Below are 59898 nucleotides of genomic sequence, written 5' to 3'. Positions count from 1 at the left end.
TGACCACTCTAACTCTTCTAAAGGAAAAACATTTCACTGGGGCTGGCTTACAGTTTTAGAGCATTACTTCATTATCATTATGGTGGGAAACATGGAGGCATGCAGACAGATGTGGTTCCCCACAGGAGCTGAGACTTCTACATCTTGATCTGCAGGCAATAGCAGGGAACTCTATGTGACATTGGGTGTAGCTTGAAAGATGCCACATATGGAAGTTATAGGATATGTTTATGTAGTTGGTTCTCTCCTTCTATCATGTGGGTCCCAAGGATCAAAGTTAGGTTTTCAGTTGGCTGTAGGAACCTCTACCCTCTGAACCATCTCACTGGCCCAAGGGAGATAGTCTCACTATTTGCATTAAGGAAAGAGAGAGAGAGAGAGAGAGAGAGAGAGAGAGAGAGAGAGAGAGAGAGAGAGAGAGAGAGAGAAAGAAGAAGAAGAAGAAGAAGAAGAAGAAGAAGAAGAAGAAGAAGAAGAAGAAGAAGAAGAAGAAGAAGAAGAAGAAGAAGCTTCAAGAAGAAGAAGCTTCAAGAAGAAGGAGGAGGAGGAGGAGGAAGGGGAAGAAGAGGAGGAAGAGGAGGAAGGAGAACTCACACAGGTAGGAAACAACAAAACAGAATCTACTCCAAGTTTTCTGGATCCAGGGTCCACATCACCCATTGCTGGGTGGCAGCTTTGGGTCACTCTGCCAGTGATACTGATGGAAGGTGTCATCCATCTATAAAGAAAGTGTTGAAGATACAAGAGGTAGAGATGATCATGGAAATAAGTTACTTTGGACAGCAGGAGGGAGATGGGATAGGAGAAAAGTTAACTCTAGATAGGAAGAAGCATCAAGTAGATAGAAGAGAGAATTAAATTGGTTAATTATCATTGACAATAAATGACTTTTCAAAAACATTGGGAGAATAATTATCTGGATAGGAAGATCTGCTTTCCTCTTTCAATCCAAAAAATGAAAACATAGAAAAGGGCAGTTTTGCCATGGGAGAACCACTTAGTGTCTCATAAGAGAGGAGGCTTCTAGACACATCAAAGAAGGAGCGCTTGCTGAACAGGCATGGGTTAGAGAAACTTAATTGTGGGCTAGGAGTCCCAGAGAGTTCCAAGAATAGATCAGGAGGCTTAGAGGAACAGGGTTTGGAGTAAGAGTAAGAGGAGAAGAGGACCCTAATTCCCAACAGAGCTTACATTTTGTATGTAGGTCAAAGATACCAAAGTTGCCCCTACTATAAAGCATGAGTTTCCTTGGCAGTGAGAACATCAATCAATCTCAATCAATCAATCAATCACTCAATCACTCAATCATCAATCAAATAAAATTAGCATCTTGCCTGGATGATGACTAGGTGAGAGAAGTGGAGGAAATAATAGGAAGGATCTTTCAGCATTTGGGACATCTTGGTAGAGTTGGCTTTCCAGTGGTTATTGTTCTGTATGATGAGCTGTGCCAGATTTTGTGGTTGTCCCTTTGGGAGAGTTCCTGAGGAATCCTTGTAGGAAGGTGCTTAATTTATGTGTGTGCTCAGAGAAGTGTCTTCTCGTTTGCTGTATCACAACTGGCAACTCATGTAGCGTATTATACCAAAAAATGTATGCATTGGTCACTTTACATATCCCAATGATGAAGTAGCTGACAAGAAAGAACTTATGGGAAGAGAGATTTATTTGGGCTCACTGTCTGAGAGATTGTCTATAAGGGTAGGGAGAGAATGATGGAGAGAGGGACTTATGGCTGTGGCAGTGGGTCTGTGAGGCTGCTGGTTTACATTCTGTAGACTGAGAAGTGGAGTCAGCCTGGGACATAGACGTGTGTTATAAACCTCAAGGGCTGTTTGCCAGTGACCCTCTTCTTCTGGAGAGGCTCTGCCTCCTTAAGGTTCCACCTCTCCCAATACTGTCACCACAGTGGGGGGAGGGGGACCAAGTGTTCAAACACATGAGCCTGTGAGGGGCAAGCCCTACTCAAATCACAACTTTATGATAGATATTTAGGGTAATCTGGGTGTATTGTCTATCAGCAGTGACAGGTTCACTCAAAGATCTCAAAGATCATTTTTGGGCTGTAGAGATAGCTCAGCTGTTAAGAGGACCTGAGTTCAATTCCCAGCAACCACATGGTGGCTCACATCCATCTGTGATGGGATCTGATGCTCTTTTCTGGTGTTTCTGAAAACAGCTACAGTGTACTCATCTCAATAAAGTAAATAAATCATTTAAAAAAAATCCTTTTCAATCACACTACAACTCTTCCAAAATGTCTATAGCTCATACATAAAGAGGAGTGTGTCATATTATTAAAGACATATTGCAAACAAATTTTAATAGATGAAAAAAAGCACTTCAAGGAAAAAGAGAAAAGGCCCAAATGGGCAATTGAAAAACGAATGAACAAGGGACATGAGAGTAAATACCAAATCTCACTATCAGTGTGAGAGATTCTTTTCATCTATTTTATTTGGAAAGATTAAACAGCATTTAAGCCCATTTTAATGCAATATTAGGTGGTATATGAAAAGTATGAGATAGCTTTCCTCAATATGTTGCTAATAAGAAAAAAGTCAAGGTTGAGTGTGATATTTCTATTTATAAAAACTATAAGATGTACATATGCGTATAAAGGTAGGACAATGTTTAAGAGGACATGAAAGAAATATTATAAAGTCTAACTCTGGTGAACATAGAACATGGGAGGAGTAGAGAATTAAATATTTTTAATGGGGAACTTGGGAGATGGCTCAGCACTCAAGAGTAGTAGCTGCTCTTCCAGAGGACCCTGGTTTCATTCTCTGCACCCACAACGCCTGCAGCTCATGAGCATCTGTAACTCCAGTCCTCCCAAGGGAGCCAATGTCCTCGTCTGGCTTCTGGGACCACCAAGCATGTATATGGTGCAGATGTACATGGTCAGGAATAACACCCATGCAAATAAATATAAATAAAATGTAAAAATATTGGTGCTGGAGTGATGGCTCAGTGGTTAAGGGGGCTTGCTGCTCTTGCAGAAGACCAAAATTCAGTTCCCAGCACCGGTGTTGAGTGGCTCATAACCATCTGAAACTCTAGCTCGAGGGGAATCGAAACCCTCTTCTGGCCTCTGAGAGCACCTGCACTCCCGGGCACGTATCTACATGCAAATACACACACACACACACACACACACACACACACACACATATTTATACACACACACACACACATATATTTATACACACACACACACGCACACACATATATATTTATATACACACACACACATGCACATGGATTAAAATTAAAATAAGTCTTGGGTATTTTACTGCAGAAACATTTTTAATACCTCAAATGCAAAGGACGATGTTACGTCTCTACTTCCGTTTACCTGTCAACTGAACTCAGAAATTGTTAGCCTTATTTGATAACATTGTCCTTTCCTTTTTCTGTTCAAAGAAACATGTATTTTTATTTAATATATTAAAAACCAACCCAATCAAAGTGATATTTTGGCTGACCCATTGAGCTGTGGGTCATTAGCCTAACCCTGGAAGCAGGAAGAGGCGTTGGGTGCTAGGGTTTGAGCACAGGCTGTCTGGACTCTCCAGCTGCATTGCTAGAGGGACAATAAGCCCTGTCTGGATACTACAGAATGATTCTTAATTAGAAAAGTGACATCAAAGGAAGGCCCCCTGCTTTGTAGGGGACAGTGTAATATTCTTGCCACCCACACACCCAGTCTGTGTTTTGGAAGCAATAGCTTGATTTACTTGAAGCTTACTTTCATCCCTTAATTCAGGCTCACCCCAGTTCCCAATAGAACCCAGAGCTGAGAAAACAGTGCCTTCCTCCTTTTCAACTGGGTGTGCTTTGTGCAGCCACACTTCTGTCACTCAGTGTTAGCCTGGTCCCATAGGGAGGTGTCCTGTTAGAAACGAAAGATTTCTTGGAAAACCTATGTAGATGCTCAGCCCCTATTCAGAGGGAAGGTCCAGATTCTTTGGACTGAAGTGAAGATGCCCTCCCCAGACATGCAACTATTCACTTATTCAGCCATCATTAACGGTGCAAGTCTTGGCCTGACTCTGTGCTAGAGTTGGGTCTTAAAGGTTCAGTATTTGGCCTTCCGGACCTTCTGGAATCTAAAGTGAGCTGTCCACAGTTTGCCCTGCTTCAGGGCCAGGACCCTTCCTTCCCATCTCGTCTCCACCTTATGCTTCAGATCTGGTTCACAGTTCACTATCTTTGATAGATGACCCTTAGAATTTAGTGCTTCCTCTGCCAAGAATTTCCTGATCTTGCCCATCTGTTCTTACTCTGAGAAACTCAGGTCACCAGTCATCACTGTAGGGTAACTACCAAGAACAGAGTGGATCCCTGTGCTAACCACACTGCATAGCAGATTCTTACCTGTTTGCCTACCTTTGGGGCCTAGCACTTAAAATTAATATTATTATTATTATTATTATTATTATTATTATTATTATTATTATTATTGTTATGTTTGTGTGTGTGAGAGGGAGAGAGATAGGGATAGATGATATAGATGATAGATGGATGGATGGACAAATGGACAGACAGACAGGCAGGCAGGCAAGCAGATAGGAGGAGGTGTGAGCCAGGGGGTGTGTGTGTGTGTGTGTAGGTGAGTGGACAACTTCGTACAGATGGTTCTCTCCCTCCACCTTTACTCGGGTTCTGAGAATCAAACTCAGCTTCCCTCAGCAAGTGCCTTTCTTTACCCATTGAACCACACTGCCAGTCTCAGATGGCAGAACTTTTAAAATAGACGAATTGGCATGTGCTAAGAAAATAAAGTCACAGTGAACAAGCACCAAGTTTCAAAGAGCCTGCCTGTCTTTTGCTTTCTTTTAGAAATGTTACCTTCTTTCCCCTTCTGAGTGAGATTCAAGCATCCTCCTTTTTATATAGCTTCTTTGGGTCTGTGGATTGTAACACGGGTATGCTGTATTTTATGGTTAATATTCACTTATAAGTGTGCACATACCATGCATGTTCTTTTGGGTCTGGATTACCTCATTCAGGATGGTATTTTCTAGTTCCATCCATTTGCAGCAAATATCATAATGTCCTTGTTTTTAATAGCTGAGTAGTAGTCCATTGTGTAAATGAACCACATTTTCTTTATCCAATTTTTAGTTGAGGGACATTTGTGTTGTTTTCAGTTTCTGGCTATTATGGGCAAAGAGACTATGACAATAGTGGAGATGAAGGGAGAAAGGGAGGACTGGGGAGGAGAGGGGAAGGGGAAGTGAGGGATTTGGTGTAGGGAGCGCTGGGAAGAGAGGGAGGGGGAAAGTGAACAAAAGTTGGCAGGGGTAGGAAGGCTGGGGAGTTTGGGGGACATCTCTAAGATGTTGCCAAGACCTGGGATAGGGGAAGCTCCAGGGAGTCATTGAAAATGACCCTAGCTGAGACTCCTAGCAGTGGGGGAGATGGAATCTGAAGAGGCCACCACCTGTAGCCAGGCAAGACTCCCAGCAGAAGAATAAAGAAACCAACTCACCATCAAAACCTTTGATCCAAAATTTGTCCTGTCTATAAGAAGTGCAGGGACAAAGGTGAAGCAGAAACTGAGAGAATGGCCATCCAAAAATTGTCCCAACTTGAGATCTATTCTGTGGGCAAGAACCAATCCCTGACGTGGTTAGTGATGCTCTGTTATGCTTATAGACAGGAGCCTAGCATAACTGTCCTCTGAGGGACTCTATCCAGCAGCTGACTGAAACAGACGTAGAGACTCACAACCAAACTTTAGATAGAGCTCAGGAAGTCTTGTGGAAGAGTTGAGGGAAGCATTGAAGAACCTAGAGGTGATAGGGACTCCACAGGAAGACCAACAGAGTCAACTAACTTGGACCCTTGGAGGTTCCCAGAGACTGAACCACTAACCAAAGAGCACACAAGGGCTGGACCTAGGCTTCCCACACATATGGAGCAGATGTGCATTTTGGTCTTCTTGTGGGTCTTCCAACAACTGGAGCTGGTCTTACTCTGACTCTATTGTCTGCCTGTGGATCCTGTTTCCCTAACTGGGCTGCATTTTCTAACCTCAGTAGGATAGGACTGCCTAGTCCCAAAGTGACTTGAGGTGTCAGGGTAGGTTGGTACCCAGGGGGAACCTCTCCCTTCTCAGAAGTGAAGAGGAGGAGGTAACGTGGGGAGTGTCCATGTGAGTGGGGACTTATAGTGGGGGAGGGGCATGGGGCTGGACCTGGATGTAAATTAAACAAATAAACAAACAAATGAAAAAAATTTTCATTTTTTTCCCAAAGGATGGGCCTTGGAGAAGAAGTTGATGTCTGAGCGATTGCTACTATTCCCTGGCCAAAGAGAATAATCCAGGAAACAAATATTTTCAGTAAATTAAAACAAGCAGCAATATGTTTTTATGCAGACTCATTTCTTTTCTTCTTGCCATTCATCTACCGAAGGAGACATTTCCCTCTAAATAGCCATTAGGATGTATTATTATCTTTGCTGTTAGTCCTTTCTGCGAATTGAGAGACTTACAGGTAACAAGCAAGAAAAAAAAAAGTCCCCTTGGGAAACTGACTTCAGAGAAAATTCCAACACCCATTGTTTTTCTTGATTTCTTTTTGGCAAGGGTTTCAAATTCTGGCTGTCGTTGCATAGTTTGAGTTTAATCCAATAGGAAAGGAGATTTCATCTTTATTTATAACTCCTGCTGACAGTCTCTTGCATGGGTGGGAGCCTAGGATTTCTGGAGCCAGCCTTGGCACCTGAGTTTTCGGGATGTAGAAGTCCCAGAGACTTCTGTAAGCCTTCTCGAGTGAGGACTATGTGTGTACCGCTGCCTCCTTCAGCAACAGGGTAGCCTCAGAGCTTCGTGATAAAGAAGTTTAAATTTCTTCTTAGCAGCTATGATTCTGCTAAGAATCATAGTCTTACTGATTAGCACATGAGCCTCCCAATTCCAACTTGCCTAGCACATGAGCCTCCCAATTCCAACTTGCCTTTCTTGTCAGAGAGAAGGTGAACGGTAACCTGTGACTTCTATTTTAAAGAATCTAATAGTTATCCATGTTCGTGGAATGCCAAGAATGATGTCACTAAGCCTCAAGTCAGGGTTGATGCAGGGTCTGTGTTCTCATATGCCCTCCTATATAGATGACAGAATGGAACGTTAGAGGGGTTAGCATCCAGTCAGTGATAACACATTCTACTAGATCAGTAGATGTAGAACACTCCAATGTGAACTGTCAACCAAAAGTTATATATTTAAACTTATATATGTATAAGAATTTTGAGAAACCCAAGCTTTTAACTCATTCTAGAATGAAAAAGAAAAGCAAATTGTTGGCATGGCACATCTCCCAATTTATTAAAAGAAGAAGAAGAAGAAGAAGAAGAAGAAGAAGAAGAAGAAGAAGAAGAAGAAGAAGAAGAAGAAGAAGAAGAAGAAGAAGAAGAAGAAGAAGAAGAAGAAGATGATGATTCGGGTAACAACTAAGGATCTAACTTTTTTTTTTTTTTTTACCAAAATAAAGTCTAGTAGACTTAAGAGGCATCCTCTAGGCAATAAAGCCAGATGCCTTTAATGAGTTCTGTTAGTTAGCATGGCATTACTCGTTGTGACAAGCAGTCTTGCAGTGGCTTAGCACATTGATTTCCCAAAACCAGTGAAGTCAGCACTCAGTCCCACACATTGAACTCTACCCCATACATTATTCATGGAAGGTGAAAATTTTGGAGAGTCTCAAAAAAATCCTCAATATCCAAAAAGAAAGCAATTTTTAATTAAAACGTAGAAACCATTCACACATGAGCATAGCATTTACCATTTTCACCTTCCTTCTTCCCATGCATCTCTGCCATATCAGGCTCCTCTTACTTCACCTCACATTTGTTAGCTTTTCTTTAATTATTGCACACACACACACACACTCACACACACACACACACACACACACACACTCACACACACACACAGAAAGAGAGAGAGAGAGAGAGACTGATAAACCCATTCAGGGTTGCTCTTATGTGCATTTGTTTAGGGCTCACTTCTTGGGACTGCACAACATATTGAGGGGGAAGCATATCCCGGAGAAAACCCATCCTTGTCTCTCAGTCTCTCAGCAGCCATTACTTGCCTCTAGTTCCTCAATCCAGGGTAGGACCTTGTGAAACACTCTCTAGGCAATAAATCTTCCAAATTGGCATGACACCTGGTGCTGCCATTGTGCTAGTCTTATTCAGGTGACCATATTTTTGAGATTTTTATGTCTGCAGTTTGCTAGTCATATATAGAAGACATTATCTTAAAGCAGATGTCCTGGTCCTCTTACAATCTTTCTGCCTCCCACCCCCCCCCCACATAATCTTAGGTGTAAGGCTTGTGTTATAGATGTGTTAATTGGAGTTGGCTAATTCAGGATCAGTTGTTTTCTGCCTTTTAACCAATTATAGATTTCTGTAATTGTCTCTGCTGCAAATGTAGCCTCTTTGATAAGAGAGCATAAGCTTTACTTAGCTGTGGTTATAAGGATTAGGTCTTAGAATGCAGCTAGAAATTATACTGTTCTAGGAAATTGACAGTATTAATTTCTCTTCTAGGTTCTGTGGCCTTACCAGCCACAAGTTCAGGGTTGGGTTAAAGGTAGAATAATGAAAACTAAATCATGTGGGCAAAATTTCAAAAAAGCAACTAAATCAAGGAGAATGTTACTTAAAAAACAATCCACATGTATAGTAGCTCTTTTCAGCCCAAGGGACAGGGATATTTGCTAATTTTATGGAGAGTGACCATGGAACTTGTTTTCAAAATATACAAGATTTTTCTTCATTGAATTAAGAGGTAGTATTACCTTACATTTCAAAAATATTAATAAGCAAAAGGAACTCTTCTGACAAGCTACAATAACATACTTGTAATATACATCAGGCTTTAAGTAACTTAATTTTCACTTGGTAAAGGCCTCTGTTATCACGTGGCAGATAAAGGCTAGCCTGGGATTCATGAGAGACGAGAGGATGGTCCTGAGTCCCCTATCATTACAAACTTCCTTAGATGGTCCTTCACAACAGATTTCAGTAACACTACCACCAGCTACTATCACACGAACATGTTTTATTTCACTCGTGGTAACTTCTTACATTCTGATATTTTGATTATTATGTTGGTGTCTCTTCTTCCCCCTAAACCATGTTGTAAGAGCCATGAGATCAGAGACCTCCTGAGATGCTTAGCTTTAATTATCAGCTTGACCCAATCTAGGATCACCTTGGGAGAGAGTCTCAATGATGGATTGTCTTAATCAATATGATTGATATAGGAAGATGTAGCCCACTATGGGTGGTGGTTCTCCTTAGACAGGGAATTCTGTAGTGTGTATAGGTGAACAAACAGAATTGGACACAAGCAAGCACACGGACACTCATTTCTCTCTGCTTTTGTGTATCTATTTACTGTAACAGTGCTTTTTTGGATTTTGTTGTTGTTGTTGTTGTTTCTATCATCTACCACCCCTCTGTACCCTTATTGTACCCTAATTCCTTCCAACCCCCCAACACTTGGTAGGAGAAAAAGGATGTTAGAGGGGAAATATGGATGTTCTGATGTTACCATTTGTCTCAAGCTCCTGTCACCATGGTTCTCCTACTTCTGTTGCTGTTAATATGGTAACTGGAATTTTGAGCTAAATAAACCCTTGCCACCTTTTCTTAGGATGCTTTTAGTACAGAATCATGAATGCTTGTCCCTGACGTTACATTTGCTCTTTTACTATTGCTGGATTGTTGCTTGCTGGATGGAGATATCCTGATGATGGAGATTGGACTTGCCCTCAGGAAGTTGACACCCCTAATCAGCTGGAAATAGTCTCAAGAGGTTTTTCCCTCTAACAGTCTTTCTCGCCTACCTAGTGTTGGGCGTTGGAAGGGATTAGGGTGGAATAAGGTAGAGAGGGGCAACAGATGATGGAAGCTAATATAGTATCCAAAAAGCACTGTTAGAGTAAATGGCTACAAAATAACTCCTGTACCTAAGGCTCAGGGAGCATTGCTGAAGAGGGGCCAGAAATATTCTAAGAGTCAGAGGTTCAGGGAGTTTGTTGTGAGATTATTTCCTGGTAATGTCAGAAGCTATGTCCATAAAGTCTCACCAACATGATTGCTAAACCACAAGCTGAACAAGAACAATGACAATAGACACGCCAAAACGGACATAGGGGAACCCACCCACATCCATCACAAAGAACTACAGGCAACTAAGGACTACTGAAGGTGAGAGATAGACACTTCTCCAGGGAGAAGCATGTCAACTGGCTTTCCAATACTAAATGGTTACCCTGAAAACATACATAAAAGTAACATTACATAGACTGTTGTATTTATGGATTTAGGAATCTCTCTCTCTCTCTCTCTCTCTCTCTCACTCTCTGTATTATATATATATATGTGTGTGTGTGTGTGTGTGCGTATACATGTATATATATGTATACATGTATATATATTTTAGAAGAGATAGCCAAATTAAAAATACAACATATATTATTTATATATTAATCATATAATATTCATATATATAAATTATCCCTAAAATATATTAAGAATCCCAAAATTTGAAAGAGAGGAAGGAGAAAATGTGGGAGGATGCAGAAGGAGAAAAGGGAGTGGAGGAAATGATGTACTTATATTAATCTCAATGAATAAAAGAAATAATTTAAAAAATTCTGTAAATAAGTAAATAGTTGAAACTTTATTGCTGATTTTCCTAAACTAGTCTTCCTTCACAGAATTCTTTCAAAGTGACTGGTATATTAATGCTCTCAGTCAATGGAAGCTATTATTATTTTATTTTATTACATCATCATCATTATCATTATTATTTATATTACATGATGTCCCTGGACTAGTGAATAATAAGCAAGAATAATTTAAATACCACATTTGTGCTTTTGATGAAAGAAACATTATTTTCCAATAAGAGAAACTTGAGGTGGATTATGCCACTGCATATAAGTGTTTGTTTATATGGGAATAAGCCTCATATTTCAAAAACTACTGTATTTTATACAAAATTTTATTATTCTTGATGGATAGTAGACTTAAAGGGAGTTCTGGAAGAGACCCAGGAAGACAAATTTTTAAAAAGGTCTCATTGTGTGCATAAGTGATTCTGGTATGTATGTGCCACAGTGTGCTTACATCACAGTGCACTATAGAGATGAGAAGACAACCACAGATGTCAGTCCTCACCTTCTGCTTTGTTTCAAAACATTATGTACACATATTAACTGGCTAACGAGAATCCAGGGATCCTCCTGCCTCATACTCCTCTCAGCTGTAGGGGATGGGGCTATGCACATGAGCTGTCATGTAAAATGTAGGTGCTGGAAATTTGAACTCAAGCCCTTTGGTTTGAGTGGCAAACACTACTTACTGAACCATCTTGCTAGCCCTGTGAGGACAGCCTTTTTTTTTTTTTTAATCTTAAGAACTCATAAGAACTCAGTGACTACACACACATAGGCACACACACACACACACACACACACACACACACACACACACACACACAGACAGACAGACAGACACACACACACACACACACACCCCTTAGAATAGATAGCCAAATTTAAAAACTACAATATACATATAGATACATATAGTTAGTGTGGATATCGGCAGATAGATGTGCCAGGTTTCAGATGGTACAGGAACGATTATGTAGTATATCAATTGATGGTGTTACCATGCACACCAGAGTTCTTGGTCATCTTTCTACGTCAAGAGACACTTTTGTAAATCTGATGTGGAGTGATTCATGATCCAAATTCAGGCCATGGCCCCTAATTTCAATAAGCTTTCTTTAAAATCCATGGTTTTTACCAAACTGTGTTTATTTTTAGATGCCGGGTCATATTTCTCCGGCAGCAATGCTCGTCACGTGATGTGATCATTATGAAAATCTGGAAGAGTCACACTGCACTTACTCCGAGCCAGCTCTTCCTCTTGACATTCCCCACACTTCAGTGCTTTATCATTCACCTGCATTTTAACATCTCTGAAATCAAGACGTCTTCTAATCAATATTTTGTGAAAATAGTACTTCCTTTTATTTTCGTAAAAGATGTTATTAAAGTAATGGCATCTTTCCATCCGTGGCAACCAAAGATTGGGAAAGAATAGTATTTGTAAGAAATGTGATAGACAGGTTTATAATCTGAGCGTGTTAAAACTTGTAAAAACGGGAAGAAAACAGTAAGATTTTGAAGTATGAAGGCAAAGATCATGAAGTTTCAGTTCACACAGAAGATATAACTATTCAGCAAAATAAATAATCTTCCTAGGACTCAAATGAATGCAATTGAAAACAAAAAGGGAAACCCTTTTTTGTCTTTCAAATTTGCAAATGATAATTTCTTTAGACTCCTTGGCTAATTTGTGTGAAACGAAGAGTGTCCTTGTCAGGAGCTGATGTGTAAATTGCTACAAAATTTCTGGATAGCGGTTTGGCAGCATAGGTTCCCATCTTATTTATCCTTTTAGGAATATATCATGAGAGAACAATCAGAAAGGAGTCCAAGTAAATTCTCAAAATAAGAACTATAAAAATAAAGGCACTAGAATTTACATATTTTATTTCAGTCATAAAGTGATCAAGGAAAATGATAATAAATATGCCAAGATGTTAATGAGGATTTTATTACTGCTCCTATCCACTTGTGATTATTAGGTAAACCAATGTATATTACTTTAATAATCAGATAAAAACTTAAAGTTTGAAAGAAAATGACCATCCAATATTCTGTTATAATTTCCATTTCTTCCCAATGGGAGAGAAAGGAAGTTATTCACTACAAAGCCTGCTTATAAATGATATTAACACACCAGAAACTATGCATGTAGCGCTTATGCATATTTGTGGAGCATACTGAGGATAGAATATTTCAATATTTTGAATTTTTAATACTTAACAGTACTGGTCTTTGCACTTAAACTTTGGGTGTAAATTGTTTGAAGCTAGTTTTATGATCATTTGCCTCATTTTGGCAAACTGGCTGATCACTGGTTAAATTCACCCAATGAAGCTTTGCCTTCCTGGCTGAGGAAGTGTTCCCTCTCCTCACTAAATGTGGGATTAGTCAGCTCTTTATTATCTCCTGTGAATAATAGTCGGATACTGTTCTTATCACATAAACATTTATCCAGAAAGCTCACCAAGACTCTAAGCTGCTAATGAAGGGTTATGTAACAAGAGTATTGAAAATTTCCCTTTTAATAGGATGCCAGCAATTAATTCAATACTGCAGTTCATAGAGCACTGTCCTGGAGGGCTTGGCTGAATTTTTTAAATTTAATTTTGTCTAGTTTTTGAGACTGTCATACATGGACATAAAATATTTTGATATTTACCCCACCCTGCTCAGCTTTTCCTAGAACCCATCCTGTCCTCTTTCAATGTCATGGTCTCCTCTTTTTATTTCTTTCTCCTTTATAACTCACTGAGAACAGTTAGGTCTGGCATATTCAGCAGAGAGGTGGGGCCATCCATTGAGCACAGGCAACCCATAACAGGCTGCATCCCTGAAGAGCCCTGACTCTTCCTCCTCCAGGAGCCCTCGGTTGTCTTAGCTGATTTTTAGTCTCCCTACCTCTATGCCTTACCTTGCAATCTTATTTTTGTTTATATTTTCAAATATAAGCCAAAGCACCTTGCTTTAGTTATGCCTTTGATATTAGGAAAAGGAAAACTAAACAATTAAATCGATCCTGCATTTATGCCCTGCATTTCTCCTATATTTTGATAACTTCCTTCCTATGCTATTTATTGTTTTACATATTTGCCTTTGGTATTTTCTTTAGGTATACTGACATAAGGAAACTCGAACATCTCATAAACTAGTGAGGTGGTAGAATGTGTGGGCAGATACCCTGCATGTGCAGACTTACATGAAAGGAAAGATTTAACTTCCCTTTTAGTTAAAATAAGTACCAAGTGTGCTTCGTTAGCCAGAGAGAGTTCAGGGAACCAGATGATGATGTCCAGGCATTAAAGTCAGCCATGCTTTAGAAAGGAGTGGGAAGAGATGGGCTCCCATTCATTGTAATCTCATAGTGACTCGGGCCCTCTTCACAGTCCTCCCCGTTCCTACTCCCAAGTCAGCCAAATGAACATCTCCTTCAGTAGACATGGATGTTACCTCATGATGCTGCAGTCACATGGTCTCACGTGGAAAGTGTGGGAAGGCATCAGGTGAATCTTTCTGAGTCACTTTTTTTTTTCTTCACGGTACCTTTCTGTTGTTACAACTTTGGTTTAGGCTGTGAGTATCACTGATGGTATTGTCTCTAACCCAGAAAGATGGCACAGAGAAGGCTCGTCTAAGTTGCCCTGTTTCTTTTATAAATCTCTGGGTTAATGTTTGCCTCAAATGACTTCTTTTGCATTCATTTCAAGTTGTCTTCTTGAGAATTTAGTGCTGTGGTCCAATATTTTATTGTTTGGTTAATACAGACCTGTGACACTTCCTTCTCAGATCTAAAATATCCCACTCTCTTGCCTCTGGGCTGTTACATATGTTCTTTTCCCATCTTATTTCACATGTTCACACTCTGTTATCACACATAAAGAAACAGTTAAACTTTACACAGACAAGATCTCAGAAAGTGGAACTCCCACTTGTTCTGTCCTAGAAAGCTTTGGAGAGCTGTGGAAAAGGGAAGGAGAAAAGAGAGGCTTGTGAGACAGCTTGCTGTGCTACAGTAGCCAAGGGAAGAAAGTCCTGTAAGGACAACTGTGCAGAACGATGGAGAGACCCAAAAGGAAGCGCTCCAGAGGCAAGAAAACGAAGCCCTTGAACGACACTATAGGTGAGCATTCGGCAGGCATTATGGATTAACCAATCCCAGAAGTCCATGCAAAGGGAAAACCTGTGAGCTGCTATCAGAGAAAAATATAATTCCTGCATACTGCTTAGCTCAACCAGCAAAGAATACTTGCATTGTTATTGGGGTGCAACCATTAGCTATTTCTTTTACCATAAATTGAGAGATAACTTTACGGACAGAGGATGTTTGAGCATCCGAAGGTATGAGGATGTTAACTTACCACCCATGCAAAACGGCAGCAAGGAAGATGTGTGCTTGATAAATCAAGAATATACATGCTGAAAAGTGAAGTGGAAATACCATAAGCTTTGGCTATAATTCAAAGCACTTGTGTCAGACCAGTATGGTTGGATGGGTCATGGGAGGAAACAACAGAATCAGTGTTGTCTTTCTATGGATGTCTTGAACCTTAGGAATATTATTTAGGGCTATTATTATTTTAGATTATTTTTTGACTTATTTATTTTTTGTTTGCCTTCTCTCTAAGGGTATTGGATTACCTAGAACTGGAGTTATAGACAGTTTTAAGCTGCCATGTAGGTCCTGGGAATTGAACATGGTCCTCTGGAAGAGCAGCTAGTGCTCTTAACCACAGAACCGTCTCTCCAGCCCCAACTTTAGGACATTTCAATAACTGTTATACAAAGATATGGATTTGTTCAATTTTAAAGACCAACTGAACATGCAGTGTGAATACAAAGCACCTACCACATCTGAGGCAAAATGCTCAACTCTCCTCCCAATCATACAACAGAATGGATAAAACAGAGTTCTGACACTCCTGGAACATGTCACTTTGGAGGATGGAAGGGGTGACCCTGGTCCAGGAAGAAACTTAAGTAAGTTTGAATTCAAACCATACAAACCTTAACTTTTGAAGAAAAAAGTGTAAAAGATAACACTGCTGAATTCATAATTCAAACTGAAAGGATGACGACAGCAAGTTACTGTTTGAGCACCTCCCTAACGGTTTACCTCAATAAAGCCACCCTGAGCACGGGATTACACCGAAGCACCAGTTACGATGCCTGTGGCTTACAGTCTGGTCTTGCCTCTTCTTACAAAAGCGACTGTTGGCTTTTGTACCAGATACTGTTATTCTTACAAAAAGGAACATAGGTTCCTGTTCCCTTTTGCCCAATAATTATCTAAGAGGATGCTGCAGAGACAGCCAAGAAGGACAGAAAAATAAGGAAATGAAAACAAAAGGGTCAGAGGCATGGAGGACAGAAAGAAGGACAACAGTACCACAAACGCTCTGTGTGAGGGCTCGGGGGACAGCCAGTCAAGTGTGTTTCTTGCTATTGTTGCATATTTTGCTTGGACATCGTGTCACTTCCTCTGTACTCTCTGTGCAAGAAATATTTGTGAGGAAGGTTAAAATCACTAAGAAGTTGTTTATGTGGCATCTTTCTTGGCAAGAGGCACACAGGCACACACATTTTATGTGCCTCTGGACATTTGAACAGATAGGTAACTTACAGCAAGATGAAGTAGCCATCTATTGTGACCACACATTGGAAGTGGCTGATTACTGTTTTTTAGTGGTATGTGCATGTGTGTGTGTTGGGTGTGTGTGTGTGATGTGCCCGAGTGTGCAAACATTCCACACATATGAAAAACTGTCGTTGTGTGTACAGTGTGTACAGATAGTGCTTTCCTTCCTCTGACATTCAGGTTAATTTTTTCCCCATGCTGAATTAGGCTACTAAGAAATGGAGAGATTAATCTAGGCCTGAAGGAGGAAGGCAACCCCTTAAAAATATCCTATTGCATTTTTGACATTGGCCGGAAAACCTGTGAGATTCAGTCTTCACTAGCATGGAAGCTCAACCCAGAGACTGGTTCATTCAATTAAAATAGATTAGTGTGCCACTCCGTTAAAACAGAAAGGCCAGTAAGATAGCTCAGTGGGTAAGGACACTTGCCACCAAGTTTGACAACTTGAGTTCAAATCTTGGGACTCACATGTTGGAAACAGGAGACCCCTCGTACTTTGTTCTCTGCCGTGTACACACACGTAAAGGATAAAATATTTAAAAATGTAAAATAAATGTGTAAATGAACAAATCCAGTGTTTTCTTCTATTTGTGTACTATCCTAAATTGAAAACATTTGTGGCTGATGCATATTAGACAGACTGAATGACAGCACAGGACACATGACATTCTCCTGGTACCTCTCTATGTGTGCAGGTACAGGTACAAATATACCACACTTATACACATGCACATATGTGCATTCTTACACACACATTACAAAAATAAAAAATAAAAGTTAGAAAGCAGTTTTGAGCAATTCTGCTCCCTGCTTGGAGTAGGACTTCTGAAGCAGGATGTGTCTCCCTAGCTTCTGGGAAGAGAGCAAGAGAGGAAAGCACTTAGATAGAGAAGCCCCCACAACCACAGACCCACACCCGAGAGTGCAGGTGGCCTGGAGATGTCAATCTAGCACACCTGGCTGCTTCTCTCCAAAAGTCCGGTAGACATAGCACCATCTTTCAAGTCTCAGCTCTAGGGCCATCCTTTGGATGCAATCTTTCTGATAGTCTTTGGATTTCTTTCTCTTGTATTTTTCCCTTTCCAAGTCTAGTTGACTGGGGAACTGAAGAGCATAGATTTTCCAGCATTTATGCAGGTCTCTATAGTAGCATTAAGCAGTGTTCCTAGAGTATCATCATTTTCCCATGATCCTAAGAGGGTTTGGAAGGGCTTGGAGCTTACAGCATGCTTGCATGGGAATTGTTCTCACCTAGATTCCGAGATGGGAGAAACAGGCCCATGGGGAGGCCTAAACACATGAGTGGAATGTCTCCCTCAGGCAGGAAATGCATAGTCGTCCTTTCTTCTTCTGGTTCCTCTCCTCCATTTGGTATAACCAGTCATCCTTCCTTAGAAAAGACACGTTAAACGTTTAACAGTGAGTTTAGTCTTGTTGGAGGACTTCACAGGTAGAACAAAGCAAATTCCCCCAGGGTAGGACATTTCTTTGCCATTCAAAGTGTGGCTTAGGGGCTGAATGGTCAGGCCAGTCGGTGTGGTTCTGATTAGGCAAGCAAGAGGGCCTGACTTTGACCCCCAGAACTCAATGGAGAGCAGATCATAGTGACATATGCTTATAAGCCCAGCATGGGGTGGGATGTGGGGGGCAGACAGGTCATTCTGGTACTTACCAGTCAGCCAACCTAGCACAACTGGTAAGCCTGGAGTCTCAGGGAGAGAGATACTGTCTCAGACAATGAAAAAAAATGAAACAAAAAATTAACAAGATTGACAGCTCTGGAAGAAAGACAACTGAGGTTGACATTTGGTGGCCATGTACAGTGGCACACACACACACACACACACACACACACACACACACCACACACACACACACACACACACACACACTATACACCACACACACACAATATATACCATACACATGCACACACCACACACACACACACACACACACACACACACACACCCCCACACACCCCACACACACACATATATCACATAACACACACACACCCCCCCACCCCACACACACCACACACACACACCCCACATACACACATATCACATATCACACACACACACACCACATATCACACACACACACATAACACACCACACATATACACCACATATATACACACACACACACACACACCACATACCACACACACACACACCACATACCACACACATACACACACACACACACCACACATATATACACACACACCACACAGTGGCAAGTAGCAGTGATAATAATAATATAATGCGGCTTATGTATCCAGCTAACCTGAATGTTATTAGTTTGAAAGTGGTATAGACAAAATAGTTCATTTGAGAACATTTTTGTTTTGCACATTTGAAGAGTCTCATGGCCTGCTGCTTCTGCTATTGTTTAATTATCAGCATCCAGGTATCAGGCCAGAAAATGTGGATCAGTCCGCCCTCGTGTGTGAAGGTTGATGCAATTGGTTATGTAACTTTGAGATGCCCCAGTTTTATTTCACCAGACTCTCGTTATGAAACAACCGTGCCACTGAGGAAGGATAGCAAAGTGATAGCTGTCAATAAAAGTAGTGGATTCCACCACTGGCCTTGGCCTCAGTGGATTATTAAACACTTGCCCAGTCTGCTTAAAGAAGAGGATGCTTGACTTCTCAGCCTGGGCACCACCACCACCACCACCACAACCACCACCACCACCACCATCACCACCACCACCACCATCACCACCACCACCACCACCACCACCACCACCACCACCATCACCACCACCACCATCACCACCACCACCATCACCATCACCACCACCACCATCACCACCACCACCACCATCACCACCACCACCACCACCACCACCACCACCACCATCACCACCACCACCACCACCACCACCACCACCACCACCACCATCACCACCACCACCACCACCACCACCACCACCATCACCACCACCACCATCACCACCACCACCACCATCACCACCACCACCACCATCACCACCACCACCATCATCATCATCACCACCACCATCACTGTTTTGGTAGCAGTGGTCAGACACTAATTCTGCAGCTAAGTACCCTAGATATAAGGGCAAATCCCTAAGATTTTGCTACTTCCTTCCTTCCTCACAGCACACTCATTTAGCTATCACATACTGTCAATCTTTTCCTGTTGCTGGTATGGCTTACCCTGACGAGAGTAACCTAAGGGAGAAAGAGTTTATTCTCGCTCACATTTCAAGGCTATAGTTTTCCAGCAGGGGGAAAGCTGAAGGGGCAGGAACTTGAAGCGACTGGCCATATCTTATCTACAACCAGGAAGTAGAGAGCAATGACCCAACCCTGCCGCGCTGCCTGCCCTCGTTCTCCATTTTATACCGCCCGGGATCCCACACTCAGGGACTAGTTCCACCCATAACTAAGATGGGTCTTTCCACCTCAGCAAACGTATTCATGATAACCCCTCACAGAATCTAGATGGTCCCCCACTAGAGTGCCTGGAGGCTTGTTTCCTTGGTGATTCTGCATGGACTCCTCTCACTGGCGTCCGTGCCTGACGGCACATGCGCAGGCAACAACATTAATGGAGCGCAGGCCACTGTCCTCGGAGTTTTAGAAACTTAAACACACCTCTCCCCAGAGTAACTAAAGCCTTCGCACCATGTTTTACGTGCCGAGCCCTAACTACGCAAAGGTGTACAGCACATATCCTTTGCATTCACGACCACGACCTCATAGCAAGCAAAAGCTAACAGTGCCCACCTTTATCCTCCCGTGATCCCCAGCTACTGCGTTTTCATGTGTGAGAAGTCCAAGGTTAAAAGTACACCGTGTGAGACTTTATCCTTCTCGAGTCTTACCTCCTACCTAAAGTCTAAGACTGAAGGTGAACGTGAGTGTTGAGATGCCCTAGTTTCCTTCTGCCTAACGACCACTACGAGACATCACTCTCATAAGTTATAGAAGCTCCCAATTTCTATCTGCCTTTCCACTGGTTTTGAATTAATTACTTCTGGTCTGGTTGCTTGGTTCAGTGGGAAAAGATTTTAATTTCTTCTTTGCCAAAAGCCCTCCTACGTCGATGCTTTCCCCCTCCCCTCACTGACAGAGTAGCCACAAAATTTCCTTCCTCCACAACCCTCCTCCAGTGAATGCTGAGATCTAGAATCTATAGCCGGCACGTGAAGAACGATTGTCTACGCCTCCCTCCCGGAGTCCTGGGAGTCAGGAGCCTCTGCTCTAAGAGCTCGCAAGCTCAGGCAGGACCCTCAGCTGCTTTCACTGAAAGCTCCTGTGTGGGCGTGGTTCACTAAACCTGTCACTCAGCAAGGATAGATGCCTCCAAAGCTTTCCACTCACCCTGAAGTGGCCACCATTAGAAGCATATCTATAACCAGAACTGAAAAATCCGGCAGAAGGCTAGGGGGGCTTTCCCAAGAAGAAACCTCTGAAGTGTGGGTGTCAGAGGAGAGTTGTAGCGGCTTCGTCACATTTGAAGTCAAGCCTTGCCTTTGCTAGCACCGAGAGAAGGCACTTGGCTGGTGCCTTGTGTGTTTGTGTGTGTGTGTGTGTGTGTGTGTGTGTGTGTGTGTAGTGTGTGTGTGTGTGTGTGTGTGTAAGTGTGCATATGTGTATATGACCATCTGGTGATCAGAGGTAAAGGTTGGATATCTTCTGCGATTGGTGTCTACATTACTTTTAAAATAATATTTCTATTTTCTCTTTGAGAATTTCACTCTTATGGTATATTTTGCTCGCATTAATTCCCCTTCCCCAGCTCCTCCTAGACTGCCCTCTCCTCCTCACCCAGCTTCATGTTTCATTGTCTTTTTTTTTTAATTTTAAAATTTTTTTAATTTATTTTTTTATTACATATTTTCCTCAATTACATTTCCAATGCTATCCCAAAAGTCCCCCCTACCCTCACCCCCATTCCCCTACCCACTCATTCCCATTTTTTTTGGCCCTGGCGTTCCCCTGTACTGGGGCATATACAGTTTGTGTGTCCAATGGGCCTCTCTTTCCAGTGATGGCCGACTAGGCCATCTTTTGATACAAATGCAGCTAGAGACAAGAGCTCCGGGGTACTGGTTAGTTCATAATGTTGTTCCACCTATAGGGTTGCAGATCCCTTTAGCTCCTTGGGTACTTTCTCTAGCTCCTCCATTGGGAGCCCTGTGATCCATCCAATAGCTGACTGTGAGCATCCACTTCTGTGTTTGCTAGGCCTCGGCATAGTCTCACAAGAGACAGCTACATCTGGGTCCTTTTGATAAAATCTTGCTAGTGTATGCAATGGTGTCAGCGTTTGGAAGCTGATTATGGGATGGATCCCTGGATATGGCAGTCTCTAGATGGTCCATCCTTTCGTCTCAGCTCCAAACTTTGTCTCTGTAACTCCTTCCATGGGTGTTTTGTTCCCAATTCTAAGGAGGGGCATAGTGTCCACACTTCAGTCTTCATTCTTCTTGAGTTTCATGTGTTTAGCAAATTGTATCTTATATCTTGGGTATCCTAGGTTTTGGGCTAATATTCACTTATCAGTGAGTACATATTGTGTGAGTTCCTTTGTGAATGTGTTACCTCACTCAGGATGATGCCCTCCAGGTCCATCCATTTGAGACCTAATTTGTCAATGGATTTGGAGTTTACCGATTCAGCTAGGCTGACTGGCCAGCAAGCCAGGGGTTCTTCTGTCATCGACTCTTCAGTTTTGCGACCACAGGTGCTAACCTCAGCCCTAAGGCTTTATTTAGATGCCCCAGGAGTTTTATGTAGGTGCTGGGGTTTGAACTCAAGTCTTCATATTTGCGTGCTGAGCACTTCATAGGCTGAGCACTTCTCCCCAGACTGCCTTATGCATTTTTTTTTGAAAAAAGGTTTGTTTATTTGCTCTGTATACTACAGTGTACTGTCTGTACGTATGCTTGCACATCCAAAGAGGGTACCAGTTCTCACTATAGCTGGTTATGAGCCCCATGCGGTTGCTGGGATTTGAACTTGGGACCTCCGGAAGAGCAGCCAGTGCTCTTAACTGCTGAGCCGGATCTCCAGCCCCACCTTTCACATGTTTAAAGCAACTGTACCTACAAAACTTCTGGATCCTCTTTTACCATGGCTACTTTTCGATACGATGTACAGTGGAACATTCCTGATTGCCCCTGATAGACCCACAGAAGAACACAGTCTCCAACTTCAGCTGATTAAAATTCTGGGGGAAAAAAAAGGCTGTTTCTTTGTTCCTGCATGTGGTTTCATTTTAGGCTTTCTGAGAAAATTCCTTGAGAGGGAGGGGGGAAAATCCCACTTTGGGTTCTATAACATGTCTGCTGAGATAGAGCACTGTAGGGAATGGTACAAGGCTAACGTTGGCTGGGAGAACTGGGCACTCTATTGCCGTTTCTCACTCTGAGATGCAGAGATAGCTGACTGCATCTCTAAGTGTTTCCTTCCATCCTCCATACCTCCTTAAGGACTTAAGGAGCCATTTCCTTCCTAGGTTGAAGTCTTTCCATGTGTCTATTTACTACTCGGTTAAGTGTCATTGCATGTGTTTTATCTGGCTAATGTAGTTTCAGTGTACAACTGATGTATTAGTGCTTAATAGCTATGAGATCAAAATCAGCTCCGATAGGGAGACCTGGTCAAGTTCTATGACCTCTATGAACCATGGTGTCTTTAAAGAGGGCTTGTTGATTCTGCTCGCATGGTGATGAGAAAATACATGTCTTCGAGATACACAAATGATGATTTCATTGTATTGAAGTGTATTTTTAAAAGATTTATTGTTTTATTCGTGTGTGTGTGTGTGTGTGTGTGTGTGTGTGTGTACACGCGAGTGCTACATGTGTGCAGGTGCCCACAAAGGCCAGAAGAGGGCCTCAGACCCCTTCAAGTTGGAAACTCATGAACTTGTGAGTGGCCCAACATGGGTGCTGGGAATTGTACTCAGGCTCTCTAAAACAAGTTCTCTTAGCCCTTCATCTATTTCTCCAGCCCTGAAATTTATTTTAGATGCTATTTTGGAGAGTCTTTAGGTTCACAGAAACGTTGTGAGGAAGGAGATATCCCGCACACTCTGCTCAGGCACAGCCCCCTCCATAACAACACTAAGACAGACTGCCGCCATGTTAAACAACACTAAGACTGCCGCCATGTTAAACAACACTAAGACTGCCGCCATGTTAAAATGTATTTCTACTCCCAGACTTCATAACTTCTACTTTCTTTTCCTTAAAAAACATTTTATCTCTTGTCTGTGGTGAAATAAAATTACCCTTTAGCCATTTGAAAGTTGTTTTCTGTTTCAACAAAATGTCGCCCTGGCCATCCTGAAACTCCCTCATAGACCAGGCTGGCCTCAGACAGAGGTCTTCTGTCCCTGCCTCCTGATTAAAGGCTGGGATTAAAGGCGTGCACCACCTCACCCAGCCATGTGTTCTGGCTTTGCTCTTTAGGTGTTTTGCTTGAACATACTAATTTCCTCTATATAAGCACCTTACAGTTGTATCTCCTTTTCTTGTTTTAAAAAATGTAATTTTTTTGTCTTTTATTGCCACAGTATTTTCTTGATTTTAATTTCAATTCTATTTAAATGTTTTTGAAATTTTGGTTTTTTATTACTATTTTCATTGTTTTGCTTCTTCTCCTAGATAGAAATATGTTTTAATAAGTTCTTCAGTCTATGATTTATTTCCATGTGAGGTAGTTTTAAAAGGTGTCTATGATTATTGTAACTTCCTACTAAGTCTCAAAATGGATAGCATTAGCCCTCTGACTTTGTTACTTCTTGCAAAACCATTTTATACTTCCATAAAAAGTTTAGAATCAACACCTCCTTGGTTTTAACAAACCACCTGCTGAGATTTTTATTGAAATTCAACTTAAGTCATTCAGGACAAACTGACATCTTAATACACATGCAGACTAATGGATAACATAGATCTTTCCGTTTCATTATATCTTTTCAAAAATATAATTTCTCAGCAATGTTTTATAGTTTTCCATCTATAGGGCTTTTGTATCTTGGTAAGATTCATACCTAATATAACAGTTTTATGATATTGCAAATGGTTTTCTTTTTCTATATTAATCCCAATTATTCATTTCCAGTGTACGGAAACAGAAACAAAGTTAATTTTTGTACATTGATCTTACCACAACCCCATAGCTCCCACTCATTTGCTCTATTTTCACATTGCATAGAATTTTCTACATCGATTATGATGTCATGCATGAATAAAAATAACTTTACTTCTTTCAAATGTGTCTAACTTCTTACCCCTTCTTGTTCCTCAGTTTATTGACAGAGACCTCTATTTTAATGTGGAATAAAAATAATGAAAATATATGTCTTAGTTTTTTTTCTGATGTTATAGGAAAATTACATATATTTCATTACTAATTATGATGCTAACCTTAAGTTAGGGAGATTTCCTCAATGTTTTCATTTAATTTAGGAATATATGTAGAGGGTGCCACGAACATTTTTCATCTTTAGTTTTTAATATGATCAATTAGGGTATTTAATCTGTAATGTTAAGTCAATTTGGAATTTCAGGGAAGAGCACAAAGTACTGTCTTTTATATCTTGTTGATGTGATCTGTTATGTATGTTTATGAGAGACATTGTCTATGGCTTTCCTTTTCACAGTGTGTATAGACTTTTCTCTTAATGCCAGGGTCATGCTGGCTTTCTACAACAAGTTAATTGTAAACTGCTTGCCTCTCCAGTTTTCAGGAAGAGTGTAAAATTGTGTAAATTTGTATAAAATTGATACCATTTTTTTAAAAGATACTTTGGACCAAATGGCTTCTTTACAGATTTTTTATTTATCTGTTTCTCCTTCATGAGTATTTGGCTGTTCACATCTTACAAGATATTTGTTGTTTTCCATCTAAACTATCAAATGTATTGGCTGTGAAGTTGTTTATGCTAGTCTTTCAGTGTTTTCTTAAACTGTACCCTCTGTAACACTGTAGATACTACACTATAAAAACTGCCCAAGTACCATCAAATGATATCTTAATGTTTATTCCATTTAAAACATTTTATTTTCTTTCTCATCAATTTTTTTCTGTGACCAGTTGAGTAATAAGAAGTAAAATATAAGTTCCCAGGCATTTGAGAATCTTGTAGGTATCTTACCAATTCCTAATTTATTTGTTCTTTGGTTCAAAAGGATAGTTAAAATGATTTGAATAATTTTAAATTAATTTGCATCTGTTTAATTATCTAAAATATAGTGTCTATTGGTAAAGTCCATGTATTACAAATATGGAGAAGATCAAGGGTTGTTCCAGTCTTTTCTATTTCTACTTGTTTACTTGTGTCTATTCTTGGTTGGGGACTACAGAACCATCTGAGTGTAATTGCGCAGTCGGGTGTCCTTCAGTTCTTAGCTTCATTGCACCCTAGACATTGGAAGGTGCTGGGCCTCTTTATTAATTACTCTTTTCCTGGAGGTGAAGTGACTTTCTGTATTGCGTGTAGCATTCCTTTTTCTGAAATCTGCTTTGGCTGACTTTCTCTGGAAGCTTATTTTCCTGCTAACGTTACTTCTAGTTTGTGTTCTCTTACTTTCAATGTTTTCTTTTATGTTTATGGCAGCCTTCTTGATTACGGTACACAACTGACACATGTTCTAAAGCAAATTGTCTTTGGTAATTTTAAGCCTATAGGCATGTGTCAGGCTTAAAGACTTTTTGTAGTCCTTCACCAGATGCCATATCGTGCAACCTTAAATCAATGAGTTAAAATTAAGCAATTACTTTGGGGCCTGTTTGCTTATGATTGTACCCAAATTCAATAATTATTATTTTTAAAATATTATTCTATTTCATTTCTCTCCTTTTCTACAGAAGCACTCTTTCACATACATATTCATTAAGCTGTTCCAAGTTTCCCTTCTGTTTACTGGATCTTCGTTTACATCTTTTTAGTTTTCTCCCTCTTCTGAGCTTCATTTTGGAAACGTTTTTTGTTCAGTGTCCTCTAGTTAGTTCCTTATCCTCTCCTCCCCCTCCCCCGCCATCCCACCCCCACCCCACACAGGGTCTAACCACCTCTAATCCCATCAGGCATGTTCCACACTGCCATTCATTGCAAACTTCATCCCATTGAGTGGTTACTGGATTTGTTTTACAATTTTTGTATCTCAGCTTGGCATGTTAATTTTTTTCTCAAGCTTAAACACAAACACAAATATACACACACACACACACACACACACACACACACACACACACACGGAGGAAAGGGCTGGGAGATGGTTTCACGGGTAAAAGCACTCGGGTCACACTAGTGAACACCCGAGTTCAAGTTCTCAGAACCCGGGTAAGAGCCAGGCATTGTTGTAGACACCTGTAATTCTAGTGCTGGGCGTAGGTGTGGGGGTGGGTCCCAGGCACTTGCTGGCCACTCAGCTTAGACAAAATGGGTTTTGAGGGACTGTGTGCACAAGTAAGGTGAATAGAGAACGAGGAATCCTGCTGTCAATTCTGACTTCCACGGGTGCATGGGTATGCTACACACAAAAGAGAAATTTAAACAAAACGTGGGGAAGATGCTGTGGCGTTCTGGACAGCAGTTCATCCTCCCAGGGCAAAGGATAAGCAAGATTACCGTCTAGCATGGTGCGCTTCTTTTTACATCACTTTGCAGAGCCTGGGTGAACCAAGACTCAGGAGCTAAGTGAACTAAATGTTGATCCTTGCCCATTGCTATGTTTGTCCCTGGCCCAGAAGTTATGTGTTCTCTTCCAGTGTCTGTGACCCATGCAGACTGATTACTGGCTTACAGGGGAAATTTCATACCCTTCATCACTCTTCACGGAAGGGTTCTGTGTCAATATAGGCATTCATTAAAAGAAAGTTCGTCTGTGTTTTGTATTAACTTCACTGTGTAGATAAGGGACCTCTTAGGTTGAATGCGTTTCTGTTAGGTTACTATCTTTATTTATGTCTGAGGGCTGGAGTTGGAAGTCTTCCAGGAAGGCGATCAGAAAGGAAAGATGGATATAAAGTTAGCACAGCAAGGTCAGACTGGAGCACACGGGCATGCGTTATGATCCACTGTGATAGACTGGATTTGATGTCAGCCTTACTGCCCTCAACCTTGAAGCAATGAGAAGCTGGACCAGGAGTCAGAGAAGGTGAGAAAGGTACCAAATGAAGCGTGATTATTTTCCTATCTGCGAAGTATGTCCATAAAGGGACACAAAAGCATGCGTATAAGAAGTTCCTAGTCATACCTTGTGTTCTCAGCTTTGTGATGATGATCATGGTGATGATGGTGATGGTGGTGATGATTTAGATGCTGTTTCTCATTCTTTCTCTAGTAATACTTAAAAGAAAGAAAAGCACAACGACACAGTCTTTAACTTCAAATGGAAATACAAAGAAAGGAATTATTCTTGAGAACATAATTTATCCTGTCCTAATGTACATATTCTGGAGTCACTTCCACCATAGCCTTTGAGATGTAGAATGAATGTTCAGGAGTCGTTGTCGTGCTCTGCCTGAACCTAGGCAAACCACTTCCTGAAGTGGACCCTGTCCTGTGGTCACGTGCTGTTTCTGACCAGCACTGCACTGACATGGCTGCTTGCTGTGCAGTGGTGACGCAGAAAACAAACACAGGCCGTATAATCCACTAAGATGGAGAGAGCGGCACAGACCTAAATCTCAGCCTGTTTCCAACAGGAGCCAAGGGCTGGTGTTTTCCCGCTGGCTTCCTCCTGCCGGCTCCTCCGTATAGCACAGCTGCCTCCCTTCAGGGCTGTCCAGTTCCAGAGCGTCCTGACCCATCTTCTTCTCTAGCACACAGTGATGGCATCAGTGAGGCGCGGAGAGGGAAGCCGGCAGCCCAGTGTTTGCTACTACATGAGCATACTGTAAATGTATTGCATATGCCAGAAAGATTTTGCTGAAGGGACCCTGTTATAGCTGTCTCATATAAGGCTATGCCAGTGCCTGGCAAATACAGAAGTGAATGCTCACAGTCAGCTATTGGATGGAACACAGGACCCCCAATGGAGAAGCTAGAGAAAGCACCCAAGGATCTGAAGGGGTCTGCAACCCTATAGGTGGAACAAGAATATGAACTAACCAGTACCCCCCCCCCCCCCCCAGATCTCGTGTCTCTAGCTGCATATGTAGGAGAAGATGGCCTAGTCAGCCATCACTGGGAAGAGAGGCCCCTTGGTATTGCAAACTTTATATGCCCCAGTACAGGGGAATGACAGGGCCAAGAAGCAGGAGTGGATGGGTAGGGGAGCAGGATTGGGGGAGGGTATAGGGAACTTTTGGGATAGCATTTGAAATGTATATAAAGAAAATATCTAATAAAAAAAGAAAAAATGTAGAGTTAATTCTTTTTCATCTAAGAAGTCATTAAAGTTATAAAAGAAAGGATAAAATGATGTTGCTGGTTAGATTGCTGGGCTCTTCTGGAGGTTTTCCCTTTTTATCACATTCTTTCCTTTTCTGACAAATCTGAGTGGAAAGAAGCAGATAAAATTATGCTTCAAATAATAAGGTTAGAGTCGTCCATTTTTGGTTCATGCACCAGAGTAAAAATGTATTTAACAAAAGTAAAATAAATAAATAAGTCTCTCAATTGTTTCCCAAGATGGCAAAAGAAACCTGGATCATGATTAACGGTTGCTCTTGTTATTTTGAGATATTATTCATCTGTAAAATCCTTCCCCGGGGCTATATAAATTGCTGCAGTATTCCCTCAGGAGTTACATGGAGAAGGCAGGCTTTCTCTGCCTTTCATTTCCAGTACTTGCTGTGACTGACTGATATCACAGAGAGCATTTAACTGGGTACACACATTTCTGTGTTCCTCTGACAGTACTGAGCCACAGGCATATATATGTAATATGTACACACACGGGGGGGGGGGGGGAAGAGGTTTTTAATTCTTGTTTCAACTCAAAAGAACTTAAATTGACATACATTAAGGACAGCCACTAAGTACAGTACCTGAAACAACGGTGCCGTCTTAAAGCTGTTTGTTTATTTCTTTATTTTGAGTAACAGACAACTCCGTATGTGTCTTACTGGAAAGCCACTAAGCCTAATGGTCAAAGGATGACCACAGAAGTAGCCAAGTAAACAAGCCAAAGGGTGGGAGGGAGTGAAGCTCTCATATGTCAACGTCCATCATGTAAACTGTTTGGAAGAGAAACTTCCTCTGGGCAGACTGGGTGCTCCATCCTGTCGTTGCCTTACTGGACCCCGGAGTCCCGAGAAGAGATTTCCAGGATCCGGGACAGGCGAGCAGAGACTTCTGGTTTCCAGGAGAAGGGAGCAGAGAGTGTCTGCAACAGTCTAACTTCACAGAGAAGTTTTTCTGTGTTAGAGGACAAGTACCATGACGGATCTTTCTGACGAAATGACAGTGTCTTCACAATCTCTGAAAGCTTGATGACCCTCGATATCTCCCGGAACAAAGGAGTCAGTAGAACAGGGTGAAAATGTTACAGGAGGCATGTAAGAAACACAAAAGACAGATGACAAGGTGACAAGTTAAACACAATCCACAGAATAAGAACCGTCAGGAGCCTCCTCCGCAGCACACCTACAAACACCTGCCCTTTTGTTAATACATAAAAGACAGTCTCCAGCTGTAACTCCTTAAGCTCCTTGGTGACGGATATGCCAGACGGTTATGCGCCCGCTCCTCTGGCGATTTCCCTGGACAAGTGCGCCAGCCAGCCTTATTTTACCCTCATCGGCCTTTCATGTTATCCCCTCCTCACCCCAAATTCTGGTTATTCAAGTCTTCCAGTTCTGCCTCATTTCTTCTTTTATTTCTAGACTCACAAATCTCAAAGGAGTTAATTAGTTGCTCATAATCCATGTACCGGGGAAGGTTGTAGAGAGATCTTCTAGCCTTGGCGTCCTAACTGGAGCCAGTGTTCAGAGATCGGAGCACAGTCACTTCACCCATCCACCAGCTGCTGTCCTTCCTTATGTAACATCCGGTCTGAATTTGCAGACAACAGCCACTGGTTTTTTTTTTTGTTTGTTTTGTTTTGTTTTGTTTTGTTTTTGTAGGATCCTTGATGTCTGACCTGGCAATGCTGGAGGGCTTTGCATGCTCTCAGATGGTTCACCCATTTGCCATGCTTAAATCCTGCCACAAGGGCAGAGACCTTTTATTTTAAGCATTTCTCTCTGGTAATGAAAAGAAAATAGCGTTAGAGTGAATAAGACAATGGAATCCAAGTAACTTAATGTAAATGAGTTACTCATTTCAATTTCTCTAATGGAAGGGCATGCAGTCACTGACTAAAGATGGGAGGAATGAAAAAAATCCATCAATGAAGCCCTGAAAGAAAGAGATGAAGAGCCTGCAGTGGGAGGCAATAATTATCTTCACAAATAGGCTTTATGTGATATGGTCCTTTCTGGACTTCAGACGCAGAGGATGGAGATGATGGTTGTTATCTCAGCTCGGGCCACGTTATCGTCACTCATCACCGGCTAAAGAGACCTCTCTTTGTTTTGTTCTATAACTTTATTCTACCTTAGTTATTCATGTCTCTCTCTCTCTCTCTCTCTCTCTCTCTCTCTCTCTGTGTGTGTGTGTGTGTGTGTGTGTGTGTGTGTGTGCGTGCGCGCGTTCTATTAACAGGCTAGGATGACTGGCCAGTGAACCCAGGTATTCACTTGTCATTGCCTCCCCAGTGAGAGGATTATAAGCCTATACTACTATGCTGCCTCATCCTCTTCCCTCCCTCCCTCCCTCCCTCTCTCCCTCCTTCCGTCCCTCCCTCCCTCCCTCCTTCCCTCCCTCCCTTCCTCCTTTCTTTTTTTTTGATTTTTTTATTAGATATTTTCTTTATTTACATTTCAAATGTTATCCCCTTTCCTAGTTTCCCCTCTGAAAATCCCCTATTCTCTTCCCCCTCCCCCTGTTCCCCAAAACACCTACTCTTGTTTTCTGGCCCTGGCATTCCCCTATACTGGGGCAAAGAGCCTCATAGGACCAAGAGCCTTTCCTCCCATTGATGACTGACTAGGCCATCCTCTGCTACATATGCAGCTAGAGATACGAGTCCCACCATGTGTTTTCTTTGATTGGTGGTTTAGTCTCAGGGAGCTCTGGGGGTACTGGTTAGTTCATATTGTTGTTCCTCCAATGGGCCTGCAAACTCCTTCAGTTCCTTGGGTCCTTTCTCTAGTTCCTTCATTGGGGACCCTGTGCTCCATTCAATGGATGACTGTGAGCATCCACTTCTGTATTTGTCAGGCACTGGCAGAGCATCTCAGGAGACAGCTATATCAGGCTCCTGTCAGCAAGCTCTTATTGGCATCTGCAATAGTGTCTGGTTTGGTGGTTGTTTATGGGATGAATCCCCAGGTGGGGCAGTCTCTGGATGGTCTTTCCTTCAGTCTCTGCTCTGAACTTTGTCTCTGTAACTCCTTCCATGGGCATTTTGTTCCCCATTCTAAGAAGGAACAAAGTATCCACACTTTGTTCTTCCTTCTGCTTGAGTTTCATGTGTTTTGCAAATTGTATCTTGGGTATTCTGAGCTTCTGGGCTAATATCCACTTATCAGTGAGTGCATATCATGTGTGTTCTTTTGTGATTGGGTTACCTCACTTAGAATGATATTCTCCAGATCCATCTATTTGTCTAAGAATTTCATGAATTCATTGTTTTTAATAGCTAAATAGTACTCCACTGTGTGATTGTACCACATTTTCTGTATCCATTCCTTTGTTGAGGGACATCTGGGTTCTCTCCCACTTCTGGCTATTATAAATAAGGCTGCTATGAATATAGTGGAACATGTGTCCTTATTACAAGTTAGAGCATCTTCTGGGTATATGCCAAGGAGTGGTATTGCTGGGTCTTCCAGCAGTACTATGTCCAATTTTCTGAGGAACCATCAAACTGATTTCCAGAGTGGTTGTACCAGCTTGCAATTCCACCAGCAATGGAGGAGTATTCCTCTTTCTCCACATCCTTGCCAGCATCTGACTAGTGTGAGGGATTTTGTGTTTCCTCTTTAAAAGTTTCTGTTTAGCTGTGTTCTCCTGTATTTCTTTAAGGGAATTATTTATGTCCTCTTTATAGTCCTCCATCATCATCATCATCATCATCATCATCATCATCATCATCATCATCATCATCAGAAGTGACTTTAGATCCATATCTTGCCTTTCTGGTGTGTTGGTAAATCCAGGACTTGCTATGGTGGGAGAGTTGGGTTCTGATGATGCCAAGTAACCTTGGTCTCTGTTGCTTCTGTCTTACACTTGCTTCCCACCATCTGATTATCTCAAGTGCTCCCTGCCCTTGATATATCTGATTGGAGCCTGCCCTTCCTGTAATCCCAGTTGAGTCATAACTTCTCAGAGTCCATCTTTCTCTGTGATCCTGTGATTCTGAGATTCTGGGTGTGTCAGAGTTCTTGGCAGTCAAGCTTCCTCTGAGACCCTGAGATGCTGGTGTGACCAAGCTCCTGGGATCCTAAGATCCTGGGAGTGTTAGAGCGCCTGAAAGTGGTACCTCGTCTGGGGACTGTGGGGCTGTCTGCTGAGTTCGAAACCAAGGTAGACCAGCACAAAGTGGAAGGAACCCGAGCCACTGGTCATGCGGGGTTCCTGTGTCCCTGCTCCTGCTGGCCCCAGGTGCTCCCGGTTGTGTTGGAACAGATGTTGTGTCCCACTCACAAGTGATCCTAAGATCCTGGGCGTGCTAGGGCACCCGGGGGGTGGAGAGTCCTCTGGGGACCGTGGGACTGTTCACTGAGTTCATGCCCAAACACACAGAAACATAGGTTCTTGAGCTTGGGAGAGAAATACTTTACTACAATCTTCATTTAGTTTTAAATTTTCCATTTCATTTCCAGAAGAGAAGATTTCTGATTTCTTTGGAGACTCAATTGTGTCATATAAGGTTTTTTGTTTTGTTTTGTTTTTTGTTTTTTGTTTTTCCTGGAAGCTGTATGATGAGAGGATGTTTTGCTGAAGCAGACACATGAGATGTCAAGTGATGTATGGAAAGAGTATAAGTAGACCCCACAGACAGTGAGTGGTTCACCTTGCGAGGCTTCGCTAGTCTTCGCTAATGAAGCTCTTGTATTGGTAGGCCTTGCAATGCTTTGCTAGTCTACCTGATCTTTGCTTGATGTGACTTCATAGAGAGAAGTGTGCCAAAGAGCTTATTGTAGTATTCTGGCTGCTTCTTGCTTCTTCCTTGGACTCATGCAATTCCAGGGAGCCTCCCAGTTTCTTCTGGATCGAGCCACTGCTAGTGATTTGTGTTTGGTGTTTGCCTATTGGTCTAGACTACCACTACTGATTTGTGTTTTGGACTGGACTGCTGATACCCTAACAATAAATATTAGAATCACCCTAAAGAACTACTTCTAAACAGGTTCACAGCCCCCTTGTCCTATTAACTATCCTCTTTCCCTACCTTTGGTTGGTGGACTAGAAGGGAGGTTGAAGCATTTAGGAACCCTTATTAATTCAATCACAGGAGTCCCAAGCTTCTATCCATAACAAAAATAATTTTAAAATAAATGATAAAAAGCACCTTTATTAAAGTAGGTTTTGAAAAGTTTAAGTCTACAACTTCCCTAGCCCTTTTTATGTATTATTTATTGATCCTGTCCCTTTTAACATATTAAAATTGTAACTTTTTGTGTACTTGTATTCTTTCAAAGGAAATGCTATTTTAGGTGTGTTTAATTTACATTATACTTTGTTCTATTTTAACATCTTTTCAAATTACTCATTTTTACTATTCACTTTAATCCCACTCACTGACCCCCTCCCAGTCACCCCCTCTCACAATGCTTTTCCCTCTCTCCCCCTCCCTTCTCCTCTGAGCAGGTGGATGCAACCTTGTGTATCCCACCAATTGTGGCATATCAAGTCTCTGCGAGGCTAGGCCCACTGAGGCCAGACAAGGCAGCCCAACAAGAAGAACATATCCCACATACAGGCTTTTTGGGGAAGTTTCCTGCTCCAGTTGTTCAGGACCCACATGAAGACCAAGCTGCACATCTGCTGCATGTGCAGGGAGGCCTGGCTTTTGCCTGTATATGCTCTTTGTTGGTTCAGTCGCTAAGCCCCAGAGATCCAGTTTAGTTGACTGTTGGTCTTTCTATGCAGTTTCTATCCCCTTCTGGGCCTGCAATTCTTCCTCCTATTCTTCTATAACAGTCCCCAAACTCCAGCCACTGTCCACCTGTGAGTGTCTGTATCTGTCTGAGTCAGCTGCTGGGTGGAGCCTCTCAGAGGACAGACATGCTAGGCTCCTGTATGCAAGTCTAACAGAGTATCATTAGTAGTGTCAGGGATTGGTGCTTGCCCATGGGATGGGTCTCTAGTTTGGCCAGTTATGACTTGGTCATCCCCTCAGTCTCTGCTCCATCCCCCATCCCTTTGCAGATGGGATACATTTTGGGTTGAAAGTTTTGTGGATGGGTTGGAGTCCCTATTGCTCCATTGGGGTTCCTGCTACAGGAGGTGGTCTCCTCAGTTTCCGTATCCCCTATGCTGTGAGTCACAGCTAAAGACACCCTCATTGATTCTGGGGTGCTTCCCTTACCCTAGGTCTCTGTTCTGTTCTGGAGATGCCCCCTCCTCACCACTCTTGTCAGTTGCAGATTTCCATCCATTCTCATGGTCATCCCTCCTGTCCCTCCCCACATGCAGAATACTATTCAGCTGTTAAAAACAAGAACATCATGGACTTTGCAGGCCAATAGATAGATATTGAGAATATCATCCTGAGTGAGGTAACCCAGTCTCCAAAGGACATGCATGGTATGTACTCACTTATAAGTGGATATTAGCCATAAAATACAGGATACCCATGCTACACGCTGCAGACCCAAAGAAGCTAAGCAAGAAGGAAGGCACAAGGGAGGATGCTTGAATCTCACTTAGAAGGAGAAATAAAATAACCGTAAGAGGCAGACGGATGGAGGGAACTGGGTGGGAAAGGAGGTAGAGAGGGAGATGGGGATTCAGAATCACATCTTTTGAGTTGGGTCCAAGTTTAAGATCCTTACTGCTGAGTATACAGCCATTCACTTGCTTATAACTTCCTTAAGAGATGGTAATATTCCTTGTGTGCTTTCTCAGTGGTGTGCATCCAGATCCTGTCCAGTTGCCTCACTTCAAAGGATGCTGAAGTCAAAATACAGGGACCACTCAGGATCTGTGGGAGAGTAGAACATGAGGCCAATGGCAAGACATATTTCTAAAGCTTTACCACAGTTTTCTCTTCCCTCTGGGATTAACAGGATAATAATTTTTGAAGTAGACACCGGCTGTGCACTCACCTGCCCATCCAAAGCTCACGGGGCTCAACGCCATTCCAGACACAAAAGGCTACTGACCTCACAAAGGAGCCACAACCCAGGATTCTGCCGGAAATCAACTCCCTGAAAATACGTTTTGCTACTTTTGAAAAGATGAAAAGATTGTGGCAATTGGAAAACCCCCAAACAGAATTTTTAATAAAACTCTATTTAATTTTATTGCGTGTGTGCTTCCTAACACATGTTTTTAGAGCTGTGTAAAGGTGTTTGATCAAGGGACCTGTGATGTCTCCATTGTCTTCAGGGGACAGGGGGCAGAGGTGACACAGCAGGGGTTGTTCTGAACATCATAGAATGAGGTAGCCTAGGACTGGCTCTTTTGAGACCTTCTGGGTGAGGGGACAGTATCTCTTACATAAGAACTTATAGTTTCAAGTCTTTCAATCTAATACAAATGCCCACATCCCAGGATCCTCCAGAGAACTCTCCACCCTGTTTCTAAGTTGAGCTTAATCACTTCCTTAGGGAAAGTAAATTTCTATCATGACTAAAGTTGGGGTGTGTTTTCCCTTGCAAACAGAGTTTTGATTCATTATCAAAGTTGAAGTGCTTGTAACTGACAGTAACGTCTGTGTAAGAATGTCAGGAATGACCCTATCATGCTTTCTTAAGGGTTGAGCACCTCATGTAGATAAGGGAGGCATTGCAGCGTGGCCACTGGGGCTGCTATGCGACAGTATCAGGAGATGAAGGGCCTTATCCAGAGCATTGTTTTAAAAGGCAATGCAGATGTAACAGCTATATGAATTCAAAAATCGTTTGCTCCAGCTCAGAGGATTTATATACTATTTTTGAGAAATCTATCATAAAGTATCTTAATTTTAGTTCCTTCTCCTAGAGAATTTGATATTTCTCTCCCTTTGTATAAGCCCAAGGTTATTTTTATTTTATTTTATTTTATTTTATTTTATTTTATTTTATTTTATTTTATTTTTTTGGCTATCCTTTTGTGTGTCTAACAAACAAGGGCTAGCAGTTAAACTTTGTATTGCCATTGCATTAGTCGATCTCCAGAGCTTGTCAGCTCAGAAAATTATCTTGAAAGCCCATGCCAGTGAATTATAGACACTTGTCAGTCTTTAATTTTCAAGGCAGAAGTACTATTTCTAGTGCACCAGATTATTGTTATTGGAGGCGGTGAGCGCTATCTATCAATGAGGAGCCCATGTGACCAGAGCATTGGCTTCACTCACAAAGGAAGGACTGGCAGCTTGTAGGAAATGTACTGCAAGAAGTGTAATCTTGAGCTAGGGAGGTGACTCAGTAGGTAAAGCATTTGAGAGGCAAGATGAAGACTTGAGGATGAGTTCCCAGAACACACGTAAAGCCAGATGCAGTAACCAGATGTAGTCACTTGTGTCTGGAATCCCAGAGAAGCAGAACCATCCCAAGAACTCTGATGGCCAGCTAGCTTGGTGCACATATCTGTGAGCAACAGGGAGCCTCTCTCTAAAACAAGTTGGAAAATGCAGGACTGATACCCAAGGTTGTCTCTTGACGTCAAACATACACAGTGGCATCCATACTTCCACACTTTTATAACTGAATGCATGTGTGTGTGTGTGTGCGCGTGCACACACACACACACACACACACACACACACACACACACACACAGTCAGATTTAAAACCATTTACTTCAGTCTTTTTCCATTTTGGGTTGCATAAGTTTGTGGAGGCTTGTGATGTCACACAAGGAACAGAGAAGAGCACTGTACTCAGGGAAGGTCATACGAAGCTCTCCATTCTTCCTTTGGCTGTGAGCATCATACCTGAGGTCTGACCTTTCTTCTTTATCTGTAAAGTGTGATGATGATATTCACTATAACCCCACACTTAAGACAAGGTAGCAAAGCAAAGCAAAGCAAACAAACAAACAAAAAATCCAATAAAAACATTCTGACCTTATTACCAGCAATTCCACTCAGGTTGGATCAAGGATGCAAAACCTATTTTATTGCAACACATTTTTTCTGTGATTTCTTCTTCTTGAGCAGAACTGGTGATACACATGAAGGCTGTGCTCAGAAAAACAGGACAGATCTTTTTTCTATTTCCTTTCTGTAGGAAGAAAAGGAGACTTTTGGGGGCTGTCGAGGAGGGAAGGGGTTCTGAAAGAAGTTTCTTTTATACTTACACGATAACATCAGAACCCAGAGATTCCTGACAACTCTCTGGCACTGTTCCAGTGCATCTGGGGTGACATCTGAGCATTTGCACTTGTAATGCATTTTCGGGTGATGCTGAACACACTTAGAGCTCCCCATATCTAGACGACCATTTATTCACCATCAGGACAGCACTGTGTCTCCAGGTTGACGCATGTGATGCGCAGGCTGTGAGACAATGTAGAGACTTCTGTCCTTCTTCCAGAAGGGCCTGGCAACAATCACCACACAGGAGAGAAAAAAGGGGCAACACACAAAGTGGTACCAGGGAGTGCTTATGCACAGTCCTTACATTCTCCAGGATTTTTCTCACTATGACTCAATCAGACCACATATCCCAGGACAGCATCATATGGCCCCCCAATATCATACCCCAGTGTCAAAAGGTTGCATGACCCTGGTCAAAAGTCCACTTCACAAAGCTGGTCTAAAGTCATAAAATGATGTTTCTTTTGGACAGTGCTTCATGGCTTCATGGCAACGTGCAGTCGCTAAAGGGTTCAGACATGGTCTAGGATCTCTTTCTCTCCAGTGGCCGATACTCACGAGATGCTTTCTGCTTACAATTCTGTGCACTACTGACTTCACATGCATTGGCTTATGCAATCCCGAGATGTCAAATGGATATTACTAAGAACACCAAAGTGTAGGCAAAACGCCTTGCCTGAGGTTGGTTTTAACAGATATAGGACAACTACGATGTGTTTCTCCCAACCACATGAGAGTGGCAAGCCATAAAACACCCCCCCTTACTGTTCTCATTCTCATAATGTCTGTATCTCCCAGGAGAAGAACATGGAGAAATAGCAGATGTATTGAGTGCCACAGAGAAAGGGTGGGGTCTGCATTACTTCATAAAACAGATCCAAGCCTATGCCTCACACATATCAGGACCTGCTTTATTTTCTGCCTGTTTTTATTTATTAAGGAATTATTTTTATATCTTATCAAAATGATCGTATGGTTTTTTTTCCCTCTGATGACACACAAGGGACTATTTCAATTTGTCACATAACCCTGTGGCAACTGTCCCAGTGTCATAGAGTCAAATGGAAGAACTACCTGATTCAGCCTGCCTTTGCATCTGATGGAACAAGCCTCATCAGAAAGGGTCGGATTTTTCCTCCACTACCATGCATAGGATACGTGACATTCATACTTACACATTCAGTTTGGGGTGAGACCCACACGTGTTTTGTGGAGATGGATGTAACACAAACATCACTGCAGACACCTTTTTCCCCCTAGCTGCCACAACCACAGTAAATAGCAGCTCTCATCTCTTAGCTCCCTCTCTGTGTCTGAGATAAGATAGACTGAAGGTTATCAGTAATTCCCAGAGCTGGCTCCAACCCCACCTCTTTCCTTACAGTCAAGAAAGCACTCCGTGCAAGCCACAACGATGACATTCCCAAGGCAATTGTCTGCATCCTAATCCAATTTGTTTCTTAAGGAGGAATCCTTTCCAAACAACAGAATAGCCATACTAATAATAAATTATTGATGTGAGCACTCCTGCCCAATCGCCTCTGTGAGTGAGAACCACAGGGCTAGATGATTTTGAGACCTTCTTCCATAACTCATTTGCCATCTTGGACTTGTACTCAGTTGACCTTCATAATGAACTTTCTAGATCCACCATGCTGAAATAAGTTATGCTGCACAATTACTTCTGAGTTATGTTTAGTTTGCTAATCTTGAGAATTGGGGGCGGGGGGTGGGGGAGAACGCAGCTTGTTACAGTCATTTCCTGAAATATTTCAGCTCTGAGATGAAGATGAAAAGTCTAGACTTTTTTTCCTCCTTCTGGAATTGTGAGAGATGTGAAAGGAGGGTGGTTCTGGGTGGTGGGTCATGACCTCAGCCTCAGATGGTGACGGTGGCAGGGACCACTGCTTTCTAGGTGTCAGGGTCGCTTACATGGAGAAATCTCCTAGAATAAGTTACTTTCATTTCCATATGAAATATTCTACATATTCACTTTTTATTTGTTGCCTTTTTAGGTTCTCCAAATCCTGTCGGGGAAACTTTTAGGTGCTTTGTAATGTTTCAGTTACAATTTCCATTTGAAATATCTTAATCACGGGGTACTCGCCCTATCTATCCTGGCACAAAAGTAGCAAAAACAGGATATTCTCCCTAAGCCTTCTTTTAGCTATAATATGGCAAATGACTATCCAGCTTGTACAATATTTGATATGGAAGTCTTGGAATTTCCACCCATAGGTTCTGAGCCAACAAAAATACACAGAGGCAGAGAGCAGGAAAATGTTGATCTCAGTTGCCTCACTTCACCGTGAGACTTCTCTGTAGATAACGTTTGCCTAACAGGATACTTGGTTTTAACCATAATTTGGAAATGGAAAGCTATCTTTGTGAACTCAGAGGAAAATATGATAAAAATAGTTTACATCGGATGATAACACATCCTAGGAATGGGTGGTCCTTATGTTATCTATGAGGCGTTCCTGGGCTTTCTTTGGTACAGGAAGACCAGGAAGACCAAAAATGGTCTGGGGTTGAGCTAATCTGAGGTTGTTTTGAAAGTAGACACAGTAGAAAGAACAGTTAGTGGAGGCTTACCTTCTAGTGTGAGCATTCCTATCACCTAGCTATGGGCCTCTGAGTGGTCAGTTAGCCTTGCTGACCCCTGTGTCTCTCCTTCTAATGGAAATATAAAGGTCACCTTTCATACCTCCTAAGAAAAAAGCTTGTTAGATTCAACCAAAAGAAAGGGTCTTTAAAGTATGTTTACTATGAAGCATGTTATAAATGTGAACTAGTCTTGAATGTCTTTCTACATGTTAGTTGGTCTGTACACACTGTATGTTTAAATTAGGAGAAAAAGTTAATTGGAATATATATGTACTCAAGAGGATGTGGTTTGCTTATTATTAGCATTTATTTAGACTTATAGAAGTCTAGTTTTTGACTCAGCAAATCCTAATAGCTCTGTCATAAAACACAAGGGAAATGCAAATTCTTGGTGTTCCAGTTAAGAGCATACTTGTCTACTAAGTTCTTTCAAAGCCCAGTGAACTTTGGAAATAGGATCTCTCCCAGCCTGCCTGTGAAGTAGACCTATGAAGCAGATGAAAGCTGAGGTGTCAATCTCATCCCCGTCCTCTAACAGCTTCAGGGAAAATCTCCTTACATCCCCACGGGCAGGTAACCTCCTTATCAATATATATCTGTACACTCGTTATTCTGATCCAGTTCTGAGTCTCTCAACAATTTCTTTGTACATTCTGCAACTGAGATCACTCATTGACAAAATCCTTGATGGCCTCGCTTTCATAAACCTTTTCTTCATCTTTTCATTCTCATGAAAGCCTGGTCTGGTCGGCCATCAAAGCCCTGCCAGGTGGCGACTCCACGTGCACCAGAGCTTGGAGATTAGACTAAGGAGCCTCCTTTTCTCAACGACACTTCTGAAACCTTTTCCCTTTAGACCACAGCCCAAAACCTATGCCTGTTAGCCTCCTGACAGTATCTGGAGACTCAACTCCACCCCTGGATGATCCCAACACCTGGTGTAGTCTCTTCCTCTTCTCTGTTCTATATTTATCTATGTATCTTGCATACTTATAGACGTGGGTGTGGAATTTCTTGACTCCATGTCTATAACAGTCAACACACCTGGCAAACCTTAGTTATCTCTCCCAGGGTCATATCATAGCACTTATCATTACCCATAATGCTGATGATGACCCTAACTCATATTTTGGTGTCAAGGTTCTCATTCTCTGACCCATTTCAATTACTATATTATAATCCCAATTAAACAGGTTGTTGGCTCCATTTTTATTGTTCTTGTGTTATTTGTCCCTGGTGGTCTGGGTCTGCACCAGGCATTTCTAAGTTCTTGGCACTCCATTCAAAGGACTGAAAAAAACAAAAAACAAAAAACAAAAAGCAAAAAACAAAAAACAAAAAAAAATGCACAGATTGCTAAGACTAAGGGAACTTTTTTTTATTAGATATTTTCTTTATTTACATTTCAAATGTTATCCCCTTTCCTAGTTTCCCCTCCGACAATCCCCTAACCCCTTTCCCCTCCCCCTGCTCCCCAACCTACCCACACCCATTCTAAGGGAACATTTTTAATCAAAGCAAAGGGATAGCTTGGGTTAGAAAGGAATATACTATCAAGATTAACAGCAGGTCACAGAAGCTAAAGTGCTCATGGGCCTGGATTATTGTTTGGTGCCTCTTTTTAGTGGGTTCAAGGGAAAGAGGAATTTGTTTACTAGGTATCTAATTTAGGTTCTATTTTAGCTGACAGACTTGTATATTACAATGTTTTTCATACCACATGCATGGTCCCATAATGCATCTGATTTTAATCATATACATGATCAGTAATGCTTAGGCATAAAATGGTAAATAGAGGATTCTTTGTAAAATTTCACTTTGAAGAGAGGGTTTGTCTTATTGCCCATACACCCCAATAAGTCTAGCGAAATATATCCATTGTCCTATAGTTTGGGATTGTATCCCAGGATTTGTTTGAATACTGTCTTAGTCAGGGTTTCTATTCCTGCACAAACATCATGACCAAGAAGCAACTTGGGGAGGAAAGGGTTATTTGGCTTACACTTCCATACTGCTGTTCATCACCAAAGGAAGTCAGGACTGGAACTCAAGCAGGTCAGGAAGCAGGAGCTGATGCAGAGGCCATGGAGGGATGTTTCTTACTGGCTTGCTTCCCCTGGCTTGCTCAGCCTGGTCTCTTATAGAATCCAAGACTACCAGCCCAGGGATGGTCCCACCCACAAGGGGCCTTTTCCCCTTCATCACTAATTGAGAAAATGCCTTACAGTTGTATCTCATGGAGGCATTTCCTCAACTGAAGCTCCTTTTTCTGTGATAACTCCAGCGGTGTCAAGTTGACACAAAACTAGCCAGTACAAATACAAACAGGCAGGCACAAAGGAGTTGCTAAAAGGGTTACCCCAATTGTTAGAGGCAAGTATACTGTCACTATACCTAGGTGGGGTCGTAGGCTGCTAGCAAGTTGCATTGTTAAGAGATGGGTATGTGCGCAGCCGTGCTGAGTGGTCCAGGTTGCTGAGATATTCTTTATACTTGCCTGCTTTTGCTGCATACTATGTTTCAGACTTAATCTCTTTTGCTCTCTACTATCACACTGTTTTCATCTAGAAAACCCTCAGCCATTGGCTAATCCAATCTGTCCCCATGCTGAGTCTATATTGCTGTAGCCAAACCCACTAGGGTGAAGCCAACCAGTCTTTCAGATGCATGGCCACTTAGCAAATTATGTCAAACCAGCCACCAGTTCCCCTCATGACTACTTTGACATGGAGCCGTGCTAGGTTATGCAGGTTGACCTTGAATTTGCTCCTGTCTTCTGTGTACTGATATTACAGGTGAAAACCATAGTTTACAATCCTACTTTTTAAAACAGATTACAAAAATAATCCAGGAAAATAGTTACCAACTCACCACTCTTGGATTCCAGGATTATTTCTACTTGTGCTTACTCTGCCTTTGTGCCTCAGTGATGTCCTATTGCTGGTCCATTGCTCTTTGCCTTTCTTTGTTTCTGTCCCCTAGAATATAAACTTCAAGGGAGAGGGATGTCTGTCAATACTTTGCTCTTGAGCACTAGGCCCAGTAGTTGTTACAGAAGAGTTAACTTAGAAAATAGTCATTTTGTCTCCAACCATAGCATAGAGAAGAATAGACATACATGATCATGAGGTCAAATAGAAATACTAGTACATGCATAGTAAAGTAAGAGCCTGCTGCCAATGGCTGAGAGTCTGTCTAAAGCACAGAAGGCAACAAGTGACATAAAGATATGAGTTGATGTTAGCGCCTTCCCACTCCAGTGCTGGCTATTGAACCCAGGATCTTGTGCATGCAAGGTGGACACTCTAGCACTGAACAATTCTCAACTAGGATTTTTATGAAAAGATTTTCCACAAAGAACACACAACTTTCTTTTTTATTTATTTATTTTTTATTTTTATTTTTTATTGGATTTTTTCTGTATTTACATTTCAAATGTTATCCCCTTTCCAGGTCTCCCCCCTCCAAAACCCCCTCCCCCCTCTCCCTGCTTCTATGAGGGTGTTCCTCCACCCACCCATCCACTCCCACCTCCCAACACTCAGTTCCCCTAAAGTGGGGCATCTATTGAGCCTTCATAGGACCAAGGACCTCTCCTCCCATTGATGTATGGCAAGGCCATCTTCTACAACGTATGCAGTTGGAGCCATGTGTACTCCTTTGTTTATGTCTTAGTCCCTGGGAGCTCTTGGGGGACTGGTTGGTTGATATTGTTGTTCTTCCTGAACACACAACTTTCAAGAGAATCTCTGTTTCATTGCCTGTGGACATAAATCCTGAGACATTTGGGGCAGGAGACCACTATTCGTAGGCTACTCATTGGTCTAGAACTCATCATGACAAAACAGAGTGGTTTGGGGACACTGGATCTGGATCCCCTTTTGCTCTGCAGATGAGAAAACTTTGCCCTTGGGATTGAAGAACCTCACCTCCTATTACTCTTCCATCTACAGACAGAGAGAACAATTCTGCTCCCTCTTTTCTGACTACTTTTTTCTTTGTGTACCCTAAAAATGCTAAAATGGTTTTAGCATTTGCTGCTGAGCTGCAGTTCTTTAAATATCCATTAGGTTCCTAAAAGAAACCTTTAGTGCTGTCTAAGAAAGATTCAAACTATAATCAATTATTTGTAAAAGCTATCATATTTTCAGGGGAGATTTCCAAAGGCATTATACCTTGGGGAAATACACTTGTGAGATAGTTGAATAGCAGAAAAATACAATTTCTTACTTCTTTCATGTGATAAACTCTGACCCCCTACTTGCAGGAGCCATTTTTAAGTGGATACAGCACGCATGGTTTACAGTGATTCCCCTACTCCCACTACCTTAGTTGTTCATTTTCACTTGCTTCCTCATTCTTGTCAACTGCGAGCTCGTGCCACGCCTTCTCCAAGTCTCCTCTCAGTAATGTAAACACGTGTTTTTACAATCATTTAGAATGGGCAAAGACCTGACTATTTTCTTAAATCCTCACTGTGAGAAAGGGAATTTATTTGGAGTCAGATTGAATGATTGAGGAAGTGTATAGAGCTCTCATCAAAAGAACTCCCACCTGGATCCACTGGAAGCAGCTACTAGATTATGGGAGCAGGGATGTTTGCAAGCTCAGGGACTTCACTAATTTTCATTCTAAGCTTCAATAAGGGCCAAGTGGAGTTCTACACTTAGATTCACTGTGTTAAGTCCTAGGGTGTTCCCATACTGTCTGCTCGTTCCTTTTGTTTGTGGGTAACTACAGACGATTTGGATTGCTCATTGTATGTTCTTATGGTATTAACATACAAAACAGTAGCTCTAAGGTGGTACTAGGAAGTTATTATTCATCAGTTGAGAAATGGGCACAGTCTTGGGTCATTATGACTACCCTAGTCTAACTGTCAAATCTCATGGTGGCATTAATGCTTGAAGGAAAGGTGAAACCCTTCTGCAGACATCAAGGTGGCTTGGTCGAATAGAGTGTACCACGTAGAAATCCCTGGGGAAGGAAAACTGGTTTTAAAACGCAATTCTTGTTTCTTATTGCCAGGATCACTCACTGTCTGATATTTCGCAAACAACCGAACTTCTGAGTTTCCTGATCTTGTGAATATAAAGATAACACCCCCCCTCCCTTTTCTCCCAGCTCAAAAGCAGTGACCAAAATGCACTTTGGTTGAAGATTAGGTAAAGAATTTTAAAACTGTGAAATGTTACTAGAAAAAGAAAAAAAAGTCTAGAATTACTGCCCCAGAAGAAATATCTTATTTATTTTATATCACTTTATAGACACCTGAAACAGATCTAACATCAAGCCAGGTAAAAGTAGAGATGAGCATGAATGCCTTCTAAGGGCCAGAAGGTAAAAGCTGTTGAAACAGGGAGAGTACAATCAGTTCAAGGCAATCTGGTGTGTGTGTGCGTGTGCATGTGTGTGCATGTTTTGTTTTTATAAAAACTCACAGAAGGGGGTTAGTAGAAACCTTAGAGGTCATCCCAAGGAGACAGAACTAGGCAAGCACATCTCTGTTTACTCGAATTGCTATACACAAACACATGGCACACCCAGAGCACCAATGAAAAAATTCAAATACTCCTAAGTGAACTTACAAAGTGGAGAGGAGAATTAAAAAACAAAAAACAAAACAAAAAAAAAAAAACGATTTATTTTGTTTATGAGTACATTGTAGCTGTCTTCAGACACACCAGAAGAGGGCATCAGATCTCCATTACGTATGGTTGTGAGCCACCATGTGGTTGCTAGGAATTGAACTCAGGACCTCTGGAAGAGCAGTCAGTGCTCTTAACCACTGAGCCATCTCTCCTTCCTGAGACTTTTTTTTTAATACTGAAAACCTTTCTGTTGTGTAACAAAACATCCTCTTTGTGAAAATTCAATCAATATACATAGTATGTGTGTATTTTATTGAATATATATATATTTTTTTTTCTTACTCTCAGTGATATTAGTAAGGTTTTCCTCAAAATCCCCAAAAGTCACAATGACTTTATGACACCAACTGTCTTAGCACGATTCTCTCTACAGTTTAACTTTAGAAAATCTTAAACTTAGATCACTGAGAGAAATTATTTTCCTTGACTTGCAGACAAACCAATGGTCCCTTGATTATGATCTGTGGAAATCTTTCATTGATATCATGACAGTCTTTTTCATTCTCAAAATGTTGTCCTTGCCAGTGTTTCCGTATTGCTAGAGCGCCACAGTGCCTATACAGCAGTCCCCCCCCCCCAAAAAAAAAACACTCTGTGAGTTCCACTGAATTAGAAACAGGTAGAATGCTAATTGCCTGCCTAACTTGGCATCCATTTCTGCCCTGCTTTACCGACAGAATCTTGATTGACATGGGGCATTGGCCTTTTCAGTGAGACATCAGTGAAAGCCCCCACACCCCCCCCCAACTTCTTGGGAAGCTCCTTCAAAGAAGGCAGGCTCCATGCCTTTGAGTCCTTTCCCTTTACTTTTTGTATTTTACATCTGAGACACAGACGTGATGTTTGGTGAAGGAACGGCCATAGGAAAATCATGATGATTAACCATATAAGGACTGCAGAATTAGGACTGGCTTAATCTTGGTCCTCAGTATTTGCTTCAAAAACAACTGATCCAACTTCAAACTTCAGGCTCTTGGGTCTCTAATGAAGCTGCTATAAAAGATCTACATAGCCACGGAGAGTTCTTTAGCTATATGTTAGAGTAGTGGTTCTTAAACGAGGAAGGATTTGACCTTGTGGAATCCACCAAATAGTTTTTTTTTTCACTTCCTCTGTTGTATGTACTATTCTCCTTTCCTGATAGGAATTATTTCTCCACTCACTTGGGTGAGAACTGATACCAAATAAGATGAGTCTGCATGATCCAAGTAGTTATTTATTTTTAAGTGTCAAAGACATGGATTAACATTTTCTTACATGCCTTTGATCTATGGAGAAGGTGAGAATCAGTAGGGGGTAGTCTATACTCTCCTTTTATGACATGACATTGTTGAGGTCCTCTAGATGACATGGCAGCTAATGTCATCGATCCCTGGATATGTCGTCATAGCCCTAAAATATATCCCTCAACTTCCCTTTTATACTTGCCTCTCAGTGGGAGCCACATGTATTCTCAAGAGGGAATTCAGAAGTCTCTCCTGCCAGGTTGGAGCAGTTGGCGACTGTGGGTCTCACTGATAGCCTTTGTCCAATGACATGATACTGTTAATTTTACATGTGCCCAGATGTCTGGGAACTATACCTTTCTTGTGGAATTATTTTTTTCTCTCACGTGGCACTTATGAACTACATTCAGTATTTTGAACGTTTCTCTTCTAGATTTTAAACATCTAGAAGATGCTGCAGGTTTTATAGTCGTTATATATAAAACCATTATATATATATATATATATATATATATATATATATATATATATATATATATGGAATAGAAACAACTATGAATAAGAACTAGTCCTGGCCATGCAGGGAACTGATAATGCCATGTGGGAGGTAAACCCACATGTGTATAATACAAGGAAGTGGCTATTCCGGTTTCTTTCTGATGGGCAAGCATTTTGCAAGGACATGGGCTATGCATGTGTAAGACCTACAGAGGCATTTAAGACACTTAATTGAGTCTTTCAAAAAGTCATTTCACTGGGAGTAGAAAATAATAATAAAAAAATGGTTGTCAATTCATCTCCTAAAGCTAATCTGTTTACATATTCAATTGGACTTGTGGCTAAATAATGCAGCCAAAGAAATCCACCACAAAAATTTAGCAGACAGATCCCATTTTTTAGCGTTCAAGTCTGCAAAAGACTTCCTGTCATCCAGCAATGGGTCAAAGGGCTGGGGCATTGTCAAACAAAAGAAAAGATAATTCCCTTCATTCTGCATCAACGTCCTTTCATTTACTACTTCAGAAAGTTATTTCAGGGAGGTTTTTTTTTTGTCAAAAATTCACTTATGAATAAAAGAGTATAAAAATAAGAACTACTGACTCACATTCTAAAAGAGTGACTCATGATAATGGGTCAATAAAAACAAATAAAGGATATTTTCCTTTTTTTGTTGAAAGAGAACAATTTTTATTTTTTAAATTGCAAATGCATTTCTTAATGAAGAAAAGTCAGTGGTTATTTACTGAGTGATCTCTGTCTTTGCTGTCACACACACACACACACACACACACACACACACACACACACTGTTGGCAGTTTCATTTTGCAATCATCTTTTCAGGAGAGATAGCCCTTTCGGAGCTGAAGGTCAGGAAAAGCCAGAGATTTATATACTTGGAAGTGTCGTGTTTCCCAGGACTCAGAATGACTTCAGCCCAGAAAGCAGCTGAAGGGGTTAACGTGGGGACTTGGCTGGCTGTCAGTTAAACTTTTTCCCTGGCTCTGGGTTTCCCCTTGAAGGGATTTCCCTCCGCCTCTCTAGCAAGACCCTTTATAAAGAGCAGACTTTCTATTTCACTCACACCAGCCCGGCTGGCTTTGGAGGCTGAACACTTTTCCCAGACACTTTTCACGTGGGGCACAAAGAAGGCTTTGAAGCAGAGACTTGAAATGCCTGTGAAGATGGTCGCGGTCTTGGGAGCCTCAACGGTACTTTGGATACTGTTTGCAGTCTGTAAGTTCCTGACCTATTTCACACATCTACAGCTTCTGGTGTACTACAGAGCTTTGCTATAAGAGCCAGTATTCTGACAGAGCTGGGGACGGATTTTCTTTCCACTGTCAAATGAGTAATTTGGATTATATCGGTAGTGGGTCTATCTCTTTAGTTTCCTGTATTCGACAATGAAATCAAGCTTAGAAAGTGACAAAAAAAAAAAAAAAAAAAAAAAAAAAAACTTTGTGCAATGGGCTTCAAAGTCAGAACTGAGCATTCTTCTTCGCGGTGACGATTCCAGCACCTTCCTCAAGAGCAACTTCAGGGCTTTGGGTCTGTCTTGTGCTATTAGTCTGAGACAGTTTAAAAAGTAGATCATCCCAGCTGTGCTTTGGACACTGTATTGCTGCGCAAGAGAAAAAGGACACAGTATGGGGCAGACCATGGTAAACTTGTTCTCTCTCTCTCTCTCTCTCTCTCTCTCTCTCTCTCTCTCTCTCTCTCTCTTTTCAGCTCAAGCTTTTAAAATCGAGATCTCCCCTGAATACAAAACGATTGCTCAAATCGGTGACTCCATGGCCCTCACTTGCAGCACTACGGGCTGCGAGTCACCATTGTTCTCATGGAGAACCCAGATAGACAGCCCACTAAACGCGAAGGTGAGGACGGAGGGGTCCAAGTCCGTTCTGACCATGGAGCCTGTCAGTTTTGAGAATGAACACTCTTACCTGTGCACAGCAACATGTGGCTCTGGGAAGCTGGAACGAAGTATCCACGTGGACATCTACTGTAAGTGAAGGAAGGAGCTTTTGCTTTCTCTTGATTTTGTTTGAAAAAAAATTAACGATATATTAAACAGAGACTTTTAAAGAGTATCTAGATTTTTAGCTAGCAAATGCACAATTTCAATAAAGCCAGAGAAAGAAGAAGCTAGTTAAGAACAGGAAACTAAATTTTAACCCCTGTGTCCTTGTTTGCCAAAAAAATGGTGCCCATGTAAAAGAGACTCACACCTTCTTGGCTCCAGTTCTTAGCGCAGTGTGAACCTCCCCCTGGTTCTATTAGTTAGTTTTTTCCCCTCTAATCTTCCATTTGGGGGTATTTCTACACGTTCATGTATTAATGTATCCAAAGGATTGATGAGTTCCTTCTTTCTGGGATCTGCTTGTAGGCTCGGGAACTCTGAGAGTATGCAAACCTTCTGCATAGACATAATTAAAACATCTATTAACATTTCAGTCATTTGATGCAGATAAATTTGGGAGGTTTTGTTGTTGCTGCCAGAGAGCTTTGCTTTTATATCTCAGAGAGTTTTTGTTTAATAAGTTAGATCTGTCTCAGGCATATGTGCAGGTACCCATATTACCCTAGCCTACCCAAAATGCATCCTACTATCATCCTCAAATCGGCAAATGAAACTACCAAGGAGAGGTGGGGGGAAATGGGCCCTATAGGAATCATTTTTCTTTGGTTACTGATGGTGTTGCTTTCCAAAAAGAAGAAAGAGAGAGAGAGAGAGAGAGAGAGAGAGAGAGAGAGAGAGAGAGAGAGAGAGAGAGAGAGAGAGAGAGAGAGAGAGAGAGAAAGAAAGAAAGAAAGAAAGAAAGAAAGAAAGAAAGAAAGAAAGAAATGAGACTCCCATAAGGCATTTCTTCATGAGCATCTTGTTTGATTCATCTTTTAATCACCTTGGTACCTTCCTACTGTGCTCCAGCCCAACTTTGCCAATGAACCTTAATTGAAATTTCAGCAAGCCCCTCCTGAAGCTGGGCTTCCCAAGCAGCTGAGCCTGGACGGCTGCTTTCAATTATGCTGGCTCTGCATGCATAGTTTATGTCTAGGCAGCCTTCTGAGCTCCTTGGAAGGTCCTGTTATATAAATACCAGGAAAGAGTAGCGAGTTCTTATATTACCTGTCATTAAACTGTGTGGATTCTAGGCACATTTCCTGAAGAGTGTGATGGACATAAATAATCAGAGGGGAAATTTAAAATACTATGTTTTTAGATAATAAAGCATTTCTAGCTCCTTCACCCTGTGCTCACACGTTCTATTCAGTTGGAGAGTTAAAAAAGAGAAGTGAGGAGCTTTCTGGATTCAATTATATTCTCTGCTCTCGCCCCACAACCCCCTGCAAGAATGCTTGTTTCTTGTTGATTTTAACAGTTCAGTCTCCATTCCATGTTTGATTGTAATATTCTGTGGAGCTGGGACACCAATGAGCTCCCATCAGGACAGATGTAATAAGAAGGATTAAACCTTGTGTACATGTGTGGAGTGGGCAGGGCAGGCGTGTGTTCTGTTGCCCTGCTGGGTTCAGTAAAATGCAGATTAGAACACTGAGTCAGGCTTTTAGGGGAATAGGCCCAGTCTGGGGAGATTGCATAGGAATGTCTTTCTGGTGGACGAGTTCTTGCCAGAGGTCTCATTTTCAGAAGCCAGCCCATTAAGAGTCATTCTCCTTCTTCTGAAGGCAACCTTACATAGTAACACTTCTTTGTGATATCGCTCTGAGCCCTCCTGGGCTTCTCAAATGGAATGTGGAACTGTATCTGCACTAAGAGTAGAGAATGGGGTGTGAGGCGTCACTGGAATCTCAGTGCAGAGTGAGTGACAGAAAGCGTGAGCTTTGTTCCCAGCCTCACCATGGACTGGCTGCGTGACCAAGGCTGGTTCTGCAGTCACACTACAGCCAAGCTTCCGTATCTGTGAAATGTGGTCTCCATCATCCAAGGTCATAGTTAGAAGAGAGCAAACTTCTTTATGTTACATATATAGATCAGTTTTAATATATATTAGGCTTTCCCTTTTCTTTTCTTTAACAACACATACTCTTTAACAGTCACAGAATTAAAATTGAAATGGCCTCTAAAAAGTGCTTCCTGTGTTCGCCACAAACCATGACTAGCTACTTAAACCAATTAGCTTTGCTGAATTAAGCCTAGTATTAACAAAAACATTTGTTAGGATCCCCGTTGTGTTGAAACAGTCAGAGGTGTTCTCAACAGAAGCCAAAAGCCTACTTGTGCATTTGTTTGGCTTTACAGCTTTCCCCAAGGATCCAGAGATTCAATTCAGTGGCCCCCTGGAGGTTGGGAAGCCGGTCACGGTCAAGTGTTTGGCTCCAGACATTTACCCAGTTTACAGGCTGGAGATTGATCTGTTCAAGGGTGACCAGCTCATGAACAGACAGGAGTTTTCTTCAGAAGAGATGACAAAGTCTCTAGAAACCAAGAGTTTGGAAGTAACCTTTACTCCCGTCATTGAGGATATTGGAAAAGCTCTTGTTTGCCGAGCTAAATTACACATTGACCAAATTGATTCTACACTCAAAGAAAGGGAGACTGTCAAAGAACTACAAGTCTACAGTAAGTACTTGCTCAGTGATCTCTGGTCTGTGGGAGTTTGGTCTTGGACATGCATTATGTTATTTATTGTTACAATAAATGTTAACGAGTAGATTAACAAGAAATATGTTTTACTGCATTATTTATCCAGGATATGATATTAAAAGAACAGGACACCGGATTTTAGGTTTAGAGCACTTGAGTGTCATCTCCCCTTGTTAGCTGAGAGACTTTAGGGTTGTTTAATTCCTCTATTTTCCTGACTATCCAGGAGGAATCATTATAACACTGACTTCTGCTTTAACAAGAGGGAATAGGCTCAAATGATACAATGTTTTATAACATTTTATAATAAGCCTTGAAACATTGATTTCTCAGATTAAACAATAAAAAAATGATTTCTTATTCTCTCTCTCTCTCTCTCTCTCTCTCTCTCTCTGTGTGTGTGTGTGTGTGTGTGAGTGTGTGTGTGTGTGTGTGTACGTACAAGAGGATGCTCACATGCAGTAAGTGGGAAGGTGTAGAGTTTGTCTTCTGGCTCCTAGCTCCTCCTGTGGTAGATGTGAAGCTCCTGTCTGTTCCTATACTGGACTATGTCGCATGGAACTCATTGTACTTTGTTAAAACTGAAATGCTGTGTTCCACTCAGAGCCCTATATTCAAAAGAGTTGATGTCAACTACAATCTTATTTACCCAAAGCACAATTAGATAGAAGACGCTTTCAACAACCTTTTGAGAAAACAATCAAGATGGAAGATATTTCTCCTCACAGAATACAGCACGTTGAGAGCATAGTTAAGTCACTGAAAGTCAGTTGTGTGATAAAAGATTATTACTCATTTATCTGGAAGAACAGAATGCTAGACTATGACCACCATATTCCAAGAAAATTTCAGTTAAATAAGAGAATTTTTCAATAATTAATGACAATAAAAGCCAATTGGTTGGGCCTGGGTAGATTGTCTCCCTCCGTAAAGTGCTGAAGCTGACCTGGATGGCAAATATTCCTCTATAGGATTTCAGTTGTTAAGAGGCTGAAACACAAAAGGGATTTCCTTAACTTCCCTTAATTTTAAGGGCTTCTTTTAATTTCTACCTATCTGGGGCTCCCTGAAAATATTAAAGATCAAAAACTGTAATTTACTGGTTAGAAAGTAGCCAGTCTAATTTCGTAATGACTCGGTGATTCTTAACTCCAACTTGGCAGAGCAGTTTTGCCAAATCTGTGGAGGCACAAGAATACAGTCTACAAGAGAATGACATCATCCCCATTGGATGGAGATGGTTCTTTATGATAATGGCTCTTCCTATGCTCTGCCTTTCAGTCTCTCCCAGGAATACAACGATCTCTGTACATCCCTCCACAAGGCTTCAAGAGGGTGGTGCTGTGACAATGACCTGTTCCAGCGAGGGTCTACCAGCTCCTGAGATTTTCTGGGGCAGGAAGTTAGATAATGAAGTTCTCCAGCTTCTCTCAGGAAATGCCACCCTCACCTTAATTGCTATGAGGATGGAAGACTCTGGAGTCTATGTGTGTGAAGGAGTTAATCTGATTGGGAGAGACAAAGCAGAAGTGGAATTAGTTGTTCAAGGTGAGTAGAAGGTGAAGAGGTGCCATTGTTGGGGATTGAGCCATAGCAGCTCAATGCCAATGGTGACATGCCTTCTGTAGCTTTGCATGATGGCGCATCTGAAAGTCATGTGCTTCAGCACACAGCACACAGATGTACATATCCTCCTCATCTGTCCTGGGATTTCTTTCTCCAGCACCTCCACACTTGTCCTTTACTAGCTCTTGTCATTTTGCTGTTGTTTTATTTCATGGCGTGGTCTGCCTCTCCTGCCCTGTGGATACTGGCATTCTCATGTTACTTCACCTGCTCTTCTCATTGCACATACTCAGGAATTCCACTGCCACATACTTGTTTTGACTGAATATATGCTCCTGTTCAAAATTACTTAATCTTGACCACTCTGCTTCAAGATGATTTCCTATGACCTAACTTCCTTTCCAACCAACCGTCTTACCGTTACCTAAGTCTATAATTTTTCATTTGGGATTTTGCAAGATTTTCTTAAACAACAACCATCCTCAAACATCAGCTGTATTTCTGGCATTTTATATAAGCTATCTACAGCCTCTAAGAAATAACTAAGGGGCATTTTCTATCCATTTTACAGATGGGAGAATGAAGTCTCAGATTACTAATGGCCATCAATTGACTGTACACCTAATGTTTGCCAAGAGTTTCTACTTCATATGTTATCTCTGTCTTTATCTTGCTCTGTGAGGAAGCTGAAAAACTCAGACGCAATATAATTCATCATTTGCATGGGGTCAAATGGTTCTTTCTTTCATTTATATGCTGTTCTTAATTTAAAATCCTATGCCTTTTCAATTGTAGCTAATTTTCTCTATTTTTAAAAATTATTGACCAATCAAAACTGCATGCATACATTGGGTATGGTGTGATATGTGGTATATTTATACAATGTGGAATGAATAAATCAAAGTATATACTTCAGTAAGAGCACAAAAAAAAGTATGCCTTTGAATTTGTCCATTAACTACAAGGTTCCTAAACTCAGAAACTCAGGAACTCTCTGTGTTTGCATTTGTGCCTTTGAATGGATTTATGGCTGGCTAGTATAGTACCTGACACACAGTAAGTGTTTAGTAAATATTTGCCGAATGAAAACATGAACTGTAAATATGGAGAACACATTCTTTTCTAACCTATGAAAACATGGATTTTAAGTTTAAATGGTTAAGAAAGTAGAATTCAAACACCATCAGTTACTTAATTCAGGTGGGTGGCTGCTGTTCTCAAATGATCAGAGAAGATACTAGAAAGCTGAATGTGTGGAAAGCTTGCTGTCTGTCCTGAGGTGGTTGCATTCTGAAATGATTGGCCCTGTTTCAAATGGGGGAAAAATTCATTCTGGGCACAGGAAGGGGTGGTATCATGTGAGCTATCAACCTTACATGCTGAAGTTAGAAGGGCATTTCAGCGACTTTCAAGAGCTTCTGTCCAGTAGCTTCAAGCATACACAGTGGTAGATGCCAGTCTCTTTACAGACAGGAAGTGAATCTCCTACTAAGTTCCCTGTTCTCACAGTAGCATAGGCGGAACTTGGACAACTTAGCCACTGTGTTGAATAATATCTTTGAAAATATAATAGCATATTAATGTATTTGGAGATAATTTGAGGACATCTTCTTTGGAAAAATGCTACAATACCGCAATTATGCAAACTAAAATGAGAACGGCAACTTTTCCTGGTACAGAAAAGAACCTTGCAAACTGGAGAATTGTATGCTGAGATTTCTGCCTGTCTACAGCTTGCTAGAACACTCTAGTGACGTTCTTTGGGGATTCATTTGTCACTTGCAGAGTTGTCTAGCCACTCCCAGGAATTCAGAGGAACAACAACAAACTTTAGAATTCTTTCTCTCAAAATATGTCATTTCATCCGAGTCTGAGTGTCTGGAAGCTAGAGAACACTTTGGACACTTGAATGTTAGTCCTGATCACTCAGCTTTCAACCCTGAATGACTATAAAGTATTTTGATAATGCATCAAACATATTTGATGTCACCTTAATGTCATCTTTATTTTGTCTACAGTATGATTCTGTATGATTGTCAAAGATACTACTTTATATTGAACCCTCAATATATAGATACATGTGAATAGTTCTTTTTTCTCATTAATTACTTTATTTTTTCACTTTCCATCCCAATCGCAGACCACCACACTCTTCTCTGTCACCCTCACATAGCTCCTCCCTGCATCTTCCTTCCCTTCTCTTCTGATAAGGAAGAGACCCCTGGGTACCAACCCACACTGGCACATCAAGTCACTGCAAGACTGAGCACATCTTCTCCCTCTGAAGCCAGACAAGTCACCCCAGTCAGGGGAATAAGTTCCACAGGCAGGCAACAGAGTCAGGGCTAGCCCCTGCTCCAGTTGTTGGGGGACCCAAATGAATACCAAGCTGCATATCTGCTACATATGTGTGGGGGGCCTAGGTCCAGCCTTTGTATGTTCTTTGGTTGATGGTTGTGCGGAGTATGTACTCACTTATCCGTAAATATTAGCCATAAAGTACAGGATACCCATACTACAATCCACAGGCCCAATGAAGCTAAATAACAAGGAGGATTCATGGGAGAATGCTTGATAATTAGAGGACATTTTAGTGTAGTTTCCCTGTAACTCTTTTAGATTTCATTTTACCTCTGTGCGAGGATGACTTGATTTAGTTTTCTAGAAACAGAAAAGGTTGGATCTCGAGTCAGACCTATCTCACATCAAGTTTCAGTTCTTCCACTTGCAAATTTAGTTTAAGCCATTTAGTATTTCTGAGTCTAAATGTCTTAAAGAAGAGATAGGATGAGGAGATGGAGGAACAGAATGGGAAAACACATTCTCCTGTGAGCAGAAGAATGGGAAAGTAGAAAAGAAACAATAGTCCCAGCTAACAAATTGTTCTGGGAATTGAGTGAGATAATGCACGCATATGAGACTGAATTGCGGTATTTGACACACAGAAACCCTGGGATGATTTGAGGTCTTGCACCATCATAGTGACTTGATGGACTGTGTAGAGCAGAGGGTGGGTTATCTCCCTGAAAAGATGCCAACCACATTCTTTACAAATTGCTATCTACACTTGTTCTGATAGCCTGATTCAACAGAACAGCATGGGTTTAACTCTTAAAAGATGTGGTCTTCCTCCTAATGGCTCCAAGATGGAAAGGAGTTATTTCTTCTTGGCACAGAGAGTAGCTGAAGAGAGATCAAGAAAGATAAACATTGAATATGGGGATATGACACAATAGGAAAAGAATCTTATCCGTAAGTCATGCGGTCCTTTCTCCTTTTCTTCTCCTCCAGAGAAACCATTTATTGTTGACATCTCCCCCGGATCTCAGGTGGCTGCACAAGTTGGGGATTCGGTTGTTCTGACGTGTGCTGCTATTGGCTGTGACTCCCCTTCTTTTTCTTGGAGAACCCAGACAGACAGTCCCCTCAATGGGGTGGTAAGGAATGAGGGGGCCAAATCCACGCTTGTGTTGAGCTCTGTGGGTTTTGAGGATGAACACTCTTACCTGTGCGCTGTGACCTGTCTGCAAAGGACACTGGAAAAGAGAACCCAGGTGGAGGTCTACTGTAAGTGCTTGTGGAAACTGGTGACTCTACGATTATTTCTGTTTCCTCTAGCTTTTTTTTTTTTTTTTTTTTTTTTTTTTTTGGGAAAGAAAAAGAATGTGGATCTGTAATGATATCCATTTATGTAGAGAGAGATTTGGCATTGTAAATCATCCTTAGATCTCTGAATGTGGTTTGATGCAATACAGTTGGCCCAGCTCTTCAGTATATATGACATATGTTTATGGCATGCACACAGTGCGTGACTGGTCCCACTCTCTGCCTCATGCAAGTGCTTGACCTTGCTCCGTGCTTTGCTTCTCTCCCCTTCCACACCTACATTGGGTATATGGAGGTAGCCAGTGAGAGCGGTGAGAGCGGCCGAGGAGCTGTGCCCATTCAGAAAATTAGAAGGGGAGGGGTGACTGCCTCAGCTATTCAAATTGTGAGTGAGGCCCAGGTCTGCCTTTTTTACTTCATTTCATTTTTTTTTTTTTTTGAGATGGTACAGATGGAATCAAAGACTCTGCGCATGCGTGGCAAGTGCTCTGCGCTAGAGCTATATCCCCAGGCTGCTAGCCTGAGTTTTTGTTTGTTTGTTTGTTTGTTTGTTGTTTTTTATTTTTATTACCACTCAAAATCTTCATTTCTCCTTCATTTTTGGAAGATAGCTTTACTGTGTACAGTATTTATTATTTTTTAATAGAATGGAAAATAATGGGCAATTGTGCTTTCTTACTATTCTCCCTCATCTGTGTCTTATCCCTTCTCCTTCCACCCACTGTCCCCTTTCTCTCCCCAACTAGTTATGCTTCTTTTTATTGTATGCATATAATACTATATATTACTATATATAAAAGAGTCGATATTTAATATAGTATGTATGATAAATATATTGTTTTTAATTAAATATATGTTAGACATTATTGATTTTTCTTTTATAAAAGAAAGAACAAAGGGTCGTGGGGTTGAGAGGAAGGTAGCAGGGGAAGAGAGAAATGGGAAAAGAAGTCAGCCGTTTTAAGGCAGATTTGAGGAGCTGATCTGCAGGATTCGGGGGTGGGGGACAATGGGAAACAGCAGAGTGCCAGAAACACACAGAAAAAGACAGGTTTTCCTTAGTCTGAGTGTGAGGCGGTCGGTACGCGGAGCCGAGGCAGAAACAAGCGCCAACTTTTCAGCTGATTTACCCAGTGAACAAGTGGCACGTGTTTTCTTGTCCCCTCCATTTTTATCACCTTAATAGAAATTCTTTTCAACTCTAAGTCTCTATGAACTGCTGGAATCCCTCAGTCTACTCTGAATGTGGAAAGAACGTCATTGTGACCACGTGACTGACCGTGACCACGTGACTGTGAAGTTATTTTTTTTTATGCAGAGGGTGGTGCTGCCCAGTATTCACCCAATTCCAGAGAACATATTGTAAAGCGTTTCCATCTACAGGCCTGCCCAAACTTGTGTTAATCTTCAGGATTTTGTTCAGAATAAGACTGTACCCGTTAAGAGATTTAAATCTCTCAAAAGGAGTGTAAACTTTATGGTCGATCATGTTACCCAGGCTCCAGGATCTGCTGGTCTAGGCACATTCCCAACAGCATGACAGCTATTGCAGTGTGCCAGGGTTGAAAATCCACCACTTTAACAGCTTTTACTTAAGGAAAGAATGAAAACAAAGTTTAGTTTTGGTTTTCAGGGTTATGTTTTGTTTTGTATGACATGTCATTTTTGTTAATGTACATAGAGTGTATCATAACTGCTATATAGACAGATGAGAGAATATGTACTCAGACTTTAAATAATATGATTGAATAGCACTTTCTTGTGGTTAAAGTTAGCATAGGAAGACATGCCTTGATTGTCACACTATCAGATGTTGGTGTCATTATGCTTTCTTCTCATCTGTTCCTATGTTCCATTGCCCTCTTGTGCCTGTTTCCTCTCTACCTGCTTCCCTCCCTGCCCCCAGACAGCTTCCTCTTCTTTCCTATTGACTATGTTCTTGTACCATTGCTAATTCCCACATCCCTTAAGATGACATCTCCTCTCCTGATCTTCTTTTAGTTCTAAGACCTGCAAGCACGTACACATCGATGTATAAATGTATGTAATTTAAATGTTAAACTTAGGTTCCACACATGTGAGAAAACATACAGTATTAAGTCATTTCTTTTCTTTCTTTCTTTTTTGAGATAAGTTTTACCTGTGTAGTCCTAGCTTCCCTAGAACTCAGTCTGTAGACCAGGCTGGCCTTGAACTCAGAGATCCACCTGTCTCTGCCTCCTGAGTGCTGGGATCAAAGGTGTGCACCACCAGGCCTGG

General features: G+C 41.5%; 1 protein-coding gene and 2 long non-coding RNA genes across 6 annotated transcripts in view; 1 reads left to right on the top strand and 2 right to left on the bottom strand.

Annotated features, from left to right (window-relative positions):
• Positions 1-12576: 12576 nt before the first annotated feature.
• Gm26544 lies at positions 12577-27919 on the bottom strand. The gene is made up of 6 exons (XR_375975.2): positions 27610-27919; positions 18023-18075; positions 17602-17740; positions 15559-15668; positions 15071-15128; positions 12577-14669 (listed from the first exon to the last, which is right to left on the bottom strand). It is a non-coding gene; the product is annotated as a predicted gene, 26544 (long non-coding RNA).
• A 1343-nt stretch (positions 27920-29262) lies between these two features.
• On the bottom strand, positions 29263-43458 carry 5330425B07Rik. 4 transcript variants are annotated; one of them, XR_375973.2, is made up of 5 exons: positions 43346-43458; positions 37624-38055; positions 37358-37516; positions 35408-35556; positions 29263-30544 (listed from the first exon to the last, which is right to left on the bottom strand). It is a non-coding gene; the product is annotated as an RIKEN cDNA 5330425B07 gene (long non-coding RNA). The 4 variants fall into 4 exon arrangements; XR_375972.2 differs by having other exon boundaries at positions 37624-38098; positions 43354-43458; XR_375974.2 differs by having other exon boundaries at positions 43354-43458.
• Positions 43459-48709: 5251 nt separating this feature from the next.
• Vcam1 (vascular cell adhesion molecule 1) overlaps positions 48710-59898 on the top strand; it is a 19669-nt gene continuing 8480 nt past the window's right edge. The window contains exons 1-5 of the mRNA NM_011693.3: positions 48710-49094; positions 49590-49865; positions 52123-52443; positions 53749-54015; positions 57325-57600. Coding sequence (NP_035823.3) covers positions 49031-49094; positions 49590-49865; positions 52123-52443; positions 53749-54015; positions 57325-57600 — 1204 coding nt within the window. The 5' untranslated portion in view covers positions 48710-49030. The remainder of the gene's footprint in view (positions 49095-49589; positions 49866-52122; positions 52444-53748; positions 54016-57324; positions 57601-59898) is intronic.

Source organism: Mus musculus, chromosome 3 (assembly GCF_000001635.26).
Source record: "Mus musculus strain C57BL/6J chromosome 3, GRCm38.p6 C57BL/6J".
NCBI classification, from domain to species: Eukaryota; Metazoa; Chordata; class Mammalia; order Rodentia; family Muridae; genus Mus; species Mus musculus.
Note: the sequence above shows the minus strand (reverse complement) of the source record. Positions and strands in the feature narration are given on the sequence as shown.